At 41.4% G+C, this 72,089-nt stretch overlaps 2 protein-coding genes across 6 annotated transcripts in view; both read right to left on the bottom strand.

The window, feature by feature from the left end:
* The window catches only part of RBP1 (retinol binding protein 1), a 39,497-nt gene extending 13,329 nt beyond the window's left edge, over positions 1-26,168 (bottom strand). The window contains exons 1-2 of the mRNA XM_081910632.1: positions 25,322-26,168; positions 24,393-24,571 (exon numbers count right to left, since the gene is read on the bottom strand). Coding sequence (XP_081766758.1) covers positions 24,393-24,571; positions 25,322-25,394 — 252 coding nt within the window. The 5' untranslated portion in view covers positions 25,395-26,168. The remainder of the gene's footprint in view (positions 1-24,392; positions 24,572-25,321) is intronic.
* Positions 26,169-29,329: 3,161 nt separating this feature from the next.
* Positions 29,330-65,550, bottom strand: NMNAT3 (nicotinamide nucleotide adenylyltransferase 3). Of its 5 annotated transcripts, XM_081910584.1 has the most exons (6): positions 64,964-65,266; positions 55,369-55,487; positions 54,529-54,668; positions 43,113-43,296; positions 37,760-37,869; positions 29,330-30,592 (listed from the first exon to the last, which is right to left on the bottom strand). In XM_081910584.1, the coding sequence occupies exons 3-6, from the start codon at positions 54,635-54,637 to the stop codon at positions 30,183-30,185; spliced, it is 813 nt and encodes a 270-aa protein (XP_081766710.1). In that variant the 5' UTR covers positions 54,638-54,668; positions 55,369-55,487; positions 64,964-65,266; the 3' UTR covers positions 29,330-30,182. The 5 variants fall into 5 exon arrangements, with proteins under 5 accessions (XP_081766710.1, XP_081766713.1, XP_081766712.1 ...); XM_081910587.1 differs by lacking the exons at positions 55,369-55,487; positions 64,964-65,266 and adding an exon at positions 65,438-65,550; XM_081910586.1 differs by lacking the exon at positions 55,369-55,487 and having other exon boundaries at positions 65,146-65,268.
* Between the last annotated feature and the right edge of the window lie 6,539 nt (positions 65,551-72,089).

Here is a 72,089-nt window from a genome sequence, read left to right as displayed (position 1 = left end):
CCATCCTTCCTGACCAAGACAGTTTTAGCCTATTCCAAATGTCCAGATCTCTCTTAATTTCTTGCCAGACCTTGGTGTAATTATCTTCTAATAAGTTTATATTCTTTGGCGATATCCATATTCCCAGGTACTTAACTTTTTTTACTACTTTAATGCCGATCATTTGCTCCAACTGGATCTTTGCCACTTCATCTAAATTCTTCACTAGAATTTTAGTTTTCCCCTTGTTTAATTTGAACCCCGCCAATTTGCCAAATTCTTCTAAGATCTTTACAGTATTACTAACGCTGTTCATTGGTTCCTCTAAAGTTAGCACCACGTCATCGGCATATGCCTTTAGCTTGTACTCTTTCTCTCCGACTTTTATCCCCTTTATTCTTGATGACTCCCTTATTTTATTTGCCAATATCTCTAGAACCATAATAAAGAGAAGGGGGGATAACGGGCAGCCTTGTCTTGTGCCTTTCGCTATTGTAAAAGGGCTGGAGAGGCTATCATTTATAATCAGCCTTGCCCTTTGCCCTGAGTATATTGCCTTTATCCCTTCTAAAAAGGGGCCCTCTATTCCTACTGTTTTTATACACCGTAACAAAAAGTTCCAAGAAACATTATCGAATGCTTTCTCAGCATCAATAAAAATTAATGCTGCCGGGATATCTATCTTCATATCCAGATATTCGATAATATTCACTAAGTGTCTGACGTTATCTTTTAACTGCCTATTCGGTAAAAAACCCACTTGGTCTTTATGGATGGCTCTCATTAAGTACTTCTTAAGCCTGCTCGCCATAATATCTGCAAAGATCTTATAATCATTATTGAGCAGGGAAATTGGTCTATAGTTTCTTATATCCGTTTTCTCTGTTTCTGTTTTTGGTATTAACGTAATATGTGCCTCCCTCCATGAATCTGGAATCCTTCCTCCCTGGAGGATGTTGTTAATAACCTCGCTGAGCACTGGGGCTATATGATCTCCTAATATTTTATAATATTTGGCAGTTAATCCATCGGGGCCGGGTGCCTTCCCGTTTTTCATTCTCTTGATGGCTTCCCTCACCTCTTCTACTGTAATACTTTTATTTAGGTGTTTTTTTTCCTCATCCGTTACATGGATCCCTCCACACTCTGCCAGGTATTTTTCTATTTCTACCTCTTCCTCTTCTCCCTTCTCATACAACTTTCCGTAAAATTGGGTAAACCTTCTTTCTATTTCGGTTGTTTCTTCCACTATCTTATCCTCTACTATAAGTTTATTTATCACGTTTTGCTTTTTCCTCCTCCTTAGCTGCCATGCCAGCAACTTCCCAGATTTGTTCGCCGATTCGAAATATTTCTGCTTCATGAATTTAATTTTCCACTCTACCTCTTGATTTAGTAGTGCGGAATATTGTGCCTGCAGCATACTGGAGGTTTGTTTAAGTCTATCATCTCCTGGTCTTATTGCTAATTTTTTTTCACAATCTTTTAGTTGGGTAAGGATCTCTTCTTTCTTTTGGTTTCTCAGTTTTCTCCTGTGGCTATTTTGTTGTATCAGGAGGCCTCTTAGGACTGCTTTACCGGCGTCCCAGACTACGTCAGGGGGCGTACCCTTATTCCAGTTTAAATCAAAATAATTCTTGAGGGTGGCTTTGGCTTTATCTATCACCTCCTCGATTTCTAAGAGGTACTCATTCATCCTCCACCTGTACGGACCTGATGTTTCCTTTTTTATTTCCAAAGCTATTGGGCAGTGATCTGATAAGGTTCTGGGTTGTATTTCACATTCCCTTACTTTTGTCAAAATTGTTCTTGAGATCCAAATCTGGTCTATTCTGCCCCAGCTCTGGTGGGGTTCTGAGAAATGAGTAAATTGCCTTGTTACAGGGTTTTTGTGCCTCCATATATCAATTAAATCAAAATTCTCCACCAAATTACTAAAGGATTTTGGCAGCTTCCCTTGATTCACTTTACCCTTCTTTACATTTCTATCCCATTCCGGTGCTGGGACCCCGTTGAGATCCCCAAGTAAGATTAATTTATGGTCTTCCAATTCTAGTAGTATTTGTTCCAACTTCTCAAAAAATTCAGCTTTATTTGTGTTGGGGGCATAAACCGTTACCACGTTGAGTTTCTCTCCCTGACAGTTAAGTTGAATTCCTACTATTCTCCCCTCATCGTCTTTACAGATTAGTACCGGGTCCCACTTTTCTTTAACATATATCACTACTCCCCTTTTCTTATTTATACCCGAGTTGACAAATTCTACCCCTAACTTCTTATTTACTAGGATATGTCTATGTTTTTTTGCTATGTGCGTCTCTTGGAAACAGATTACATCATAGTTCTTATTTTTTAAAGCTTTCTCAATTTTATTCCTTTTCAATTTTTCATTCAACCCATTCACATTCCAGGATAAGAGCTTCAGTGTAACGGCTATTGTTTAACTCTTAAGTGTATTAAGCACTCAGTTCAGTTTTACAAGTTTAAAATCTAGAGTCCTTGTTCCCTAGGACCTCCTCCTCTCCTGCCGCCTCTTCTCCCACCGCGGCATCACTCTCCTCATTTTCTTCATCAGCGTCTCTTCCTTCCTTTCCCGGCCCCCTCCCCCTCCATCTCTCCTGTTTCTCATCCAGCTCCACCTCCATTGGCCTGTTCTCTATCCTGCCCAATTCCTTCTCATATCTTCTCAAAAATTTCTCAGCTTCTTGAGGATCCAGTAACCTAAACTTTTTATCTTTGTAGAAAAAGGTGATTCCTTCAGGGAATTCCCATCTGTACTGTATGTCATTTCTTTTTAAGACCCCTACCACTTGCCTAAACCCCTCTCTTTTACGTAGCAGTCTTGTCGGTATTTCTTTATAGATAATGATGGGCCTCCCACCGATTTTCAGTTTATTTCGATAGCTTGTTTTTAGGATCAAGTTTTTCATTTCCATTGAATTGAAGATCACTAGACAGTCACCCAGGAATTTATTTGGCTTCAAGTGTTGAGGTCTCGTTTTAATTCTAAATGCATTTTCAATAGTTTGGGTCACCTCATCTTCTCTTAATCCCAGCCACTTTGATAATTCCTTAGCCATCTTTCCTTTTATGTCCTCATTCCTTTCTTCTTCCACTCCCCTAAATTTTAGGTGTAGTTGTTTTTGTCTCAGTTCTGTCATGGCTAAGTTATCCCAAATCCTTTCTTGTGTTTTATTTAATTCTCTCAGATCTTCCTTCATCCTTACTGATTCTTTTTTCTGTTCCCTCATCTCTTTCTGCATTCTTTTGTTAGATTCCTCAATTATTTTGGATTTGGTGGATAACTCTTGGATCTTAATTGAGAGTTCTCCTACTGCACCTTCTATTTTTTTGTCAATCATCCCCTGCATTTCTTCCAATTTACTTTCCATATGTAATTCATTTTGCTTAAATTCCTCCTTAATTCTTGCCCAAAGGCTCTCCAAGTCTCTTATTTCTTCTTGTTTTGATAGTCTCCTATCCCCTTGAGTCCCCCCTCCTCTTTTCCCGTCCCTCCCCCACATTACTAGGTCTCTCCCTGTGGGGCTTACACTCTTGTTCTTACAATTCTGCGTGATTTGTTTCCGTGGTAGTCAAATACAATAAAGGGGTAGGGGAGATAAGAAGAGTTAGAAAGAGAAAAAAAAAAAAGGGGTAGCAGGGGCGGGGACTGGTTTGCGACCCGGGGAGAGCCGTGGGCAAAGGACCCAGAGGCAGTAGGAAAAACCCAGAAGAGGCACCAGAAGGGGGGCGTTCCCACCCACTAGGGGGGGTTGGGGGGCTCGTGTGAAGGGGCGATATAATAGCCCCACGACGACGCCTTAGTATGTGTTGGTTCAAAGGGGGACGGAGTTCCCACCCACGCTTTGCTAATACAGAGTCTCGGAGATTCAGTTCACCAAGGTCCTCAATTAGGTCTCTTGGGTACGTCGAAATCCTCCACCACCAGCAGGGGGCGTGTCAGTCTAAAGCGGAGCCTCAGGAGACGATTATTTCTGATAAAGTAAGCTGCAGACGCCCTGGATTGCGTTAAAATGTCCGAAAGTCCGAGGGCCAACTCCAAATATAGTGTCCAAAAGTCCGAGGGTCAACTCCAAATATAAATTATGCAGCAGTCTTAGGGGTGCGGCTTATAAACTCCATTCACAAATTTAAGAGACACTGAGACGGGCCATAGGTAAAAGAGCGGATCTGCGTACCTCCCGGACCGATCGCCACCATACACCGTCACCTCCGTAGGGCCAGCTCTGCAATTTCAGTCTCCTCTAGATAACATATATTATCGTGGCAGAGTTGAGTAAGTCTGATGGTTAAGTCTGGCTAAGTACTAGCGAGTGTATCCAAATGGAGGAGTCTAAATTAAGGATTAACAAATGTGTCCCAACGGTAACCTCCTTTCCTTTTTAAAACTCAAATGTAGAGTCCTCCCACAGTACCTCTTTAAAATTTAGAGTTTAAAGTCAGCGGTCTCTCCTATCGCCGTGGGGTCTTTGTTTTACTCACTCAGTCAGACTGGCGTCAGCCTCCTCCTCATTCCTGCAACTTTGTTTCAGCGCCATCTTAGTCCGTCCACCGGGTGGATACCGAGCAAACAAAATCCAATAACATCCAGGATTCTCCTAGCTTTTAACCGACATTCTATCTCTGTAAGACGTCTATGCACACTAGGATATCCATTCTGCCCGTTGCGGTAATCCGTCGCTGTCTCCAGTGGAAGCTAGAGGCTTCTCAACGCGGAGTCGGTCTTTCCCCTGCTTGCGCTCGCGGCCCCGTCGTCCCCGTGGCCCCTCTTAACGAAGGACCCCGGGAAACCGGCGGTTCCGCTTTCCACGCTGCCAGGCGACCTATCCCCCAGAGGTTCCCCCCCTGGGGTTTTTGGGGTGCGCAGAGCCCTTGCGCCGTCCCCAAGCCTCCGCGATGATCAGAAAAGCCCAAGCTGGGCTTTCCGCGCTTCCTTACTGTCCGCGGCCGGAACCGGAAGTCAAATAGTATGCCCTTTCCAAGCACTTAATCAGCTTAACTTAACTAATGTGACTATACTAAGAATTTGATGGTGTAGGACCGTTTGTGCTTGATTGACTTCAGTTAAAGCTAACATTGGTTTTGACAGAGAGTCGTGCATGCTGTTACATATCTCGCCTTCCATTTTAAAACAGTATGCAGAAAAGTAACTGGAAAAAGGACACAGACAGTTCTTTTTTAAGATCAGACTGGTCAGAAATAAGCATTTTTGTGTTTTTATATTGAAAACCACCCTGTGATCCTTGGATGAAGGATATTTCAGGAAGTTTTTAATGTTTGATGCTGTATTTTGTTGGAAGCAGCCCAGAGTGGCTGGGACAATCCAGGCAGATGGGTGGGGTAAAATGAATGAATGTGATCATTCTAAAGTTTGACATGTGCTTATGCATGCACACAAAAGTATCCATTTTGTGCCAAGTTTCCTTACAACCATTTCCTCAAAATACACGCATGGAGAGGCAATGCTGGAAATGCTAAGGTGAGGCTGTGTATGCTGTGTGATCTGTTAGCACATTTCATTGCTTTCCCCACTCCTTGAATTTCAACTAAATGCCAAATCATTGCAAGTTATGAGCAGGATAGGAATGGATTGTACTGGATTGTCTGCAGCCGATATTGCTTTGGCACTCACTACAGGGAAGAAAAAGAAAGTCCACTTGTATCTCACTATTGTGGCGGAACAAATCAATTTTATGGCATTCCTGTTTGTCTCAACGGCTTGTGGGCTGCGTGTGACAAGGTCTATAATTCTATCATGAGGATGCTAAAAGATGCACCTGGGCTAGAAAGACCACATTAGCTAGTCCAGGCGTGATCAAGGACCTAGATACAGACCGTGTACACGAAAATAGGCTCACAATAATAATTTTCTGCCTCCCTTTTTTTTTGGCATATCAGCATTCTGAGACGTTCCTCCCTTTTATATTGTTTGGGTTCATCGGTGAACTGTAGAATGGTGACTCTTTTAAAAGCCTTTGACAGTCTGAATGAAGAATAGGTTTGAAAAAACATGTAATTGGATAAAAAGAGCAGAATGCTTCAAAACACTTTTTCAGACACATTTTGCAGCCTGCTGCAGATATGGGGGAGGGGGTTCTTTATAGTATACATGCCATACATGATTTGATCTTTAAAACCTTAAACAGTGTATAATCTGGGGATCCTTGGTGGCACCTAAAATCACAGACTTCCCAGACATGTTCACTTGGTGCCTTCTTTGCCTTTTTTAAAAAAATACCAGATGAAATCTACTCTGTTCTTTTAAGCTGATTTCTTTTTTAGGCTGTAATTCAGGGGTGGGAGTCTGATTTGGCCCATGCATTGGATCCTTCCCTTCCCTACCCCTCCTGGGCCAAATTTGACAGGTGAGTTGGGCTACCTACTTGTGAATCATCTGATGTCCGGTGATAATAGACAGGGCTTCAAAGCCCTACACAGTGCTTGCAAAGAGGGAATTTGGTTCTGCAGCCAATCCAGCCGACCTGATGTTAGATGTATGCTGTCAGATATATGGTAGGGGGCATGGTTTGGGGGCAAATGGCCTCACAAGTTCAATTTGACAGTGGAGATTCCACATCCTTGCTGTATTTCCATGCACCCTTACTTGAGTCATTAAATGCAACAGGGCTGACTTCACATTTATTTGTTGTTTTTTAAATCTGGGAATTTGCTCGCTGATCATACTGTTTTATCTGCCTATTCATTTACTGAGTTGCATTTTTATATACTGGAAATGACTGGAGGCCATCTTCTTGATGAAAGGAGGGGTGTACCATGCTATCAATCAATAAACAACCAAGACAAGGCTTATGAGAAGATACAAATTTGATGAACTACTGCATAAAGCATGCAGTTCCAATTTGCTGAGCAGATTGCTAGGCTAGTGCTGTGCTGTCTCCCTTGGGGTATTTCAAAAAGATCTTTGCTCCCTGTGAAAGAGATCTTTTTTCTGCATCTTTTATGGGGAGTAATAGAACTTTGCCCGCCCACAAAAAACCTACCACCCAAAACATGAGTGTTTGTGTGTGTTGCATTTATCTTGTAAACTTAACAAGGTGGCCAAAGGGGTCTTTAACTTTTCCAAGTTACCACTATTACCTATAGGGCAGAGATGTAAAAACATGTAAAAATCTGTTTGCAATTTATATACAATATGACTGAAGTACAATGTATATATGTAACTCAGCTACTTGCTCAGTGTGGTATCAATGAGAATTGTGACATATAATACTAATGATGAACTTCCCTCCAAACACAGAGTATAACTCATTCCCCCCCTTTTTATTTTAATGGTAGCAATTTGTTTTACTTGCTTTTCTGTCAATCTAATAGGAATATAATTAGTGGAATCTGTGACTCCTTTATAGAACTCCTTTGTAGGCGTAGATGCTTTTACTGCCCACTGCATGGCTGTCTCCTCCAGGCTCCTGACAGTAAGTAAATTGTCACCAGATTATGTATGCTTGAAAGCACCAGCTCCATGCAAATTAGAATCCGCAATAAATGCAAATTACAGCAGTTATGATATTGCTTTCAATGCAGGTTAACTTTTAATTTCAGCAATTAGTAAAAACAAAACAAAGCTGCTGTCTAGATCATGTGTATTCCCCTTAGTGCAATTTGAGTAGGCCAGTAAGCTAAAGCCATATTGACTTAAGGTCGGGAATATGGATGTCTGCAGCTTACCGAAGTATTCATCAAAATAATTGCTTTATCAGAAAACAATGTATTTTTGCCTTATGATCTACATGCAAGAGCTTTGGAAACATTTATTTATAGAGCATCAATGCCGTACTCGCAGGTTAAGTACCACACCTGATCTATTTGACTGCTTAAAATATTGCACTTCTGGCTGAAAGACAACAATATGGAACAAAACAGTATGTCTTCCTGAGCAACAAAAGGCTACTCCCCTTAGCAGGTTTCATTTTGTAGCTTCTATCAAAAACCTGTTATTGGTTTCCCTTCCCATAGGGAAGTGCTGTATTTTTTTGAGCGTTTCTTCTTAGCAACATCCCCTAATAGCATCTTGATTTCATAATGAACCTCCACACTGTCAATGTTTGTGTTCCATTTCTGGACTGTTTGATGCAAAATCCTGCACCTCGCTAAAACTACTTTCCTAGGTTTGCCCTCCTATTACAATATGTAATGGGTCCAAGAGACATCAAAAGGTTTATCATGTTTCTATGATTGTGATGGTTCACTACAATGACATTATTCACAACCATCATCTCTACCCAAGCTGAATATGCATAAGTGGGAACCTAAGAATGATTACAATTTACTTGTTGGGCTGCATCTCTCCATATGAACCAACCCAGACCCTGCAATCATGATCTGAGGCCCTTCTTCACAATTTCTCAGAAGACACCATTTCTCCACAAGAGTTCTGGATCTTTCTTTCTTTCTTTCTTTCTTTCTTTCTTTCTTTCTTTCTTTCTTTCTTTCTTCTTTCATTCTTTCAATGTGTGTTGCTTTTAATTAAAAACAGTATTGGAAATACAAGGTTTGTGGAGAAGTTTGGTTTTCTGAGAAGTAGCTGCATTAATCCTGAAGCATTAGCTGGGAGTATGAATGGCTCTCCCCCTTCATGAGGGAGCCCAGTCCTACTGGGCAGCTTGCCCAGCACCACCAGATCTCTGCCCCCTTTTCCATCCCATCCCATGAGGGAACTCTCATAGAAGGTACCAGACCAGAGTTGAACAGAGATGGTGGTGAAACCCAGAAGCAGATGCTTGGGTTTGCCCTACTGATCCTCCAAAGCTCTGCCACTCAGTGAGCAAGTGAGAGAGACACAAGGAGAGCTTTGGCATCTTGTGCATGCTGTATGTGTCTCGTTTGTCCCGTGGAGAAGCCATAGAGCAACACACAAATAGACAGTGTGGCTAGTCTTCTGCTTTGCGGGGAGGAGGGTAACTAACTTGACATTAACGTGAACTTCTTTGCAACACCAGAAGCAACTCCAGCCCCTCTTCAAAGAAGGAAACCCAAACCCAGCCCCGCACCTCCAATCCATAGCTTCTGGAATGGGAACAATTTCATTTCTTGTTTCTGATTATCTCTGGCTGATCCTCATCTGGGTAAACTGGCTCCTCCTGGACTTCCAGATCTCTGGGGGAAGGTCCCTCAGTTTCTCCAGCGGAAAGCAGTGGACAGAGGTGTCTTTAAATATGTCCAAGTATGAGGGTGAGAAGGAAGGGCTTCTTCATCTGTTGCTATTGAAACCTTTGCAATGTAACTGTAGTCCTTTTGGAATATCCTGCTCAGCACCCTGTCTTCAATGCCCTTGAAGCTGTTCCCTATGATGACCATTTTGGAAAGGGCCTCTATGGACCAGTTGCTCCAGAGCAAGTTGTTATAGAGAGCATTCCTGCAGTAGACTATGTAGAAGATTGTGGATGAAGCGTTTTCCCTCGTTGAGCTCCTCAAGCAGCAGCAGGAGGAAGGCCAGCTGGTATCGCGCTTGGACGCAAGAGAAGTTCCCAATGCCATAACACCCGGACTGCAAGCCCTGGGCTCTGCTGCGGCTGGGCTCAAGAACTGACTCAGCTTCACCTTCTCGAAGGCAGAGAGGGCTTTCTCCATAGAAGGCCTGGTTGCCCCCTTCCCTACTGCTGGGTGTTTGGGGAGGGATTTTAAGATGGTTCTGAGGCTTGAATTCTGAGCTCTGCAGTTCTGAACATGCCTCTGCCTTTCTCCCACCTTATCAAGGCTCTCGGCCTCTCTGCCACCCCGCTATTCTCTCTGCCACTGGTACCTCCGCTTCCTGCTCTCACCCCAGAATGGTCCTTTTCTGAAGTGGCTCCCCATTTGTGGAATGTTCTCCCCAGAGAGGCTTGCCTGGAACCTTCATTACATATTTTTAGGAGCAAGGTGAAAAAGTTTCTCTATAACCTGAACATTCTATGGCATTTTAAATATGCTTATGGGAAGGAGTTATTGGTTTATCTTATTATGTATTCTCATTTTGTATTTTTATGTTGTGAGCCACCCTGTTATCTTCAGATGATGTGAAGGAAGATATACAAATTTCAACAAAAACAACAATTACTACTTTCCTCTTGCCTTCCTGTAGTCATTAAACTCTGTCTAAATGTCAATTGCCATGCTACCTTTTCACAGCTAGATAAGAGGATTCCTTTTTTGTTGACATACCTGTAATATCTCTTGGTGAAATTATAGCAAGGGAAGTCTCACAAGCCGGTACAAAATCAGCTTGCTTAAAATCCTTGATCTCAGGGGCAAGTTACCTTATGGAACAGTAATTACTTTTTGTTTAGGTTCGTTTATATGCCATTCACGTATCGCCTACTTTCCTTAAGCACACATCTTGATATCTGAGAGAGAGTTTAGGTTTAGTTAAAGATAAATTTTACAAAAATTTAAGTTTGTGATGGATTTCTTAGTTTTATATGTTGTGAGCTGGCCTCCAAAAATTCTCCTCACAAGTTTACAGTTTTGCACAATTCACAATTGTTAGGAGTTTAAATGCTGTAACATCACCATTTTTATACTGTGTAACTGCTCTGGCTTCTGATGCCTACCCTGGATGTCCTATTTTGGCTCCCATGCTCAAAGATGCACTTTTTTTTTTGGTTCCACACCGGGGTGCGAATTAGTTTACTTACACCAGAGTGTGGGACCAAAAAATGGAAGCAAAGCTTACCTTGCCCTGCATGTTACCACTCTTCCTCCTTCCGCTGTGGCTTTCCACCGACATACCTCCAGAAGTGTTGTTAGCTTCCAGAAGTACATTGGCTTGCTGTGGCGGTGAAAGTGTGAGGGAGGGAGCCAAGTGGGAGAGCATAAATGAGAGGGGATGCAGTCTCCATTGAGGCCCTGTCCCAATTTCCCTCGCTCCAATGTTGGAAGATATCCATTTGAATTAATTCTACTTTTTAACATATCCCCATTTGCTCCTAATAACAGTCAACCACTTCCTAATGCAAAACCATGTTCCGCGTCAACTACAATACTAAGCAGGTGATGGTGGTGAATGACAGAAACCACTAAACAATAAAAACGTTGACAAATGTGGAGAGAAAATTCTACAAGGCAACCTTCTGAGAAAAAAAGTAAAATATCAGATGTCAGAAAAACAAAATATTCTGAGAAATTTCAGCTTATCTGTAGCCTCTTTTAGACCCTTAATCTATGAATTCCATAAAGAGACGTTGCTTTCAGTAATGAATATTTGTCTCGATGGAATGGCATACATGGGCGCATTTTATCTTCCAGCAACAGTGTACTTGCTTTCAAATGTGCATGGAAACTGCAGCGGAAATTCAGTCTCCTATTCACCAAAAATGCAAACATAACCAAACGGTTATGTTCATAATTGCTCAAGTGCGGCTGCCCTCGTGAGTTCTCCAAAATACAGCCATGGGATTGGATGACCTGAACTGTAATACGACTGAGTTGAGTTGGTAAAAAAAGCAATTTCTTCATATGTTCTATTTTCTAACATTATGGTCCATTTTTTCCCTACCTCCCTGAGCCTTATTTAGCATTTGTACCCTGAGGCAAATCTAAAGGCTCTGAAAAAGAGACGGCACAGGTCTTAAAAAGTCAAAAAGTGTTTCCATAGCAAATTGTACAATAATGCCAATGACTCATGCCCCCCAAGCAGTTCTTGAGGTAACATCCTCACTGCTGTTTATGGCAAACAAAATAAATAAAAATCAAGTCAACAGTAAAGCTTGACATCGGAGATTGCATTCTTTCAACACAGCTATTGATTTGCCTTAATTTAATAACATCCTCTATCTTTGAAGGGTCAGAGAAAGTAACAGCGATAAAACAAAATACAAAAATGCAACGTCAGAATTAAAACACCCTCATGGCTGTTAAAAGTCAGGCAAATATGAATGTATTGCAGCACTTTTGGGTAATGTTCAGGCTCAGACTCTGGTGAATCTCCAAGGGAAAGGAGAACTGTGAGCATTGAAAGGAAACAACATTTTTTTATTAAAAATATCCCAATATGACCAATTTTATGGTTTTCTGTTCCTTGTGCACAGGCTATTTTGCACTGGTAGAATTCCTTGTGTTCACACCCTTAGCCATAAAGTAGCCAAGTTTGCAGGTTTAATCCCCATACAGGCCACCTGCATATTCCTGCATTGCAAGGGGTCAGACTAATGACCCTTGGTACACCTACCAACTCTACAATTTTAAGACTCTATGATTCTAAGTTAATTCTTCCTCTATTTTCCCCTAACTTGTCACTATCATCACAGGCATGCTGCTCTCGAACCCACTAATTATACCTGTAATAGAAGTCTGGCGGGTATGTGTTGCTTTATCATGGCTGATGCTGTGCCATAAATTCTAGCACCCAGAAATACTTCTGTACTCCCTACGGATTGCCAAAACTTTCTGCACAACTTTAATAGGTCAATTAAATGCTGCCACTTGGAAAACACAAGTGTGGGGGATATGCCACATGGCACCCTATTTACACAAGTTGCTCAGTATGCACTTCCTGCACGTGTTTGCAAACTGCATATAAGGAGGGGTCCAGATAGGGAAGGCACATAACACTTTATGCGTGCTAATTCTGCCAGCTAGGATTGCCAGCAATATATCTGCTTGCTGTATTTTCCAATAAGCTTGGGAAACAAGGCTAAATTGTTGCCACATCAAGTCACAGACTTGAGCTTGAAAATAACTTGTTCTTTAAATGAGGGAAGAAAGCAGTGGAGAAGCTAAACTTCAGCCATTGATAAAGGATCGATACACAGGGGTGGGTGGGAAGGCAGAAATCCCATTGTATGGTGAAGCAGATAATTAATTATAAGACAAATGCATCATATAAAATTGTACGCTAGGCTGAGCAGTTCATGTGCGTCTCAAATTAGCCATTCTATTGAATGCCGTTTTCCTTTACTCTTTATCCTTTGCATAAATTGCTTTTCCTTATTGTAATGAAAGAGTTGAGGCATTTTTAAAACATGGATTGCTTACTGTGCAGCCTTGAGAGGAATAAAGAGCCAGATTATAGTGCTTAGCTGGTGTGAGCAAGGGCAGGGATCAATTTTAAGCCCATTGTCATTTAATTTATTTGTAATGGTTCATGATTTACCCAGCACATGTATTAGTGCCTATACAAAAATGGCATTATTATTTATACATATTTAAAATCCATCCACTTATCATTAAAGACAGGAAGGAAGCAACAGCTTTGTGTACCAAGTTTTCAAGCAATTTATTCTCTTCTCAGTTTTCAGCGATTCAAGATTAAATTAATCCAGTCACTGTACAAGCCAAAACAGCTTTGGGTCTCATTTTTAGTTGACACACCACCATAGGCATTAAGCCCAGAGGCCTCATCAATTCAGGGAAGAGCTGCTCTTCAACTCAATTTAATATTTCTACACCATCCTTCATTGTATAAACCAGGAGAGTATTTGTGGCTCAAATCAGTCATCTCATGTCCTCATTCTGGAATCTAGCATAGAACATTTCCCAGGATTATGTGTTCAGGTCCCAAAACAGGATTGGGATATGAGAGAATTTAGGCCTTGTGCCTTGTGCCTGTGCCTGTAGACTCAGAAAAGCACAACAGCCTTCCTGAGGTAAATTCTAATGGAGGAAACTGCCCATGCTGATAGACCAAAACAACAGCCCCATCCTTGGAAACAGGTTTTTATTTCCCTGCCTGAAACAGCCCCATCCTGAAGCTTAAAAACAAGAGGCAAAAGTAAGAAGATGCATCAAGACACTAAAGGAGTTTCAATGAGCAGCTCTGAACTAGAACAGTACCAAAGTTTTGTTCATTATCATTTCAGCAGACATCAGGAATTGCTGAGGGCATCAGAACTTTAAACAACGATTGCTTCACCATGAAGGGTAAGGAACAGGTTTCCTGACATCTGTGACATCATGATCACAATCTCATTGCCATACAGAAGGAGGCTGACTGGCTTAGAGGGGCAATGTGACAGGGTAGAGAGGAACAAGGAAAAGGAAAGTCATTCCTCAAATGCCTTCTTGTCTCAGGCTTAGTGGATTTTGCCTTCAGCAATAAGGAGTATGGAACTTGTGCATTAAAAAAGTTCATACCCCATTTCCACTTACTTTTACAAGAAACCAATATTCACAACACTGCTAGAAGAAAATATGAGCTTTACTCCTTTTTGGAAAGAAGTTTGCCCATATCAAGCTGGTAGACAAGTGAAACAAAAAAATCTGGTTTTGTGCAAATGGACATAAAGGGTTTAAAAAACCCCAACCCTCAAAGCCGCAGAATTAAGGTGCAGGAGACCCAGAGGAAAATGTGATTCACTCCCAAGTCTATTGGTAAGGCACCTGCCAGAGACATTTTGGCCTGCCTAATTATTTCTTTAAAAACTTCCAGAGGAGATTCCATCATTTATCTATGCAGCTTATTCCAGTGCTGATTAGATGAACTGCCGTAATAGGATATTGTTCTTAATGGATAGAGGAAAAGCATTTTCAGCACGATAGCCATTTTCAGCTTCAAAAAAGACTTCTGTTTTCCATCAACCAAAGCCATTGCTTTGCCTAGTCTAACTCCAGGCTCTTTCATTCACCAGCTTCTGCTATACCATACTGTGCTAGTAAGATACTGGGTGGGCATTTTCAAACTGTACATTTAAGTCCTATGTTTATTGTTGCAGTCACTTAGAAATAACCTTAACATAGTTGGGATACTAGGGACGCGGGTGGTGCTGAAAGCCACAGAGCCTAGGACTTGCTGATCAGAAGGTCGGCAGTTTAACCTCCTGTTGCTCGGTCCCAGCTCCTGCCAACCTAGTAGTTCGAAAGCAAGTCAAAGTGCAAGCAGATAAATAGGTACCGCTCTGGCGGGAAGGTAAACAGTGTTTCCGTGCGCTGCTCTGGTTCGCCAGAAGCGGCTTAGTCATGCTGGCCACATGACCTGGAAGCTGTACGCCGGCTCCCTTGGCCAATAAAGCAAGATGAGCACCACAACCCCAGAGTCGGCCACGACTAGACCTAATGGTCGGGTCCCTTTACCTTTAGTCAGGATACTAAAACAGGTGGGGGAGGGGGACTCATGAAGACCTGTTGGATAAGGCCAATGGCCCATCTAGTCTAGCATCCTGTTCTCACAGTGGCCAACCAGATGCCTTTGTGACACCCACAAGTAGGATTTGAGCATAAGAGCACTCTTCTCTCCTGCAGTTTCCAGCAACTAGTATTCAGAATCATCACCGCCTTTGACTGTGGAGGCAGAGCATGGCCACCACAATTAGTAGCCTTTACCTCCATGCTGTTATCTAATCCTCTTTCAAATCCATGAGGTTCCAGAGGCTGACAACCATGCTTACATCTCAATAAATTGAACAATAAAGGCTAACTCTAACACAACAGCTTCCGTTCTGAGTTTACTAAAGCCAGCTGATTATATATATTGTTCTAGTCACAGAGGGCCCCCTCACCAGCCCTACAAGTTCCTCGAGGTTGCAGACTCTAGCTTGGAGATCTCCAGGCAAAAGCGGCTTTATATTGGTACATGGTGTCCACTGGGAAGCAGTTTTCGGTGACATCCATATGGGGTCTTTAACCTATGAACTCCTTACTGAGGTGGTCCCCTCAAAAAGAAAACAAAGAAAACAAGAGCAGTACTCTTCTCCAGAATGGGACTTGCTTCTTCCAAGACAGAAAGAGCATTTAGTTATGCTTGCTGATGTAGAACAGATTAGCAATGACTAATTCCTCTTACTCAGTGCTGTAACACCATGCGCAAGGCTGTGGCTACATACTTGTAATAAGCTTCTTGCTTTATGCAACATCACAAAAGGCTGTGGTTTGATCCCAGGCCCATGGAATTCATAAAGAAGTCTACCAAGGATGCAGGTGAGGGCACAGAAAAAGAAAAACAGGTGGGTAGCTGAGCATGGAAGCTGTTGCAGTGATTGCATTGTTTACCTTGCATGATCTGCTGTTACCTCTCACTTTCCGTAAGCAGCTTGTCCAGCTTTCACGAGAAAAAAAAGCATGTCTTTTGACTGGCATTAAGGTTTGTGTAACAGCACTGCTGATCAAATGCCAAGAGACTGAGCCAGGGTTTTAGGTGCCTGTACTGTACCATCGTGTTAACATATTTATATTGATCCTCAGTGACTACTCTCGTATCTTAAGAGCCTGCAGACACCATTTTAATGGGTAAAGTTGATGTCGGGTGAATGGATACACACCAACCATCATCACCACAGTTGTAAACTTTCTTTTTCATTCAACTTAAAAGCATTACTCCGTTAAGAGATGAATTTATTCTTTAAAAGAAATTAGAATTTTAAACCATATTTTAACCCAAAGGCACTCCTCTTGAAGAAGGAGGGAAGCATTCAAGTAAGCAACCACTAGCCCTTAACTCAGATGACACATATGGGGCATTTTACTGAACGATAAAAACATGTTCACATGAAGAGAGTAATTGGGAATTAAAATTGCTTGGTTTAACTGGTTAATCAATCCTTCTTATCAGTTAGAAGCCAGGATCATGCTTCATGCTTCCTCCACACCATTGTTGGCAGTGTCTAACAGTGTGCTGATGGCTGAGATGTTGTTCCTGATGGCTATGGGAAATTTATCCACATTAGCACACAAGCTAACCCTGCATGCATCAGTATCCCCTTAAGCAACTGTATATAGCACAGGTGAGTTTCCTGAAGCCTCCAATCTCATTTTATGCACCCACTGACTACTACTGAAGCTGCCCTGTTCTTCCACCCCATCCAGGTTCCTTCCCTCCTGTTAATTTACACTTTATTTCACACCACTGCTGTTAGAAGTACCTCCCCCCACCCTTTCTATGTGGTTTCAAAATAACTGGAATGGGCGGTATTGTATTTCACAAAATAAATGGCTTTTTGAAAACATTCTTGGCTTGGAAAAAGAAGGCCCTCCCGCATAGTTGCCCGAAGACGAATTAGAAGGCTGCTGTGCGCTCTTGCTCTGTGTATAGTGCATTATGGTCAGAAATAAATTACTTTCACTTGTTTTCCAGAAAAGTAGCTGTATCTGTTGTACTTATTTTTTTAAAAACCACCTCTATATTTAATTGAGAATAATCCCATCAGTCCCAGTGGGGTTGATTTCTGATTAGACCTGCATAAAAGGAGGAATTTAATCTGAAATAGCCATGGTAAAAATGGAGGCAGGGTGGCCTTCCAGATGTGTTAATCCAGATCATGTGTTTCTAACGCCACCCATAACTAGCTACTGGCTCTGCCCATCACCAACAAGCAGCTCTCATCAGATTATTCCTGAGGGAATGTGGCCCAATGAAGGACCACATAACAAATCTTTTCAAGTACAGTAGATCAACAGAATAATAGAATCATAGATTTGTATAGTTGTAAGGGACCCCAAGGGTCATCTAGATCAAACCTCTGCAATACAGGAATCGCAACTAAAGCATCCATGGTTGATGGCTATCCAACCTCTGCATAAAAACATCCATCACCTTTCATGGGAGTCCATTCCACTGTCAAACAGCCTGTTAGCATCAGAAAGTTATATCTGATGTTTAGTCAGAATTTCCTTTCGTCTAACTTGAATCCATTGGTTCAGGTCCTACCCTCTGGAGCACCAAAAAGCAATAAAATCTAAGAGGGCATGAGTATGAACTAAGGGTGTTTTCCAAACGAATCTCATCCCAAAATAGAAACAATCAATCTCAAATTGTGTAATTAAAGATGATTTGGTGCTCTTATGTAACAAACCTGCCCCGCCCCCAGATCGGACTACTTGCAATAAGGAAAGTGATGGGGAAATGCACTGGAAAGTATGGAGTGACAATTTTGCTTGATACAACATCGTATAACCTCCCCAGAAATAAATCAGAATGAATACTCGATAAAGAGCCAAGATTGCACAAAGCTTGCTGGGAGGGTTAGACAAACAAATCAGGATGGATGCTCCATAAACAGGTCATCTGGAAGCAACCAAACTTACTCAGCAAGCGCAGCAACCAAGGATTTCCACTTTGAAAATATATAAATGTAATGGCACAATGGCATGTTCTTCCTATGTGCAAACCCTTCAAGGTTCTGACCACCCTCCAAACAAAATAAAGATGAATTTTTTAATCCCATGATTCAGCTGGACAACCTTCATATCCAAATTCTCTTAAGTGTTAATGAGCCTGCCTTCATGCTGTTTTACTCTAATGGTCTCACAAAGTCGGCCATGATATACTAAGGACTGTAACTGGAGTTTCATTTTCCCTATGCTCCCTCTATTAGTGATCAAGTTGTATTGTGGTATTTCTCTCTTTTTTGTCATGAACATTTTCAAAATGACATTTCATGTTCAAAAAGACCAGACATTTAATTGACTTTTTTTAAAAAAAATGTTGGGCTAGTTACTAACCCATATCTTCCCTTGCAAGCTCTTGCTATACTTGCTTCATGCTGGTTCTGCACAGTAGCTACATTTTCTCTTCTAATTCATCATTCCTAAAACTGATTTCTGATTCTGGAAGCAATTAGGAGTCATGTTATTGCTTTCCTGTCTAAGGAAATGGCTGGATAATATTGTCCTCATTAAGGGCCTAGCCACACTACCATTGGATCTGTGGTGAACATGGTAAGTGACTGAAAAAACTGCATGTGGTGCTTTCAACTCACAGCAAACTGGTTGTATCCACTATGGGCAATATCACAGCAAAAGATTCAACACTCATGATGAATCAAAACCTAGGCACAGCATTATATCCATAGACTAAGATGCATGATGTACTGTACTGGCTTTTTCTATGGTCATCCTGTGCCTTCATGGTCATGTGACTATATCCTAAATCCCAGTAGATTGTAGTCTTGCTAATAATTCCTGTTTTGAGCTAGTGGTATATTTTCACAGAATTACCTGAACCTGGTACAATCACCACTGTTTCTTGTTTGCTACAGTCGTGTTTACTTACTATGGCCCCAATCAACTGCGTATTTCAGAAAGCATGGTGGTAAATGCTACCTGCATAGGACCCAAGCAGCAAAGTGACATGTAGTGATAATTATAATTTTGCCACACTATGATGCTACACTGCAAGAGGGAGAGAGAGAGTTGGGTGTGTATCATTGAGGCCACTACTCAAACTACTTGCTTCTATACTTTTAAATATTAGCAGGTATGAGCTGTAGCATTAGCAGAAAACAGCTCTGAGGATCCCTTGGCTTTCTGATACTGCATAGGATATGACTTTGTGTGTCAGCACTAGACATGTTTGGCAACTGTGTAATTCAAGGAGATACCCTGGGGAATTGGCATCCATCTATGCAGATTGCATTTGGAAATTAACCAAGTCTGGAACTAGGAGGGGTGATGGTATAAGCTCAGTGCCCTTTCAAAATGAAAATGTCTGTATGTGTTGTGGGTCTACATTAAGGAGGACTAAACTGAGCACAAAGGTTATGCACCAAAGTCTAAGCAAGTGCTACTTCTGCTTTTGAGCCAGGCCTCTTGATTTTATATGTGACTCTCAGTACATTTCCTCAAGTGATTCCTTAACTACCTCCCTTGTGGCAGAGCTGCAGGCCTAGGACTTCTGTTCATCAAGTAAAGGATGGAAACAGCTTGGGTTTCAACCGTTCAGAGAGAAAAAGAAAGTAATGAACAAAATTAAGTGACAACCTATTTTAGCAGCTGTATCAAAGGAAAGGCCGGGTTAGTCAGTTCCAATTTGGCAGGAAGCTGTACTTTGGTGATGTGAAGCAACTGTATCCCCAGAAAACATGGGCATTAAATCTCACAGAAGACAACTTGATTTTGTTCCTGTAGCGTACATTACTTCTAATGCTTAACAAAATACCTTTAATCTTTGTTCTAAGGGAATGTGCCGTCCCCATGGAAGCAAGCCTAACCACTGCTTAGCCATCTTTTGCTTGCTGAAAAATAACGTTGCTTTTCCACAAGAGCTGCCACTGATTGGGGGAGGCGCAGAGGCTGCTCCCACTGCTTACCTATGGTTTGAGAGAGTCTTAAAATGCAGACACTGGTTATTGTACTACTAAGGGCTCCACCCCTGCTCACTTTGCTCGCCAACCCCACCTACCCCCAAGCAATTCCCAGCCCCTCACTTCTTCTTCAGCCCCTAACCCCACACAGCACTTTCAATCCCTTTGCAGCTCCTTACACTCCCAAAGAGGTGGGTGGTGGAGCTGTTGCTTTCCTGGGTCCCTGTCACTTATCAAAAAGGGGAGGTGTGAAGTGTGTAGCAGACCTCTGAGTCTGCCCTCTTCCTCCTCAGTATGCAGCAGCACCCCATGGCAATGGGAAGTGACTTCTTCCTTTTGAGTGGGGGTGGGTCAGGAACTGTGCCAGGGCTCCCAATCACTTAATCTGACCCGTTCCTGCCTCTCCTTAGCTGAGTGTTTCCCAAATGAGGGCCATGTGGCCCCCTGGGGCCCCCATGGATATTTCAAGGGGTCCACAGGTGAAAGTCGCATCAATGGGTGGGTGGGGGGCACAGAGCAAGGCTAGGGGGCTGCAGAGGAAAGTGAGAAGGACTTTTTTAAAAGTTCTGATTGGCTGGCTATCTGCTTGGCCAATCACAAATGGGTAAGGGGGCGGCCCACTAGGGCCTAACGCTGCTTTTTGCCACATGCATTTTCTTCAAGCAGTCCTGGTTTACTTCCAGAAGGAGGGGGCAATTAGGATCGGGGCCTTTGGATGTTGCCAATGGGCGTAGGCCCGTCAGCAGCATCGGCCCAGCTCTGCAAGGCATGGGGTGAAATCCACCCCAGTGCCTTTCCGAGTGGGGTCGTCTGGTGCTGCTGACTTGCATCTAGTAAATTATTGTCTACTCAGAAGGAAGCCGTATTGAGTTCAGTGGACCTTACTCCCAGGTAAGGACATGTGGGGCTATAGTGTTTTATCTAGGCAGCCAGGGCTCTTCCAGATGACAAGGTCTCCTGTTCAGTGAGGACCACTTGCTTTTTAAAATTTTCCCATATATACAGAACTCCTTGTGCAGCTTTTGGACTGCTATCTGCAGCTTTCCCCCTCTGTGTCAAATAACTGGAGTCAGTAGCGTAGCGTGGGTTGTCAGCACCCGGGGCAAGGCAAGTAATTTGCGCCCTCTAACCCGTGGATTTTAGCACTCGAGCCAGGTAGGGGCAGAGAGCTGTGAGTGACAGTGCGCCCTCCCCCCAGATGTTGCGCCCGGTGCGGCCGGGCCCCCCTGCACCCCCCACGCTACGCCACTGACTGGAGTCAAAGAAGTGTTGTTTACTTTTTATCATACATGGAAGATGGACCTCTCTTGGGAGATTCTGGATTCTCCTACCTTGGAGGTTTCTAAGCAGAGGTTGGAAGGCCATCTGTCATGGATGCATTTGCCAAGTTTCCTACGTTGCAGGGGGTTGCACTAGAAAGATGGCCCTTGGGGTCCCTTGCAGCTCCATGTTTCTACGTTTTTCTGCTTCAACAATATTTTATTATGTTCCTATCATTTTATGTAATTGTATCTTGTATAAATTATAAAAAATTATAAATAAAACGTGTTCTCTTTACAAACAAAATATTTAAATATCTGCCTTTCTACCAGTAGGCTGGGGGGGGGGCATGGGCATAGCCAGGTTTTTTGTTAAGAGGGCAGGCTTTTTTAGGTTGGGGCAGAGCCTCAGATTTGTATTGATTTTTTCTTATTGGGGGGCAGCTGCCCCCCGGCTACGTCCATCGGGGGGGGGGGCACAGTCAGAAAAAGGTTGGGAAACACAGCATTAGCTTTATCTTCAGTTTATTTGACAATATGTGCCTTATTTTACTGGGAAGCAGAAGATATAATAGGTTGTCTAATCTTTAAAACTCTGCAACTGCTGTCTTTTACAGAAAATAATTCCAATACTATAGAATTTATTCATCTTTCATTGTGAAATGCTTAATGGATGAGACGAAAGTAGCTAGTTTCAGATCCCATTCATGCCAAAAATAACTCAGCTCAACACTAATGGATCTAAGGCACTCTAGATTACCAATCAAAGGGACACAATGCAGCTAATATAAGCAATGGCAAATCATATTCAGCCCTTGCTTCTATTAGCCACATTGTGTGTGGGTTCTGTATCTGGGATTTCAAACTGTTTAATGCAGTGGTTCCCAATTGGGAGTCTGCATAACCCACCTAGGGGGTCCATGGCACCATCCACATAACAAAAACCACCATAGAGATGTCAAAATGTTCATAAGTAGGGGGTCAATGGATTGGATTTTGAAAAACAGGGGGTCCACAGTACTTAGCGAACTGAGAGCCACTGGTTAAAAAAATTATTAAAAGCCATTTGATTTTAATTTCTGCGTGGACTAGCCCTCCTACACAAGCTTTCGTGGTCAGTCATTCTTTGCTTTGTATAAAATGTACAGATAAGCCACTTGAAGCATCTGCACCTTCTGGCATATCAGATGAAGACTGAACATGTACCCAGTGAAGAATTGCACTAATTGGCCGTTGCTTGACTGTTTTGAAGTGAATCCTGTTTCCTCAAATATGCCCATGCCAAGACCTTAAGAAAGAACTAAGCTTTCTCACCTAAATCTATCCTGCATTTAACATCACTGGATTTTGAGCTCCCAGCTTTCAACTTTAACCAGCGGGATAGAGATGTGCAGAACCTATGGCACCTGAAAAGTAGAGCTGAAAGCCCCGATAAAACCAGATTCTCCAACAGACTGAACTGCAGCATCACATTAGCCCTCTTTAGATGATCAGTTACCAACATGTGAATGGGCTTTCAAGAACATTGGCTGGCCTTAAATCCTAGACACTGACACATATCCCCATATCCATGCATGACTGGCATTAATTTGAATGCACCCACTCTCAGATGAAAAAATGTTCCTGTGCCTGTGGAAGGAGAAGCACACACACAACCCCTCTTTAGGTAAAGCTACCCCTGCCCGTACGGTCCAGTCGTGTCTGACTCTAGGGTTATGCGCCCATCTCACTTAAGAGGCCGGGGGCCAGCGCTGTCCGGAGACACTTCCGGGTCACGTGGCCAGCGTGACGAAGCTGCTCTGGCGGTCCAGCACCAGCGCAGCACACGGAAACGCCGTTTACCTTCCCACTATAAAGCGGTACCTATTTATCTACTTGCACTTAAGGGTGCTTTCGAACTGCTAGGTGGGCAGGAGCTGGGACCCAAAGGCGGGAGTTCACCCCGCCGTGGGGATTCGAACCGCTGACCATACGATCGGCAAGTCCTAGGCACTGAGGTTTTACCCACAGCACCACCCGTGTCCCAACCCCTCTTTAGAACAACATAATTTACACATTGACCAGAGTGGAAGCTGGGGAAAGAGGGAAACTGAGAGAAACCAGAATTGATTTACCTGTTCCTATTTCCAAAAGACAAATGAGGGCTATTGCTGAAACAAGCATTCTCTCTGTACTTTGCATTCCAAACCTACCTAGTTGGGCAGGCGACATATGCCCCCTTTCCTTGTATTTCAAAATTCTTCCATTTTTCCATTGTCATGGGACAAAGAGGAAATTTCTGCTGTTCCAAGGCTAGAGCAGGGAGCACCTCACTATGAATGTGAGAGTCTACTGTTTTAATTTCTCTCTTTTAAAAAATGCCTCCCCAGTCAGATAACCTTGTGCATTTTCACTTTGGGAACCTTTACTCTTTTAGCAGTATCTTGCTCTCAGAGTAAAGCAAAGGACAGCAGTCAGGCTCTGACTCAGCTAAGCAGCTTGGTATTAGCGAGACTGTGCTGCTAATTGGTATTCCTCCTTATGAGCCACACAGTATTGTTTCCTTGTCAAAAGCTAAGAGCTCACAGGGGAGAATTCTTGGTGCTGTCTACTTCTGTTAAGGATGATGCTTCTGTTTCTGGTATAAATAGCTGTTTAAAGCATGTGCTGTCTCTCTGGGCTGATTCGGAATTGTTAGCAAAAGGTGGGCAAGAGGCAGCAATTGCCTTGCTTCTGCTACTCAACACAAGACGAGTGGGATCATACTGTGCCAGCAGCACCATTTCAACAAGCAAGTCTAACAGAAACACAATAAAGCATACGTGTTCACAAAACAGGATTGGAAACTACTTGCTTTATAAAATGAAACAGAGACACTCACCCCCCAACCGAGGATCAAATGTATATAATTCAAGTTTTATAGTGCAACCCTATGCATGCAACTATGTTCAATAGGACTTGCTCCCAGGAAAATGTGTGTGGGAGGACTGCAGCCTGAATAGAAGACAGTGACTTAATGTCTAGCAACACATTTATCATACGTAAAGTCTGTACTGATTCTGAGACTCTGCCTAAAAATAGCTGTCAAACACAAACAGTTTCCTGGGGGGGGGGGACCACAGCAAAATGTCTGTGACCATTATGATGCAGGGTTTGGAAGCTTTTGTTTGTTTGTTTGTCATGAAACAGTTGCTGTTCTCATTCTTACCATGCATTTGCGATCATCCACCCCTGTTAAATCCTCCTCAAATTCCTTCCCTATATCAAAATCCATGATGTAGTTTTTAAAAGTGCTTAGTGTCTTAATGATCATGTGATCGCCATCTTGAATGATCTCTTTGTCCGGTTTGAGCATATTAGCTATTTTTCTCACAGCAATATTTACATCTGAAGGGAAGAAAGAGACCAGAAAAGAGTTCTGTAAAGATCAAACCTCTGGAGAAGCTTTGAAGATTTTCTTTTTTTAAAAAAAATAAACTTGTAGTTCAATACAAAGTGAGGAAGATTTAATACTTATCCCCACACAGAATGAAACGATAATCTTGTCAACATATATAGATACTTTTGCCTAAGATTTGGGCCAACCTTAACAAACTACAGTTCCTGGGAGTCTTTGGGATAAGCCATGTTTAGTGTGGATGTGTGAAAGTTGCTATAAAACTCTAAAAATACATTCAACTGAAAACTATTACTTACTGCTACTATAGGTATAATATACCTGTTCAATGAGTTTCCTAATCAAATTTGTAGTTCAGGCTCTGCTACTCTTGTTCTGTCCCTAAGACTGTACACTTCCTGAGGTAAAAGGCTTGCTATAACACCAGCAATGTATGATAACTTCTGGATAATTAATTTTGATAATTCAGAAGTGTTTATTTATGATTATATACTTAACTTCTGGATTTTATTTCTTGCTCTTCCTATTGTTGAGGCACTTTTTATAAAAAAATATATATAGACATGGCAATATTAATAAAGAAACTCAGTAAAACCAAAATATTTTCATACAAAAGCCATATAGAGTGAAGTGGGACAATGTTTATGTTGATTGATGCTACAGAAGAATCAGATTCAGCCCAGAAGGTATGGAGCTACGGTTGTGTAATAAATTAAATAAAATAAATAAAAGAATCTTACCTAATGCTTTCAAATACTCCTCAAAGTTGTCATTGCTGAGCATTTTCCAATAGCCATTGAAATCGGCAGGCATGGTTGGTGCTTGTGTCCTCGTCAATATCAAAGCCTTTCAACTTGTGTGTTAATTCTGCACCATACAGCTCAGAGCCTTTTGCTGAGGCCAAGTCTGAACTCTGGTTTCTTTTATCTGTTCTTCCGGCCATGCAGTTATGCTAGTCCCTTTAAGCCGATTAGCGTCGAAGTGTTACCTTTAAATCCCCCCAAATATCTGAACCTTTTAGCTTGCTAATGACAGCAGGATGGCTTGATTTAAATGGAGGAGGTCATTGCCCTTCTATACCGATGGCTGTATGGCCACCGATTAGCTGAGTTTCGATTTTAACTTCTATCCCTTCCATGCGGCTAAGAAAAGAAGATGGCTTCTCCTGATACACCAACAGCATATCTTAGTGCTGTATGTAGTGGACATACTAGGTGATTCAAGAAGTGGCAAATTAGTGTCTCTGGATCGTCTGAGATCGTTGCCCTCTGTCTTCCAACCCTGTACTCCAAAGAGGTATGAAAGTTCTACCGCAAAAAAGGAATTGCATTCTGAATTGCTAAATTTATGAAGGAATCCCTGGACAATAGCTGTTGGGAAGCAGAACTAGATGGCTATTAGATAGCAGAAAAAGAGCCAGCCATTACTCAATGAGCCTCTTAGTATTGGACTTGCACCCCGATTCCAGTTGTCACCTAGCATCTCCAGCAGGACAGAATGTTTTATTAATCAGCTGAGATAATGCGACGTTTTTGCAGCCTGAGAAATAAGCAGTCCTTCACAGAAACCTATTAACTTCAGTGCAAGTAAGCTGGGGGCGGGGTGCATGCATACACACACACACACACACACACACACACACACACCGTGCAGTACTGCATTATTCAACAATACATTGCTGCTTGAAAAGAATCACTTGAGACCGTAAAGTCTTCTCATCACTTAGGAATACAGCAGGGAAATTTCGAACACGCTGCAGAACAAATAGTTTTCAGTGTAGCACGAGCTCAAGGTTAAATTAATTGAGTTAAGAATTCCAAGGCATTAGCTGCTGTGCCTTTGGATAAAGGCTAGCTCCTTCTCCCATGGGGCGCAAGGTGGCAGGTTGTAATAATCCAGATTCTCATATGTATTTGATGATGTTTAGTTCAGAGTCACACAGTACTTATTTCACATACCTAAAAAAAATCTGAAAATAACGACCCATCTTCAAACTCTCCCCATTAACATCTGATAGGCATCCTGCTGAAAACAACGACCCAATATCTAAGAAATTCTGAAAGCCGAGGGGTGGTGGGAGAGGTCCCCAGAGAAGCCTGCTCTACTTTAAAATCCTGAGTAACAAAGCCTAAGTAATTTGTGGCGCAAGGGGAAAATCTGGCAAGAGAAAATCTGCCAGGGGCAGGTGATTTTTAAATTTAAAACACACAAAGACAGAAAGAACAGAGGAGCTGCGCCATCTCACGATAGGAGGGAAAACAACTTAATATGGGGTTGGATCTCTATGCCAGTGCCTCCCATTTATGGATTTGTGGGCCATATACCATTAGCCGCACGAGTCTGGCTTCTTTGCAATGGTGTTTGTGAATAACATAAACTTGCTTACTTGTGTTACTTTACTAGTGTGGGGCTGGAGCTTTGATGTACCAGAGTTGAGGGTCCTGGAACAGATATGCAGGCCCCTAGAAGGATCACCCAGTGCAAGAGATGAACCCCTGGAGGAATGTGGTACAAAAAAGCAGGACTGCCAGGAGCCAGGCTGTGTCGATTTCATGCCCTCACCTCACGCTACAGGAGCAAGTAGAGTGGTTGCATACCTCAGAACAAAGAAGGTGGCAGTGGAAGATACAGTGTACAGAATGATTCCTGCTGCTCACCAGAGAAGGAAGAGATGTATGGTGGCAGCAGCTGACTCCCTATGGAGGGAGACAGAGGCAGCAGTGTGCAAAGGCATGACTCATGGTTTCAGTTGTCTCTACACAAATGTACAGAGTATGGGAAACAAGCAAAAAGAACTTGAGTTCTTAATACAGGATGGCAAATATCACCTAATAGGCATTACTGAAACTAGGTGGGTTGAGACTCATGAGAGGAATGTAGAAATTGAGGGGTACAATCTGCTCAAGAGATATTGATCAAACAAAAAGGGAAATTAATAGCTCATTCCATGAACTTCACAGCTGAGCAGGAGTTTGAATTCAGGTACCCATTGTCTAAAGTCCAACAATCTATCCATTATTATTATATTGCAAGTTCTACCTGAAAAATGGTCAGAAATTGAATTGATGAAAAGTTTGCCACATGGCACCTCAGTTTTGATTTGTCCTCCTTTCAATTTTCCTTGCTTTATTTTCAGCCCCACCCCCAAGCAGGGTAAGGACAAGGGAGTAATGGATGTTTGACAATCACATTGATTGTCAAGCTCTAAAAGACACAGAAGTAGGTGTGTTGAAACCAGTTTCCAGAAAAATTGACCACTTCATTTGCAAGTTATAAACATTCTTCCAAAAGTCACATGCAAAATAGGTATTTTATGAAGCTGTATGCAAAGCAATGTTTTATATATGGTATTCTGCAACCACCAGATTATTTCAGAACGATAGCAGACCCACAAAAGAAATTCAAAGAGGCAGTGGATGTGTCAATACCTGCCCTCCCAAAGCACCATTCCTTATCATCTCACATTGAGCAGGAAGGTTTGAATGGGAGTTTTCTACATGCTAAATGTACTTAGAAACCTGCTTGTGCAGTGTTATTGGTCACAGGAATACAGTGTAAGCGTACTCAGCCAAACATGTGAAGAAACCCCCTTCAGACAATCCTGCATCTGGGGTAGAACCAATGGAGATAGAGACAATGGGGCTGTCTCTTTATTCTCACACACATTGTCTGAACTGCTGAGTAGGCCAGAGGAAAGAAGCATCTTTCAGAATTCTGACTTGTATTCTTCTCTCTTCGTAATGAGGTTGCTGAAGACATTTTTATAGATGATTCCCTGCGTTTGAGCAGGAAGGCAGGCTAGACTTATGTCACTGGCACAAACCACATACAGACAATGCTCCTTTGAAATATTGCCCTGAAGTAATGGAACGCACAACTTGTGTCTTCTGGGTTGGCTGGTGTTAATATGAAATATGCTGGATCCTCTCTTTTGTTAAATGCTGAGCGGGTGTGCCCCATGGCAGAAAACTGCATTGCTGTAGTACCTGTGTCACTGCAAGTCTGTTGTGCCTGACTGGGAGCAGTTGCCCTTCCATTGTGCTTAGATCCAGCTCCATGACCTGCTTAATTTCTGCCTGGTGAACTTTGTTACCAAGAACTAGTATCTGGGTTTGTCTTTTGCTTCCTCCCTCCCACACCTTTTTTCCTTTTGTGTCATGTATTTGAGATTGTAAATTCACACCTGGTCTTTGTTTATTGGATTGCAAGTTATTTCTGAACTTTGTAAGCCACTCTGGGAACCTTTTTCAGCACAACGGCAGAGTTAAAAGACCTTATATAGCTCCCACCCCCTGAATTTAGTAGAAGAGCTTGTGAAACACCCATACAGAGGTAAAGATGTCAGCTACAGAAAAATATACGCTTTCTCTCTTTGCGTCTTTAGAAACACAAATGCTGCAGTGCTAAAATACAATTTACAAGAAATATTATAAATCCATTTATGAAGTGAGGGTGGAGGAAGCCTTCCTTGCAAATCCAGTGCTGATAAGTGGGACTGCAGGTAACGGCTTGACAACTTTACAGTAAAGACACTGAAAACATTGTGGAATTGCGATGTGGCGAAAGGCTTAGAAAAATAATTCACAACATCCAAAAAGAAAGGAAAGAAAAGAAAAACCTCAAACAAAGTCCAGACATAGAATTAGAGAATTGTAGAGTTAGAAAGGACCACAAGGGTCACTGAGTCCAATGCCCTGCAACGCAGGAATCTTCTGCCCAACATGGGGTTCAAACCCACGACCCTGAGATTAAGAGTTCCATGCTTTATTGGCTGAGCTACCACGAAACAGAAGAAGATTGTAACATCACAATCCCACACAACAGAAAGTTGGAAGTAAATCTTATGGAAATCAATGAGGCTGACTTACAAGTGAATTGTTTAGGATCGCATGATATGGGAGCTTGTTTTGATTCACTGTCCACAGTGATACTTAAATTGATAAACTTCTTTGCATAACAGATGGCAAGGCAGAAACCAAATGCAGCAGGCAGTCCTTGTTTTAGATTTCCAGTGCCTATAAATAGACTCCAGTGCTTGCAAGAAACATCAGGTGGAACAAGGACTCTTTTCTTCATTCATTTCAACAAGAGGAAAGATCTGGATCCACATCCCTATTAAGTGTGCAAAACTGTCCCCAATGCTGAAGGTCAGTGGGGAAGTCCCTTTGTGAACAGAGATAGGCTCATTCACCAGTTCTTCACCACAGCTTTTGACTGGCACAGACGGATTTTTCCATGAAATGGATTACTCCCATATTATCACAACCAAGCTTACTTTCCTTTACAGGCATACTGTTTAGGATTGTCACTCTGAGAAATGGGTAACTTAGGGCTCAACCACACATCTACCTGCCCTGCTGCTTTCCTCCAGGAAAACCCACTGCTTACAGCTGAACTGGAGCAAAAGTCAGTTGGGTTTTCTCTGAATTGGCGTTTGCCCTGATTTAGTGCTAACAGTGACTTTTTTGAGGGAAAGAGGTAGGGCAAAGGTAATACTATTCGGACCCATGCCTAAAAATCATAGGAAAAGTGGAAACCCACTCAGACCCATGATTTCTAGGCACAGGGTAAGTGGAAGTGAGGACAAGCCCCATATTACCATCAGTCATTAAGAGGGCTGACGACAGAACAATATCGCTTAAGTGGCTGCAGCAAATCCCCTTCATTTCTTCGTTCAGTCTCATCCGTGTATATATTGTGTTGCTTAATATAGGAAATAACAGAATCTGGAACGAGGTATTTCACACTTTGCCCTTTGCGCAAGGCGTGCCTTATGTTTGTGGCACTGATTTCATTTTGAATCCACTCCCTAACCAAGTGGATATTGTGCTGGTACCTGCTTAAAAGTGCTGACTGAGAGATAAACTGAGAAGGATCGTTGCCAACGCGGCTAATACAAACCAACCCAAATTTTCCCACTATTTCTAAAATGTGTTCTTCCTTCCAGAGGTTAGGTGTTTGAAACGTCTTCAGAACATCAGCTCCACACAGAAGTTTTAACTCAGGGACAACTGCAAGAACATAATATCATTTGCATTATTTTCTTTTGCTGAAACATCCCCTTTAGATGTACATTTATATTTGTAGTTTATACGAACACACACACTTAAAAATTCAACCAGCATCCTGCTAGAATCTACTGAAGTTAAGGCTGCTTACACAATAAAGCTTTAAAGTACATTCTTTCCTCCAAAGAATTCTGGGCACTGTAGTTTGCCTCCCACAGAGTTATAATTTCCAGCAACTCTTAAGAAACCACAGTGCCCAGGAGTCTCTGAAAGAATGTGCTTTAAAGGTATAGTGTGCATTTGTAAAATCCTCCATAAAGTGTATTATTTCAAATGGCAAATGGACATCATATGCCTTTGCCCACACGGACCGACCTGTTCCTGCAGTCATTCTCAGAACCCCTCCTGCCTGTGCACACATTCATCCAGCAACAACCAAGAACAAAGCCTTCTCTGTTGTGCCACCAACACTTGGGAGCAGCCTCCCCACTGAAATAAGGCATACTCCAACACTGTTTCACTTCTGAGGCATGTTAGAAACACCTTTCTTTTCTAGCTTCTTCACTGCCTTGCCTACCATTATTTTTCTGGTGTGTGCTTTTAACACGTTCTGTCTCCTTTCATCTTCTTCATAAAGTAAACAAATGCAGTCTTTTCAGGATCTTTCTTCAGATAAGCTTCTACAAGAACTTAATAATAATTGCTGCCCTGGCTGACTCTTTCATACTCCAGCAATATCCTTCTTTAAAGGATATGAATGCAGGTTTCCAGAAAATGAGTGAACATTTAAGCCCACTTATTATACATCTTAATTTGCTTTTCAAATAAGAATATGCACACTAAGGAAGATCTCCACAATAACAAAATACAGGTTGCTTATTATTACTATTAATAATTTTGTTTTGAATTTTTGGAGCAATCAATCTGTTCAAGCTTTAAGGACTGATCCACATATTTCAACAGAGGCAGCTACAAATGTGGATAGGTCAAACTTGTAATGCAAGGAGTTACAGATTATTTGGGTTTCCAACAAAAGTTTCCATGTAGCAATGCATGACCATCTCTGAGCTCATGCTGAAAGTGGTCAATAATTTATCAGTTTTGGAAATGAACACACATTAAGACCTGAAGGACACTGGCTCTACCACCTTCCCATGCCCAAAGAAGTACAGGTACCTTTGGGCAGGGCAGAGACATGTGGCTGCTTCAGGAGCTCCAGTAGGAAAAAATGATGCTATGCACACCACTCCCACTGGGTTGCACAATCCTTCCCATTTGTAACCACCCTTGATTAAATTTTTTGAAAGAATGGGAAACTCATAGAGTTTCCAGCAAATATTTAGAGGTACAGTCATGCAAATATGCATTCATTCATTCACTATCTCACTCATTGCAACACATAGTTACACACAAGACTCTGCTTTACAGCTGCAAATAAAACGTTTTAAAAATGATGTAAAGTGCAATATACAAATGTGACACTAGATGGTGACAGTGAGGTATGCCAAATTCAATGTATTTTTCAAAACGTTTTTAAAAAAAGCATTTTCACAGTGTGTTTTTTTATGTGTGTAGAATCTACCAGTTTCCTTCTCTTGTGTTGATGCTTTAGTTGATACTTTAGTTATGACAAACCATTATTTCCTCAGTGATTGTACAGAGAAAAAGAGTGTGGTTCCCATGTACATATGGGGGCAGCCAACTTCCCCACCCACACATATAGTGTGCCTTGTAGCCTTACAAGGGCAATGTACAAAAAAAGAGAGGCTGCCCCTGTTCCATGGGAATTGCAAGTGGGAAGGGAGCTGTTGAAATTAGGTCCTCCTTGTGAGATTCTTACAGGCATCTAGACTAGACTGATTCAGCAGGGGTTACACCCACACCAATTTAGATAGATAGATGATAGATGGATGGATGATAGGATGTGTGTGTTTGGAAAAATCCAAACTATAAAGCATATTCTGAAGCTTGGGGTAGAGATTTATCTAGCAGGTTCCCTCTGAATAAAGATACAAGCAGCCCTCTTTGACAACCAACATCAAATGCCAACATGGTCAAGCAACATACAACACACTATCATCCATCATTCCCAACATTAAAATGTCTATTTTTAAAAAATTGTGAGAACAGCATAAGGGTCTCTCTTCAGAAAGGCATCAAATCTTGAAACCAGAATTGAACAACTAAATGGCTTTTTAAAGAAGGTTGCTGATAGAATCAAGTCTAGAGGGACAAGAAACAGGAATATAACTTCCTTGGACTTTTGAGGGCTACTGTTAAATAATGATCTTGCAGTTTCACAACTGATAATGGTTTTTCTAAACTGCAATTCCAGTAAGAGTGATTCAGTTTCTGTAGCATACTTGAACCTTTATTTTTTATTTTTGGTAAGGTTCTGAATGGAATATCTGAATCAATACTGGTAGCAAAAAAGTTATTCTAATACTCCATAATACCCTGCCAGAAAGGAAAACAGAGTTAGCTAAAAGAGAAACTGCCATCAGCACAAAGCAGCTAGCTTTAACAGCCTGCAAGATCTCATTAAGAGACAAAACTCTCAAACCAAAACAGGTAGGAAACCAACCAGGTTATCTGCCCAAGTTCAATTTGAAATGAAATAAAGATCAAGGGTCTCTTATAAAAAGGAAAAGACTACTCTGTATGTGATGCTAAACTCAGTGACCCTTATCGGAGATGTGAAGACCTACCAAAATAAGTTACACAGAAGCAGAAAGCGTTTTAAACTGATAGCAGCCCCTGTAAATATCTCAGAGGACCTTTCAAAAGGAAATAGCAAATAACTGAGATGTTCTCAAAAATGGCAGGCTGCTGTTATACTAACAAGAAAGTAGAGATTTCAGAGAAGCCAGGCTCATTGAGAACTCATTAAAGTTCATCTCAAAGGAGATGCGAGCTTTACAAGGGTTTGAGTTCTTCTCCAGCACAGATTGAAATCCAAGCTGGAGAAGAATTATAATATTTCCTGGTTGACAAATGTTTTGCAGTCACAAGAGTGTTCTCTCTTAGCTGAGCTGAAGAAAGCTTCTGTACGCCACAGATCATTCAACCCACCCCCCGGAAACTCCTTTAAGGAATCTTGAAGGATGGGCTTTTTTTGGCAGTCAGACATTGCACAACCTGCTGGATGTTGTCCTTTCAAAGTACGCTGCCGGAGTAAAAACTAAGGTGTGGAAGCTTATTTCCCATGAGTGCTCCATCTGCACCCCCACTATTTACCCTGCAGTCTCTTTCCTTCCCTCTGTTTAATGTAATGGCATGACATTGAATAGAGGGTGATTTAAGGAGCCAAAATGGGAATTGTTTTTCTTTGTTGCATACAGTAAGGGAAAAAAGTATTTGATCCCCTGCTAAATTTGCCCGTTTGCTCTCTGACGAAGAAATGACTAGTCCATAATTTTAATGGTACGTTTATTGTAGCTGTGAGAGACAGAATAACAGGAAAACCCCCAGAAACCCAGAAGACAAAAGTCAGAGATTGATGTGCATTATAATGAGTGAAATAAGTATTTGATCCCTTTGCAAAAGATGACTTAGTACTAGGTGGCAAAACCCTTGTTGGCAATTACAGAGGTCAGACATTTCTTGTAGGTGGCCACCAGGTTTGCACACATCTCAGGAGGTATTTTGTCCCACACCTCTTTGCAGATCCTCTTCAAGTCAGTAAAATTTCAAGTATGATGTGTAGCTACTCACACCTTCAGCCCCCTCCACAGATTTTCAATGGGATTAAGGTCTGGAGACTGGCTAGGCCACTCCAGGACCTTAATGTGCTTCTTCTTGAGCCTTGGCTGTGTGTTTTGGGTCATTGTCATGCTGGAATACCCATCCTTGACCCATTTTCAATGCCCTGGCTGAGGGAAGGAGGTGCTCACCCAAGATTTGACGACACATGGTCCCGTCCATCGTCCATTCGATGCGGTGAAGGTGTCCTGTCCCCTTAGCAGAAAAACACCCCCAAAGCATAATATGTCCCCTCCATGTTTGACGGTGGGGGTGGTGTTCTCGGGGTCATAGGCAGTATTCCTCCTCCAAACACGGCGAGTTGAGTTGATGCCAAAGAGCTCAATTTTGGTCTCATCTGACCACAACACTTTCACCCAGTTCTCCTCTGGGTCATTCAGATGTGCATTTGCAAACTGCAGACGGGCCTGTACATGTGCTATCTTGAGCAAGGGGACCTTGCGGCTTCTGCAATATCTCAGTCCTTCACGGCGTAGTGTGTTGCCAACTGTTTTCATGGCCCCAGCTGCCCTGAGATCATTGACAAGTTCCCCCCGTGTAGTTCTGGGCTGCTTCATCACCGTTCTCCTGATCATTGCAACTCCTGCATGGAGCCCCAAACCGAGGGAGGTTGACAGTTATTCTGTGTTTCTTCCATTTGTGTATTATTGCACCAACTGTTGTCACCTTCTCACCAAGCTGCTTGGCAATAGCCTTGTAGCCCAGTCCAGCCTTGTGCAGGTCTACAATCCTGTCCCTGACATCCTTGGACAGCTCTTTGGTCTTGGTCATGGTGGCTAATTTGGAATCTGCTGGATTGATTGCTTCTTGACAGGTGTTTTTTGTACAGGTACTGTAACGAGCTGGGATTACAGGTAAAACCTTTCCCTTATAGCGGGTGCTTCTAATCTCAGCTTGTTACATACAGTGAAGATACTAGGTAGCCTGACATCTGGCTGGTTGATAGGGGATCAAATACTTATTTCACTCATTATAATGCACATCAATCTCTGACTTTTGTCTTCTGGGTTTCTGAGTGTTTTCCTGTTGTTATTCTGTCTCTCACAGCTACAATAAACCTACCATTAAATTATGGATTGGTCATTTCTTCGTCAGAGGGCAAATGGGTAAATTTAGCAAGGGATCAAATACTCCCCCCCTCACTTTAGTTAATATTGTTATTGTTAGTATTGGTCAGAATAGATCTACTGAAATAATTGATGGAGGCTAAGTTAGGTTATTGATTTGGGTCTACTCTGTGTAGGACCTCGCTGAATGCAAGCCTAAGAATAAAAAATTATCTGAGATCTTCCATAATTTGTTTCTTGAGCTAAATCTCTGCATGCTCAGCGGAGCTTGCCTTTCTCTACAAAAAGTTCTTCCTTAAGTTTTGCTGTTGTTTTTTAAAGCAAGTGTAGAAAATATAATTGAGAAATAGGTAAGTAAAAGGGGCGTTACAGATGCTGGGTTGGATCCAGGGCTCTCTCCATTTGTTGAAGGGACTTCCTCATGTTAGAGGAAAGTCAGCATAATTCATGGTTGTGGAATAACCTCCCCTTCAAGGTGAGTCTTGCACCATCATTGTAGGCTTTTTGACATCTGGTTGAATGAATGCCCTTCTATTATCCTGCATTGCTTTTCTATACTCCTGTTAACTTTGCTGTTGGTTAGTTTTGTGTTTTTATTTTACGATTTTTAATAATAATTTGTACTGGGACTATTTGGAGAAGGGCAGGCTGCAAATACAAATCATATATCTATATGTATATGACCCTGGCCTATGATCCACGGGACAACTGGGATAACAGTAGTTGCTAACACATTGAGCAAGGTACATATGGAAATTTTTAGCATCAGGAAAGCCTGTCAACAGCATGGGAGGGATTAAACCTAGCTTGGGAGAGATAAGCTAAAATCATTCACTGCTTGCAGGTGGTTGAAGAACATCTGTTGGGGTCTTGGCTATGCATTACTAAATAGGAATTAAAAACTCATTTAGGAGTACATGCAGGGAAGAGCGAGCACAACCTGGGAGGAAGAGAAAAGGGCTAGAAAGGGAGCTAATAGGGAATTAAAACAAAAAAGCATAGTTGTGGTTTTAAATTGAAATTTCGGCATCACTGGAATCCATAGAATTTTCCAGGTGTTCATGGAGGTAGGTCATGACACAACCTACGCACCTTCATTACTGTACTGCTTCACAGGCTCTCTAACTACAATTTGAGACATTTTCTTTCATTTGTTTGTGAAACATGAATGCACACAGTGATGCAATGGCATTGCTGTGGCAGGCTCTACCTCTGTACACTGACATGTACAACTAAACTAATCTCCCTTACCTTTCCCACCCCGACCTGGCCACAGTGATCCATGCGATGGTCACCTCCAGGCTTGACTACTGTAATTCGCTCTACGCGGGGCTGCCCTTGAAGCTGTCCCAGAAACTCCAGCGGGTGCAGACTGCTGCAGCGAGGCTCCTCACTGGGTCTCTGCCATGGAAGCATATTCACCCAGTGCTTTTCCAGCTGCACTGGCTCCCGGTGGAGTACAGGGTCAGATTTAAGGTCTGCTTTTGACCTTTAAAGCCTTTCACAGCCTAGGACCCTCGTACCTTTGGGACCGCCTCTCCTGGTATGCCCCACGGAGGACCTTAAGGTCCCATATATAGTAACACCCTAGAGGTCCAAGCCCTAAGGAAGTTAGATTAGCCTCAACCAGAGCCAGGGCCTTTTCAACACTGGCTCCAGCCTGGTGGAACGCTCTGTCTCATGAGACAAGGGCCCTGCAGGATATGATTTCTTTCCACAGGGCCTGTAAGACAGAGTTGTTCCACCTGGCCTTTGGCTTAGAATCAGTTTGATTCCCTCCCCCTCTTTCTTTTTCCTTTCTCCTCCTGTGAAGAGGCTGCATCCTAATGTTTTAATATTGTATCTTAATCTTTTAAATTGTATTTTAATCAACTTGTTTTTATTATTGGTTGTTAGCCGCCCTGAGCCCGGTCTTGGCTGGAGAGGGCGGGGTATAAATAAATTATTATTATTATTATTATTATTATTATTATTATTATTATTATTATTATTAAATGCACAGAAATAAATTTCCCTCTGATTGCAAATCCTGCAAAGTTGTCAGCTGCTTGGAGAGAGCTCCCCACATGTAGAGCTGTATGTGCAATGGATGCGAGGGAAATCTTGAGGCATGCTAAAGAACCACAGGTAGTTGGTAGGGCAGAACCATTATTGTGTCCACACCTGGGAAGTGGCATCAGATACATCTCCCACAGCATTAGTTTCCCAACTTTTGACCCCTGGCTCCAGCCACAAGCATAAATAAATGCACTATTTTCCTACTTAGGCATGGGTATTAATCTGATAAAGGTGCAAGGCATTATCATGTACACAAGGAACACTACTGAAAGCAGTAACAAACCTGTGAGTGATGAAGCAAACGATGCTCCGGCAGCCTTTTCTATGGGCCAATTGTTTTCTCTGGGCAGTTCCTTGATATGGTGTGATTTAAGCAGTTCTTTGTAATGGTGCCTGTGTTAAAATAAAAGGCTCTGTGTAAGGTAATCCTCTCAGAGATACACAAAGCGATTATCTTGCACTTTCAGTTTCTAAAACTCAATCGGCTTTTGTGTACTTCAGGGCTTAATTAGATGGCTGGAGAACTTGCCATATTAATTCTGTGCATTGCAAGATTTGTGTCAATGGTGGCTCACATTCTTGTCCTAACTTGAACATCTTCGATTGACCATTATTTCTTTTTAATGTTGCTTTTACTCCTCTAGGAGATATAACGCATGTAAAACGATATCTTTTGTTGGACTTCAGCTTTATAACACACAATAAAATGTAATAAAGATTTCAGGCATTTACAGAATAAGCTGCAAAATGGTTACATTAAAAAAAATCGCTTCAATTTCAAAAAGAGAACAACAACAAAAAAGGTCATTGACTAGGCTCGAAGTTCTTCTTTGAGAATGTCCTATAGAATGTTTTACTTTTTATTCTTTTGAATGGGAGACACCAACAACATAACAGGAACTGCTTAGTTAGCTCCACAGTTGTTTGGATCCAGGCTGGCAAGGAAACCAGGACAAGCTTTCTAAAAGGTGAGAACATAGAAATATGGAAGGGAACAAACGGAATAACTCAGCACAGCAAAGCTTTGTCAGGAGATAGGTAAAGCAGATGCTCAGGAGTGTGAGGCAAAGGTGGCCTGAAGCCAACAGTGACATCAAAGCTTCTTAGTTGTCCAGACCAGTGACAAGCCTGACCCAGATCTTATTTACAATGATCAAAGTGTCTCCCATGTGGCCTATTTTTTTTTTATATATATAAATATTTATTAAGGTTTTTTTAAAAAGAAAATACAATAATAATAAACATTATTGCTTTGTTTTAACAAAGTTTCATAATATTCTTGAGCTTCCTCACGTCTCCCGCTCCCATTTACATCTTTAATAATTTTTGTCAAGCAAATTATCATCTTATTTCCAAATCTATAACCACATGCTTAAATATCAATTCTTAATCTATTTTAATGATGGCCAATTATTTATAACCAAGCATCCTTCTTAACATTCCACTAAATCACAATATTTCTCCCATGTGGCCTATTTGCGTCAAGAGGCTTCCTTGCTGATGTGACTGGTCTTCTTTGGGTAAGGTTGGATTGGGACATGCTGAATCGTCTCCTCACATTTCCCAGCTGATCGCAGTTCAAGACCCACCATGGAGTTGAATACTGAAAAATTCAAACACAAGCCTGCAGCTAGATTCCAGGAGCAGCTTTCTTCTACAATCAGAACCTATACCATTCAGTGTTGGTTTGTTTGTTCTAAATTGAACCCACTACTCTACAGGCATCCAAATGTAAGGAATGTAAAGTGAGCACAATGAATATGGTTGCCAAAACTGGTAAACAGCTGTAGAGCTACACTCTAAGCAAGCAATGTGCCAAACTCATTCCGAGGCCTACAAAGGTTAAGAACAAGCTCAATTCACCTCCATATGAACTTCCTCACACCTGAATAAGCAGCAGTGTTGTAGCTGTTTAAAATGTTGAAGACAGGAAGAAGGATTTCCCTCCTCTTGCATTCCTCTACTGGGAGATGTGCCAAAGCTTGACATCTTAAGGCTGCAATCCTATCTATATCTACACTCTCCTGGGAGTAAGTCCTACTAAGCTTGTGGATGGGGGGAATTATTTCTAAGTAAACATGTATAGGGATGTACTGTAAGTTAGATACATCACAACTAACGCTGATTTGTTTTAACTGATGTTAATGTTATATTTTTTTAAATGTTGATATCCACTCTGGAATCTCATGGTGGAAGCAAATAAGAAATCCCAAGAAAAAATAATAATACAGTGTTAATTAAGAATAAGAAAAAAACACCAGCTTTTGGAGATACAGTTTGCCAGCTGTAATTCTCACAGTTTGATTCAGCTAGATATATGATCAGTGTCAGGAGTGCTGCATAGAAAGAGTCCAGCCAAGCCGAGACACAGTATGAGTTGAGGATTACAGAAAGTACCAAGCTATGTGACGAATATACATTCATTTTGTACAGAGATTTCAGTTTGATTATATTTTGCACTTTCGGCAAGCAGTATGTCAATCTACTCATATTGCCTAGCTTTTAAAGCATAAAGAACATACTTGCAAACTTGAATAGAAGGTTTTTTTCCTTCTCTCCTGACAATTCTCAACACCTCTTCCCAAAGTCTGGTGTTGATGCTTTCCAGATGCAGCATCACTAGACATTTTACTTATTTATAGAAGTCCTCAAAGATTAAGCAAAGCAGCTTGTGACAACTGCCTAGCAGAATCTGTTAAGCATTAATTGAATATTGTAATTTTACAGGACAAGGAAGAAGGCATGCATGAACTCTCAAATCGGGTAATGTAAGAGAAATGGGAAGAGAGCTGGATCAAAAGACAATCAAGCAACATTTCTTTTACCGTATATTTTGTAGAATCAACAGCAATTCCTTATTGTCAAGACTGGGGAAGGAACATAATAACAACAACAAACAAAATATAATTTAGATTCCAGAACTGCAGGGGGCTGGATTAGATGACCCTTGTGGTGCTTTCCAACTCTACAATTCTATGATAAAGCAAGATGCAATGCCATTATTGGAGAACTAGAATGTGATCTGTGACAGACATGAATAATTGTCAAGGCATGGAGACAGGAACAAGAGTATGTCCCTGCATAAAGAAAAAGTAAGTGGGAACAACAGAATAATCCTTGCACAGTAAACTAGCATAAAGATCAGTACAATAGAATGGTAAGCAGGTTTTCAGTGCCTTCAGATGCGAATACAAGTGCCTAAAAGAAGGACTGTGCCTCCTAGCTCCATGGGAGAAAAAGGTAGAGAGACATCTGAGATGAACTCTGGGAAAGAGAATTTTGGCTTCTTTGTTGAATCAGTTCTGCAGGACTATGACAAGAATATCCAAAAACTACAGAATGAGAAAATATCAAAGTGACATTTGTTGCAATGAAGCACAATGTACCCAAGCCTACCAAAATTAAGCCTACAGAAGCCAGACATTAGCAAACAACTAGGTTCACTATTTTAATCTGATGCATATCAAAAGATGTCAGATGACTGAAGCAAGCAAGCCAAAACTCAAGAAAGCACCCAGATTTTTGGGGAGCGAGGACAGGGGGAAGGAAATCCAGGATCCCTAGCAGAGTTAACTTGTAGAAAAAACCTTCCTTGTCTCACAAGTGAAAGACTGACAGACATTTGATCTGCATAGGTGTTTTATTGAAATGTAAGACAAAAACACTGAACTATACAAAGGATGCAGGCCTTCCTGTGATCAAATGAGTTTTGACACAGCCCTCTAGTTTTGTGTCTGCCACGCCACAGCAATGAAAAATGCATTCAGACACCCATTCTAAGCCATCTTTGTTAATGATGACAATGCCAGACAAAGTTTTCCTTATATGAAGCAAAAAATCACACAACCCAAGGTGGGTCTTCTAAGGACTTCAGATTGTTCAACACACAGCCTTAGAAAGCACAAGATACTTGGCATGAGGAGCAGAATATAAATTTAATCACAGGAATGCGAACAGCATCTGTCTGGAAGGAAGAAAAAAAATACTACCAAAAGACATTTGGATGAAGCAGACATCAGGGAGTCATGGCTGTAAATGAACCTCAGACAATGAAACAGATAGCTGGGAGGTACCATTTCATCACCATGTATCTCACAGGTGCAGATCCCTTCATGTGTTAGTGAAGGGGTTCACACAGAGAAAGGGACAATGGTTTTGTGCAGCTGGCCCTGCTTCCAGCATCACAGTTAACCCCAGACCCATCCCCAACATCCTAGACATAGCTAGGCAAGCCTGAGTACATATTTCTTCTCTACACACAAAGGCTTTCCTAGGAACTGAAGTCTGTACCATCAGGACCTCAGGTATGCCCATATATGCTTAAAGGGCAAGGCATCCCCAGTTCAGATGCTTATGAGTGTTACAACCTGTTGTAGAATGGGAGGGGAAAAGTCTCTTTAGAGGAAGTACATTAACAATGTATTCCTATGCACAGGGGGATGTTTACTCCCAGTTTAAGTGTGAGTAAGAGCCACGAAATACAATGGCAATTCTGGAATAAACATAGACAAAAATGAGCTGCAATACTGTAATAAAGTGATTGGTAGAAATATCTATACAGCCTTCCTGTTGGAGAGGAACACTGCATTACGAGGAAGGTAACTGGGCTCACCTTTGAAGTTTATCCATTTGGTTGAAAAGTATTAGTTTTCAAACGCCAAAGGATATTTTCACTTAATGTTTACAGTGGCTTAGATCAGGCATGTCCAAACTCCGTTTTGTGGGCCTAATCCAGCCTGCTGGTCGGTTTAATCCAGCCAGCCCCTGTGGCAGTTTATTTCCTGGGGTAAAATGTAAAATCCTAAAAAAAACCCTCAACAACTTCAACCCTAAAAAAAGGTCAACAACTTTGGTTGGCCCTTTGGTCTGCCCTCATGGCCCTTTACTTCATCAAATCTGGCCCTCTTTGAAAAAAGTTTGGACACCACTGGCTTAGATAAAAGTTACCTAGTAGATGTGATAAGTTGCTGCACACTAACATGTTTGATTCAAAGGGAGAGCTTCTACAAACAATAATAATGTAAGTTTATTTCTACAGGTATGACTCAAAGATTATCAGAAAATCTTGCTCCCCTACCTACTCTGAGGTATAGGACCAATTTGTTGGCTTTGAAGAACATACATGTTTAGCTAGCAATAATCTAAAATAGAAAAATATTTATTTAGCTTTTCCTGTTATGCCATGATTGGAACTGTATACAGTGATTAGAGTATTCTTCACTCAGGAAGGTTATTGTTGTAATGAAATATACATAACAAGATTAACACAGCTTCCAGACTGTCCATTTAACCCTCCGCACTGTGTATGTGTGAAACCATCCAGTGGCCTGGTGGGCCTCAGTACCCCTTTAAAAGGTCTTGGCTCCTTCCCTGGGAGATCAGCTACTTCTTCACTGACAGCTTTACATTTCCCCTAGTTCTTCTCAATACATTTTTGGTACACTGAAAGCCCAGATTTGTAAAAATGTAGCATAAGACCCCACTTACTTGAATTTCATTAGCTCATTCTACCCTTGGCGTATAATTTCGTGGTGCTGGCAAAAGATTCCTAAAATACAGCTTATCTGAGATACCCCATGATTCTTTTGATCATCCAATGCAGAAGCAACACACACACAGAGAGACATCACCATTACCTGAGAACCACTACAGTCTCACTCCATTGCCTTTGCTCACTCTCCCAAGGGTCTACTCTGATCCAGTCGGAGGTCTCCAGTGCAAGTTGAGCCATGGCTACGCGATGCTTTGCTGCCGCCAAACCTTGCTTTCCATAGTCATCATTAACTGGTGAAATTATACCTCCAATCACTTGGTACTTTCCTTGGTACAGGGAGAAAACAGAAAGGGGGGGGGACAGTCCTTGTATATCTGTTTTGTAATGGTGATAAATGAGGAAATGAAAATTATGTAAACAATAAAAAGCATTGTTCCCTCTCCTTGGCGATTAAACTGTTCAAAGTTCTATTACTGAAGCGTCAACTCCATTAGATAGTACTAAAAGGAAAAGTGGATGTGTGTAAAACCTTCTGCAAATAGAAACATTTTTCATTTATAATGCATAGGATTAGACAGACTGAAGATAAGGCTAATGAATTTTTAGTTCTAGCAACTGTACCAGAACAGTTTCAAGATAGCGCAGTTGATGAATGTTTTAATTGACCAGTGTTTATTTCTTAGTATCTGATGCATACTAGCTAACAAGATTATCATGCCTTATCCACATGCTGAAGGAATAATGCCATGTTTCTGTAGATGTTTTCTGCCACTCTGCTTAATAGTGCACAGCAAAGCAAATCAGGACAGTCAAGGGAGAAAATGGTTAATAAGAAAGGTTTTTCAGACCAAGACCAGAATGCTATGAAAGAAAAAAAGAGAAATCTTTAATTGGGCTTATCTGCGACAAAGATCTCCATCCATATGATTGACCACATTAATTAAAATGGAAACAGAAGCCCTTCTTCTTCAACAGTGCAATGAAATCTTTGATGTAATAAGATTTTCAAGGCAGGCCCGAATGTCCTCAATTGAGGTTAGGGAAAGTCAATATGATGTTTTCCTAAAAGTTATCAAATTTATCCAAGTATAAATAGCAAGGGAAGCCTGCAGGAAGACAAGCTTTCATCCATCTGTTTCCCAACACTCTGGGGTGGATGAAAATGTCTAGCTAAATAAATGATCACAAATATTTTCATGGATTAACTTTGGCAACAACGTCAACCTAGAACTAATAAAATATACAGCATTACTTATTGTGAACATGTGAAGCTGTATGACCTATCAAAGTTCAACCACTGGTCCATCTAGTGCAGCGTTGTCTGCTGACTGATAACAGCTCTTCAGATCTTGAGGGGTCCTTCACGAGATGCTGGGGACTCGGTTTGGGACCAAATTAATGCAATATGTGCCAACAATACCTCCCCCATTGCCTTCTTTATGAGCTCCACAGTTCTGCGCTTTATTGGTTTTTCTAGTTTGTGCTTTCTTACAGCTATTGGGTGGTACTCAGCAAAATAACTGCACCAGTGGCAAGGATTAGTGTTAGCACAACGGGATTTGCCCCTCTCCTCCCCATGTGATCCCCAAATCTGCTCTGGGTAGTTGGGAGAACCGCTGAAACAGATTTAGGGGCTGCATGGGGGGAGGAGAGCAGGAGAACATTCTATTGTTCAAGAAGAAATATTTGCACTGTTGGAATCCACCTCAGGGCTACACTGAACACAACCCATTATCATCTGACTTCCTTCCTAGCTGGAGCTGCTCGTTTTAGGCTAGAGCAGCCTATGAATTTTAAAGCTCCTCTTGCTATAATTTAACCAGCTGTAAATTTTGCCAGTATCCAGGAAAAGATCTCCAAAAAATATTATTGCCTAATGTGAGCCCTCACCCTATAATAAAGTAGCAAAATCCTTATCTATCTTCTTGGCATGAGTCAAATGATTGCTCTGACATTTTCCAAAATCTCAGGGTTAGCAGATGCTTGGGAATGTTTTCTAGCATATTTTTGCAAGTAGAGGCTATACACGAACTAGCCATGATAGATGATTTTTCTAATCTTTTTTTTAGTAGGTTCCAGTAATGGGCACTCTAGACTTTGCCAGGGTAATTTATGGCCTCACTTCAGATCTACACTTTAATAGAAAGTGCAAACCTTTCTATTACAGTAAAAAACAACAACCCAAAAACTGAAATGAGGTCATAAAGTGGCATCATGTTTATTGCTGACCAATTACTCCAGGTCATGCTTGCTACAATTAAAGTTAAAAAGTAGTTCCCCTACTTGTTGCCTGAGGTAGAAAAGTAAAAGCATGCCTGACTTGTATGTTGATTCTGCCGCCATTCTAAATGTAAGGTTAGCTGTCTTGAATGTGAAGGAATGTGTAAAAAATTAAAAGCTGCCTCTTCAGGCCAAGGGGTCATTCAAACATTCCTGCTGTAGCATCAACACCAGTTTTCAAAGTCCCTCCACACCTTCTAAGAGGACATCTATAGCAAGGCCAAATCTTGTTGTTGTTTAGACGTTTAGTCGTGTCCGACTCTTCGTGACCCCATGGACCAGAGCATGCCAGGCACTCCTGTCTTCCACTGCCTCCTGCAGTTTGGTCAAACTCATGCTGGTAACTTCGAGAACACTGTCCAACCATCTTGTCCTCTGTCGTCCCCTTCTCCTTGTGCCCTCCATCTTTCCCAACATCAGGGTCTTTTCCAGGGAGTCTTCTCTTCTCATGAGGTGGCCAAAAGTATTGGAGCCTCAGCTTCAGGATCTGTCCTTCCAGTGAGCACTCAGGGCTGATTTCCTTAAGAATGAATAGGTTTGATCTTCTTGCAGTCCATGGGACTCTCAAGAGTCTCCTCCAGCAGCATAATTCAAAAGCGTAAGAGGACATCCATACCCAGGCCAAATCTTAGATCACAGTTTATTCCTACCTACAGCATGAAAAACCCAACTAAAGTCATTGTGGTGGTAGAGATGTGGGGAAAATGCCCAGATTCCAAAGCAGACTCACATGATTCAATCTAGTTACAGACTAGATTGATTCAATCTAGTCCACACCCGCATCAGAATCTGCAGTTATGCAGAACCCTCCACAAGGCAATATGTGAACTGACGCAATGCCTGGTCTCTTTCTTTTACATTTTTTTTAAAGCAATCTAGTTGGCTAGCACGTGGTGCTCCTTGCCACCATGTACTCAGTACTGAAATACTGCAAGTCCGCTTGAGACATTTACATGGGGGTAGGCAAGTCACATCCAACTCTGAGCAAGAGATCATCAAGAAGACTTGCAATACTTCAATACGATGGTGGTGCAGCTCTGCAAAACACTATGTATGTGCATTCTGGTTAGTGACTGAAATAAATTGATTCATTCATACACATGAGCTGCTCTAGTCAACTGGACTCTTTTTTTTAAGGCTGTAAAAGAGCAGGGCTGCAGGACTCAGACAACATAGCAAGAGCTTGTATTTTTCATCACAGATGTTGCCTTTGTGCTTCCCTGTGGATTTTTAAGGATTTCCTCTTAAAAGACCACACAGAAATGCAATGTGCTTAGTCCTGTTGTCATGTAAAACTCAGGTGAACTGGACTTCAACAGGTCTTTCCAATCCTAATTTATACAGTGGTGCCCCGCAAGACAAACGCCTCGCAAGACGAAAAACCCGCTAGACGAAAGGGTTTTCCATTTTGGAGGCGCTTCACAAAACGAATTTCCCTATGGGGTTGCTTCACAAGACGAAAAAATCTTGCGTCCCCCGGCGGGGTTTTTTTTTGCTTTTTTTGCCCTTTTCCTAAGCCGCTAAGCCGCTTATCAGCTGTTCCGCTGATAAGCCGCTTAACAGCTGATCGCTGGAAGCCGCTTGACAGCTCTAGCACTAATCCGCTAAGCTGTCAATGGGCTTGCTTCGCAAGACGAAAAAACTGCTAGACGAAGAGAATCGCGGAACGGATTAATTCCGTCTAGCGAGGCACCACTGTATTTTTAATTCAACTAATCTAACTCACCCATCCCAAACTTATCCACTTATCCAAATTCTGCAACACAGTTCTGCTCAAAAAAGTAGAATTAAAAAAATAAATTCTATGCTGAGAAATGTACATTATAGAGGAAAATGCACTGAAAAGCATACAAAATATATACTAATGGAATGGAAGGCATACAAAATGTGTACAAAGTGTTTAAAATGTAAACACACATTTCTCATGCTTTTTTAAATCCACAAAAAAACAGATGAGATCTATACAAACCTGGCATGAAAATGCAAATAGGTCAAACCATGAATCCCTTGGCTGCATTTAAACAGCAGTTTGTTTATTTTTTACGGATATTTCCCTGTTAATTTCCACATTAAATCTGAGCTTTCACACAACATAAAAGCCACTTCTGAAACTGTAGTGGAATATAGCGCATGTTTAGCACTCATTTCCATATTATTTGCAAATAGGGTCCCCCTCCCCTGGAAGCAAATAACACAATAATGAGCAATAAACTTGTACTACATTCCACTATAGTTTCAGAACTGGCTTTTTCGTTGTATGAAAGTTCAGATATATACTGCAGAACGTAACAGGGGAAAGTCATGAAAATGGAATAAAGCGCCATTTGAATGCAGCCCTGCTGGTTTGTGGGTGGGGGTGGCTAGAGCATAGTTGAGGGCATGCTATGCAGGGAAGGATTTGCAAGCCTTGCCTGGGTGATCTGATAACTGCCTGCATTTCCAGATGAGTCGCTGAGAGCAAGACAACAGCAAATTATATCAGCTGTAAAGGATCCTTTTCGGTTATGCAGCCTCACACTTGCATTTGGCCAGGGCGGCCAGTCTGTACCTATGAACCTGACCCTGCCTCTGTCACTTTACTGCTTTGGGGATACAGCTTAATGATCACATCATCTCCAGGAAAGCATTCAAGGAAGAGATGTCATTCCTGTGGATTGCAGCTGGTGCAGGGCCAGCAATGCAGTTATACTCTTTTTCTTCCTCTCCCTGCATATAAGAGCTGGATCATGTTTTATGCGCATAATGGATAGAAAGATTGCAAACACTGAAGGTTTTAGATATAATTCCTATGGGTGTTTGCAGGAGAGGGGAATATTTCTCACTATTATATGGCTTTGTTTGGTTATCAAAGCTACACCAAGAATAGGAACGTAAAGTAACAATAAATTTATATATTTATTTTATGTCTTTCAGCACCTTCTAAGCTCTGAAGGTTTGAAAAAGGCACTGTTGCCATCTTAAATAGAATTATCACAGATTACACTCTAACCTTTTCTCCAGATTACATGGAAATACCTTATCATGCAGTATTTAATTTCCCCAAGTTTCATTCTGTAATGGAAAATCAAAGTTAAACTCATGCCAGCAACTGCTGTGACATTAATTAAATCTGACACTAACCTGGCACCTGGGATCAAGCATTTTATTCTTTCAGTTGCATAGCTTTTGGTATAAATATGTTGCAAATCCCTGGCAAAAAGGTGGAGGGAAGGAGGTGTGTTACATAAGATGCAGTCCCCTTGCTTTTATCAAGTGTCTGGGATCCTCATATGCATTCAGCACCTGTTAATGATGATTAAAGGGCAATTTCTCATTCTGTTGCTATTCTCATTATAACTTGCTGCTGGAAAGGACCTTACATTTGCTGGCAAGCGGTGGACAGATATCTGTTCCAAGTAGAAGTGACAGTCTTCAGGAAGAATACACAGCTGGACAGCTGGATATGCAATGGGATTTTGCAGTGTACATCACATCACCTTGTGACTACTCCCAAAGAAGACAACACACAAATGAAGAAAGCCATGATGCTTGGGCCACAAGGACCATGCCCAGATGGCTTGTTCTGCACTAGGACAGAGATGGCCCCTTAGGATACATTCACACGGCCAGCCGCTGGTCATTTTCGCCAGATGGCCATGGACCATTCGTGCAGATACCCAGCCCATTGTGATTTACAGAAAATCAGGGCAATGAACCATTCTCTATGCATCTTTTCTGCATCCTGTGATCTTTGGTACTCCTATTGGTACTCCAATTGAGTTCCTACTGACCCCCTGCATGGAGCTTGTACCTCCTTCAAGGGAGACAACCTGCCTGCAGTTGGTCTATACAGAAGTCCTGTGCTACCCTTTCCTGGTTACTAACCTGTCCCATCTCCTTTATCATAGAAGCTTCTTAAAATAAGATTTTAACACTGAAAATGCTGTTGCAACTAACCCAAACACTCAATTTCTTTTAGCAGATATTTAAAGTTGATTATTACCAATCCTAGTATCCCACATAATTTCCTTCCTTTTTTAAACATGACTACTCATATCCTTAAAGGTTCCAGAACCTTATTAGTTAATTAGTGTTCAGCATTCTAATCTATTCTCAGTTGGTATGTGACCAGGAATATGTCAAACCAGAACATCCTTGTATTCAAGAAATGTTAATGATAACACTTAAACCTTCAAATTAGATTAAATGCTCCTTAGAGAAACTCATAACTTGAGATCAGTGAAACTGGCACACGATGTTGCACAGTAATCTTTGGGTGAAATCCACCCAAGTGGGAGGTGGTCTTTTTGCCCCACAGTAAACGAAATGGATGAATACTTTATTTTCTATCTAATATATTGACTGTACATAATTAAGTTTATGTAACACAACTGTTATATGGTCTACTGTTCATTTGAAAAAGAAGAGCATAGTGGAACTTATTTGCTTATGCCATGGTGGTAATTAAGTAATACTGAACACCATCACAACACCTTCAGACTCTCCATAGCTTCCCAGAGTCAATACATTTCCTAGAACACCTATGGAAACTTTGGTCACCCACTTGTCTTCAGGGGCATTTTCTTTCTGATCCCTACAAATCAATGGAGAAATCTGTTTTTTTTCTTTTCTTTTTGTCCCAGCAATAGTATCCACAGTATAGGAAGCATTAGTGTGAAACTGACCATTTGGAGATAAGCAGCAACCCTACAATGGAAACAGCATATGGAATACAATACCATGATCATCATACAGTACTTTGCAATAGACCATGTTTCAAAACAAAGTTGACTGTGTAAGCCTATCCACCTCCCACCAAGAGTGTGAAATAAGAGCAAAACCTGCCCAGACACTGGGAATGGGAGGGACTGATTACAAGTAAAACTAATAGTATTCAAAATTTCTGAGCAGAAAGATCATATGTGCTTCAAAAAAACACACAAAAAAACCCCTGATCAAATTATGTGCCAGTGTGAAACAAGTAGGCTGAAAGAGGAATTATGCCGGTATGTTTGCATAGGTGAGGTATGCATTCCTTCCAAAATAAGGAGATTGTAGGGTTAAGGGACTTCAAAAAAATAGCATGCTGTCAGATCTGAGTGTTACAGCCTGATCTAAGACTTGCTGAGCCAGCTAATAAAGCTTCAGACCCAACCACTGCTCAAGTACAAACTCTCCCTCAAGTCAAACACACGTTCAAGTGGTGTGATTCAGGTACGGCTGATGTGCAGGAAAAAAGATTTAAGAGTGAATATGTTTTGGTAAATAATGTTTGTTCCAGTTGGTAAGAAATTGACTACAACTGCCTTTTTGCCAGCTTATTTTTGAGATTTCCTCTGGTCCGAACAAAGACAGATGAGGAAGAAATGAATTTATGAAGAAAGGCACACTCCAAATGTTTTATGATAGAAGAAAAGAAAACAATGAGAAAATGACAGAGCAAGCTTCATATTATTATACTACAAGCCACCAACATTACAGATTCTTGGTCTGAAAGGGAATTTTAAACCATCAGCACATTGTTCTTAGATTTATTAAAGCATATCTGCCAAACAGGTGGCAAAACCATGGGATGTGTTGATTTGACTGCTACACATGTTCATTTGCAAGTTCATTAGATTTAGTAGAACAGGTAAAATTGGATATCCGTTATTTTCAGTGAAGGAGTAGCAAGCAGCATGGGAGATCTAGCAGCTAATATTAGAGGGAAGAGCTGTGAGCTCAGTGGTAGAGCCCTTGTTTTGATGCAAAAGGTTCCAGGTTCAATCACTGGAATCTTCAGCTCAGGTTGGGAAAGGGAGCCATCTTAAACCATAGAGAACCTCTGCTAGTGATGTGTAGGCAATACTGAGTTAAATGGCACAATGCCTAACATGGTGTTTGCGAGTATCATATCTTCCTAATGTTGGAGACCAAGTCCGCTGCTGGTTTACATTTTTCTCATCTTCCCTTGACTCTTCTCAAATCCTTCTAGTTCAGAACAAAAGATCCATCTAGTCCAGCAGTTTGTTTCTAATAACTGCCTGCCAAATGTTAATATGGTATACATCTCCAATATTCATCTTAGCCAATGGGTAGATAAGGATTATACAAAAGGTTCACCTAAGCCCACAATCTGATGCTTTTTTTATACGCTGGCCTCCTGCTCCACTGGTGGACAAAAATGAACAAATTCAAGAAAGAAGAGAAATAAAACCACACATGTTGTTATTATCTAACCCAGAGCACTAGGTGAGTGGTCTTGTATTTTTCATCTTCCCTCAGGCCGACATCTTACATTCCTTTCATTATGTAGACTGAAGCACTCTATAAAAAAGATTTCATTAAAGGTAAAATACATAGAAAAGATAGATCATTTCTGACCTTCTTTAAACTGTAGGAAGCAATGGAAGATAATAAGAGCACAGAGGAACATGAGCATCTGAGAGCATTAGCACTAACAGATTGCAAAAAAGATATTTGGCACCATCAGCATGGTACTAAAAGGCACTTGTAGAACAAGGAATTGAATCGCATTATGAGACGAAATATCTAGCCATGCATGACAAGGCATGAAAAGTTAAATAAGGTTTCACATGAGTACTAATAAAATACAAAGGGGTGCATTACTCTCATAGCTATTCACTGGTGTATAGTCACATCCATTGTATTTAGGAAGTGACTTCATAAAATTTGCCCACTGGTGTGAACAGAGGAGAGAGAAATTCACTTAACATACACAGCCAAAGTTGCTTGGCAGGGATGAATAGGATGCTGTGCTTGGAATGGCAAAAATGAAAAAGAAAAGAAAGAGTTTGTGCTGAGACACCAACCAGTGTACAAAAAGTTACCAAAGGAAACTCCTAAAGGGATGGGCCCGATCCCCAACACTACAAGTTCATATCTGCACAATTAGGGATTCAATAGGGTTCAACAGACTCACTTGTACTGAGTGGAGGGGAAGGGATACATGGGAGTACCAGAGACATGCCCTCTAATGTCCCATCATTTTGCCTACTTGTATACCTGTGCATGTGCAAGTGAAACAGGTGACACTGAATTGGTGCTGGAATATTGCTCTATTGATCCCTATAAAAACCTGCAATGTACGGGCATTGCGCTCACAGAATCTGTTTATAATACTTATTGTGCCCCTTATATTCATAGCTGTTTACACTCTAAACCATGAAGAAATGGATTTCAAGAATTAGTTGGAATACTGTGAAAACGGGTTCACTGGATTTGATGCAGACTAAGAAAGCCCAATTGAAATAAATGGGAAAAGTAAGGCATGCCTAACTTAAGCCTCAACAATGTTAATGAGACTCAAGTACAACTAATGTGCTCTGGATCCAACGCATGGATTCTGACTTGATGACCAGAGCTCTTTTTGTTACAAGGAAGTGCCTTCATTTAGGGCAATTTAAGAACCTGTCTTGAGCAAAGAACAGTGTCTGTTTTTACTGCCACAACACTGAAGAAAGTGATGTGGGCCTAAGCAGCTCCACACAATGCACATCCCCACAGATGTCAGGGTGCCATTACCAGGACCAGTTCCTGTGTGCTTTCAAATATGAAGGGTCAGAGGGCCACAGCCCAAGCCCACGGGTCAAACTAGATGTAACATTAATTGAATACACGAGCAATTAATGTGCACTTATGCCCATTTGTTCATTATATAAATAGCAGCCTAGGGTTTAAGCCTTGGGCCTCAGTACCAATGGTGTCACTGGAGGCTTCCCTAAAATGCAAATAGCTTCAGAAAGGGGATTTTTTTTTGTCAGGACTGTGAGAGGGAAAGTCTTAAAATGCTCCTCACTGCCACACACAGGCTGGAGGTTGATCAGGCTTCCCTGTGATGCCATTTACCTAAACAAAACACACATACTCATGTCTAGTTTGGTTCTAAATGTCCTTCATAAGGGCAGGGATGGCTTTCTGTTCCTCTTGTTTTGCTCAACAACATTCATTTATTTTACAGCTGTCATTATTTCACCAGTTTTGCAGGCTAATTGTCTCCGTTTCCCTTAAAACAACTTACCAGAAAGCTAAACTCAGACCTATACAAAACCATACACCATTAATAGCCTATACAGTTCAAACATTATGTGTAATTGAAGAGAACATAATTGTTAGAGACTGCAGTTGTTAGAGATCCAATTACTATGGGTTGGATAACAACCTGAAAAAAATATAGAAAAATATAACTGCTTGGTCACATCTATGAAAATGTAACAGCAGGCATCTCTTTAAAGCAGGGGAAAGTTTCAATATTTGTCAGTTCTAAGATTATACCTTAAATTCACAAAAGGAAAAACAGAAGCCAGTTATTGTTAAAATTTGCTAACCTCTGTTTTCTTTCTCTCAGTTGGATGAAGTCTGTCAACCACTTCACTCACTTTAGCAAGCCATTCCTTCCTTGATGCTGAGGAAGTACCTCCCCAATTTTCTACTAAAAAATCTTTGGCTGCTACTAATAGATGCCTTCCCATTTTTCTCTTTTGTAGCATTGCAAGGGGAAATTGGGCCAAATATCAATATTCACAGCTTGCCTTGTCACCGGTCATTGAAACTGTATTTGAGTTCTGGTTCTGTAACTTGCTCACACAAGTGTTATGATGCACTAATATTGCTCTGGTATTTTTGTTTCACCCGAGCATCGGAAATCTGCAATCTGCTAAATGCTCCTGAACTGTTTCTTGATGCTTTCCAAGCATCCATGTCCAACACTCCATCTGTCAATGATTCTGAGCCTTTAAATAAATAGCTACCTACTTATCCCTACCTTGAGGCTTTGCTGGTGCCTGAATGAACATGAGTTAGATGATCCAGAGAGCTATCCTGGTCATTTGAATGAAACACCAAAGCTGCTGAAACATAGCTCTTTTGCAAGTTCTGTTTTGAAGAAGCAGTTCTGCACCTTAGTGAATATGACCCCTTTCCCCATTTTCCCCTAGTGTAAACTGTAAATCTTTAGACTAAATGGTAAGACTATCATGCATATATAAAGTGTTTCTTTGCTCCTCGAGAAAAATGGGGCAGGGAGAGTAAGGCTCCTTTAAACAAGTTTAAATCTGCAACTATTCTACTAAACAGCTGACATAACTTCACCGCTGTGGTGTGAAAATCCCATTTTATATCTCCATATTTTGAGCCTTATTTTAAGAGGTGATAAAGGTGCAAATATTCTGTTCAGCATGCTGTGAAATATCTAAGTCTTGAACTTTAATTAACAGGAATAAAAATGTGTTGCAATGATGTGAAATGTTGCCAATATTCCGAGATTCCAATGGTTCCACATTCCAACTCTGCACACTGACCTGTTTGATGAAGGTGATCTCTTGCTAGTTCAAATAGACGCATATGCATGTTTGTTATGGGGTTAAAAGAGCCACAGGCAAGAAGGGTGAGGGGTGTCAGAAGCTTCATCTAGGCAAGCAATCTTCTGCAGCAACACACCCTAAAGGGGTGAGGGGAGAAACAGCAATTATATTAGCTCATACAGCTAACAGCCTTCTGAAACTTTTTCTCAAAATGAACAATGAATCATCATTCTATTTTTAAAAAAGCAACCCACTGAAACATTATAGTAGACTAACAATGAATGAATATCCTAAATACTAATGCTGAAATCTACATCTTTATTGAAATAAATAAAGAGAGAACTATACTATAGCTACACCAGATTTATTTAGTTTTGAAATCTATGTCTTCTCCCCCCACTATATTGTCCCATAGGATCTTCAGGGTGGATCAAATCGCGAAGAAAATACAATGAAGTCAAAATCTTGTATGCAAATGTTTCAGAAGAATACTGGATACACACATGGCTGTGTTGGGTATCAGCACTTTTCCTATTCATTATCATTGTCCTCTGCACTGATAGGACCTTCATCAATATGGAATGCTCTCACTTTGCCAGTGCTACATGTCTAGTTCATCATGTGATAAACAACAGCATCTATTTCCTTTACAGCATAACTACAATTATGCATTAAGGCTGCTGAGTTACTCCAAGAAAAAAGCTGTCATTTTTGCACAGTGGCTGTTCCCTTGGGAGAACAGGAGCTTCAACAATTTGGGAGAATTTTCATCAGGACCACTGGGCTTGTTATATCCACACAGCCCTTCCAATGTGCAATGGTTTCTCCATCCTATACCCGTTTTGTTTTGAAAACAGAAGCTGACTCATGAAATGTGGTCACCCTTGTCTCACGTTGTCAGCTCGGCCCTAAGGCCTCAAGACAGTGTTTTCAATTCTGTGACTTCTCTGTATAATCTGAAAAGAGATTAAAACCTGTGAGGGCAGACAAGCAGCTCTGGATGTTTTAACGTTCATAACTCAGATTGAGTCTGCTCCTCTCTCAGCTTTTGTCCTGCAAACATTCATCTGAACTCCAAATAGTTTGTCGCTTCGAAACAACAAATATTCGTGACATTATATCAGACCTGTTATTCTGAGGGGACAACCACTGTCTATATGAGAATGAACTCCAAATGCTTCTGCTTCAGACTCTTTGAGCTATTTATGCCTTTCAAACCTAACTCTTCCTGTTGCTCAAGTAGTGACTCCCCACACAATCGTGGCAAATCGCGTTGAGAGTGGGTCTCACATATTAAAAAGGTCACCAAGCGGTAATGCCAGTATATAGATTTTGAGCAGCTTCCATGTAGCAGTCACAACTTAAGATTTTGATGGTTCATCCCTCAGAAATGGGATACCAAGCCAGAGGCCAAAGTGAATTTAGGGGCTGTTGGCTCTCTGACCAGAACCTGTTGATAGGTGCTTGGCTGTCTGTAAATTTTATCACTAGCAGAGTGGGGTCACTACAAAATGTTACAGTGTGGAGTGCTGCTCTTCAGTATTCTGACCACTCGATTCCAATCCGGTTTTCCATTCCACCAATCCCCAGGCAGTTTGCATTTTGTGGCCACTGAGTATGCTAAGTGCTCATTGGACTTTGGGAGGTTTCTCCTCTTAGGGTTTCTTTCTTAAGATTTTTTTTTGTACTTCTGCAAACTTTGGGGTTCATCAAGGCAGCCTTTACCTCTTTCTTCTGCAAAGGTGGTGGGTGTTTTGGCTACATTACATCAGAAAAAAAGAGAGAACCATGATAAATGGAGAAGAAATGCTGACTGCCTAGATGACTGGAGCATGCAAGTTACCATAAGTCACACTGTATAAAAACAAGACATTCACATGCCCTGCACCCAACAGTCCCAATGAATCCAAATACTTTGTTCTCAATGTAGTTGATTTGCTATGACTGCACTCATCCAAAAAACCTACCACCACAACACTCAATAAATAAGTGAATGTACACACTTTATCTCTCACAGAGAAAATTAATGGAAATCTAATTAAGAATACAGGATGCTGGGAAGCAGCAGCTTTTACTTTGTGACTGTAACAGCAAACAGTGTACATTAGGGGGCCATTAACAAAGGTCCAGAAAACAGACCCCTTTGCTTAAAGAAAAGAAAAGCTCTCTCAAGCTGCTTAGATGTCAACATAAGAGCCAATTTGCACCTTTCCAAAGACACTTACAGCACCCTGAAATAAACTCTGCATACAAAGTTTAGTCACTGAAGAGACCTCGCTGAATTTGTTCCTCATTTACTGCCCCTTGTTGACTAGACAAGTCAGTAACTGTATCACGGAAAATGAAGGAGAGGAAAAGCGGGGCAAGAGACACATGTATATTAGGGGGTGGGGTGTGAATAGAGAAAGAGAGAAAGAAAAGTAGAGGGCAGCTGGTCAAGAAACTTGTGTATAAGTGGGAAAGGGAGAAAAAGGAGAGCATATCTCCCCTCAAATACCCTCATGAAGGCTTCACTGGGCATAGGGTTGTGCTTTTGTTCTTAGCATGCCCAATGTCACGCAGCTCCTTTACTCCATTTCCTGACACCCACAGGCTGAGCATGAATGTCTGCATTGAGGAAGCCTATGCAGAGACTTCTGGGAGTAGGCCAGAGAGTCAACAGCTGCTAATGTAGGGGCTTCCATTGCGCTTGATCCAGAAGCTGCAGTTAGTGGGACCCAGTCAGCATAGAACGCCTTTGCTCAGAGATCTCCACTGGCTGCAAATTTGCTACTGGGCCAAGTTCAAGGTGTTCCTATTAGTACATAAAGCCTTTAAAAGTCTGAGACATGTTTACTTATGGGATTGCCTACCCCGTATATTCCCAGTTGACTGTTTCCATCTGTAGAACTGGCCCTGTTGCAGGTGCCACATAATACTTGCTCCACAGTTGTAAGAAATCATTCTTTCAATGTGGAAGAACCTATGTGATGTGAATGGAAGGCCTGGCAAAGGAACCAGTGAGATAACAGTAGGAGACAAAGCAGCCACAGCATCAATATTTCAGATTTATGTGTCCAATATCTGACTTTCAAGTAGGCAGTCCTGATTTAAGTGGAAATCATTGGCATCTTTTTTTTTATCCTTACTCAAATAAAAGATATTGTGAAACCATCTTCCAGGTCTCTGTACCTTCTGGAATCAGAGAACTGTAGAGTTGAAGGGATCCTGGGGGTCATCTAGTCCAGCCCCCTGCCATGCAGGAATCTTAATGAAATCCTATGTACATGACTGGTGCCTTCCAACCTCTGCTGAAAAATTTCCAAGGAAGGAAAATCCACCATCTCTCGTGGGAGTCTGCTGAACAGCTCTTACTGTTAGAAAGTTCTTCCTAATATTTAAAAGGAAGTTGCTTTCTTTAAAAAGAAAAAATGACCCGATGGGTTGCTGCTTCTATTCTAAAGCCTTTTTTTAGAACAATCTGCAGGAGGCTGTACACAGCTACATAGCTACCCCTCCAGCTCAGAAAGGGGCAGTGAAGGCTTCTATACAGGCAACTGGAACTCCCAATTCCCAGCAGGCGCAGGGGCAAACTATTGTGACTACCCTGTTCAACTCTAGCTCAAAGCCAGAGAAGATGGCTCTCTGTTTGCACCCAACAAGCACAGAGCTAAAAAGCAGGCTTCCGTCTAAATTTGTGGCTGGGGAAGTGGCAAGAGTCATTCTTCCCACTCTGGTTTAAGGATTCATCTTCCTCACCAGAGCTTCGCTGACGTCTCACCATGGCCGGAGGGACAAGTAAGAATTTGCAGGCCCAGTCAGGAATCATTCCAAAACTCATGACCTGAACTACTTAATATTCAAATAGCTTTTGTACTTTCAAATGCTGAAAGAAGTTTCTTGCCACACTGCTTACAAACTGTTTTTGGTTTATTTGTAGTGCAGTTATCATACAAAGAGGATACAGAGATCTGCCCGTAAGCATTAACTTGAAACCCAGGGTTTGAACTTCTCTTACAAAGGCTTCTAGTAAAAATGGGGTATTTGGAATTCCAGATACAAACCAACCCCCAGGAAATCTATTTTAAGAACAGAGATTATTTTATTTCAAAATCAAGATGCACAAGTACAGCATCAGAAAGGAGGAAGGCACACAGCTGTAAGGCTTACTGCTTCAAAGCAATGATTTGGAAATACTTAATTCTCTTTGATCGTTGCAGCGCATCAATAATGTGTCTGCAATGACAATGAAAATGAAAGATATGTCTCTAGCTAAAAATAGCCGACTCTGCTCACTAAGTACATAAACTTATGTACCCACATGGCTCCAGAAATTCTATGAAGGAATGCCACAAGCACAGCATGCCTTATACCGGGGGTGTTAGCCTGTGGCCCTCTCGGTGGAGCTGGACTAGAAGTCAACAACCCTTGATCACTACCCCTGTCAGTCTGGGTTGATAAGAGCTGGAGTCAAAGAACATCTAGAGGGCCACATGCCAGCCAGCTGTACCTTACATACATCTCCCAGCTACATCGATTGTACTCCATTTGCAAGTTCTTGCATGCTGAAGTCTTTTATCTGGACCAAAGCCCACACTCCACCCTGAATCTGAAGGCCAAACAAGATGTGACAAGGCAGCCATGTATCTCAGTGTCTGCCCTGTTCATACATAAAGCAGAGCTGGGTAAGGACCTATTCTTCACATGAAAAGGACCGTATGAGGGAGGAAAGCCAAACTCATCACCCTGCTCTCTTAAACTATTGCACTTTTAATCTGCTTCTTCCCAATTGAGATCACTTCTGGTGGAACACGGCAGGTAAGGTGGAGGAGTGAGTTTTGCTCCCCCACAGGCATTTTACAGCAAAGAAGATTCTTCAACTTTATATGCAAACGGAGCAGATGCGTGGATGGCTGCTCTGCCTTATCTAGTTTGACCCTGAGCACAGCTGCATTTTCAAGGACCTTTATTAACACAACAAAGTGAACTGTTAAAACTGGAGACTGTGAAATGTGCAACCATAGATTAAAACATGGTACACTGTATACAAAGTCCAGTTTGATATATAGCACAGGAACAGTTGAAATTAAAAGGGGGAGCTTTATATGATGGTACTATGCCTATGAAGTCTGTCAGATTTAAATATGATTGACTAGATTGTATAAAGTTTAAATATTCCTTACAATTCCAGATTATTTACCATTTAAGCAACGCGTGAATAGACCAGTACACACCCAACACACCACCTTCAAATAAGGTCTGTTTAAGTCAGAATTCCCAATATATCCAAACCAGAGAACATTGGTTTTACTAACTGGGTTCTCAGTCAGTTCTTAAGCTAGTTTCCTCCTAGTTTACATCCTTGTTCATAAAGCAACATGGCCTGTACAGACAGAACAGGAAGCAGCCCTGGAGTGAAGCCAGCACTCAAGGTGACGAGACTAGGTAAAGATATGTGCACACAAGTCTGACACCCATTCTCAGTTTGCTAAACTAGGGACAGGGAGATCATACGGACAACTGAAAAACAAACAAAACTGAGCCAGCCTAACTACACATGCAATCAAGTTCCATAGCTGTGGAGACACCATAGAGAAGGTCCTGTTCCGTGAGCCCACTAACTTGCCTTTCAAGGCGAGAACCTAAAAAGCAGGACTTCTGAAGTGAATCTTAAGGAACAGGTAAGTTGATATGGGTGCAGGGAATGCTAAAATAATCTGGTTTAAAAATATTCAGTGCTTCAAAGGTCATCACAAGCGTTTTAAATTTGGGGCCAGAAACACAGTGGTACAACATACGTTGCTTCAACTGCCTGGCTCCAACAAACCACCTGAAGGCTGAATTATGTACCAGATGAAGTTCCAAAACCATGGACAGCATTGCAGTACTCCAACTTGAACATTACATGGGTAACTGAAGGAAGGTCCATTCTCTTCACACAGGTGAACCAGCTGAATCTGGTTAAGAAGGAGCCCTGGACCACCACCATCAGCTTCAACCTCGCCAACTCACATCATGCCCAACAGCATTCCTGAACTGCGAACTTCCAAGCACAAAATCAGCAGCAGCATAATTACTACCCTAAAAAATAATGGCATTGAACTAGTGTTTGAGTCAAAGTTCAAATTAGGAGTCATTCGGGAATATGAATTGCCACAGCTCACAATGCCTCACTCCACTATGAGGCAAGCCTTCATCCTTCCACATTTGGTGACAGGCTTCTGCTTCTTAGCACTGGGGCTCACCCACGACCAAAATAGCAAGGAAGCAATCCTTAAAAGGTTTGGAAGAAAATGTCTGTTTATTTACAAACACACTCCAGCTTAATGCATGCAGAACACTTCTTCATCAGAGGCAGCAGGAACACATTCAGAAACTACCATTCAAACACTGTAGAATTTTACACTTTAAAAATATATATAATGCATTAAGTGTATGCCATTTAAAAAGTTGTTGTTGTTGTTAAAGAATGCCCATGATATCTTGGTTTACATGTACACATTGAACAATATTCTTCAAGGACTCTTACAATTCAATCCTATACATATTTACTCAGAGGTCCCATTGAGATTAGTGGGGCTTCCACGCAAGTAATTGAGAAAGCATTGCAGCATAACAACACACTATTCTATGAATGTTCACAATTATAGGATGAATGAAACAACTAATGCGCCATAACAGTTAATAACTATTATATAGTTAACTCATTTTTTCTGTTATAAATAAATTGTAGTGTTCACTTCTACTTTTTATGTATTTCAGTTATTTGCCTTTCATGACTTCCCAAAGTGGCTTACATTAAAAAGAAACATTAAAGCATATAATTCAAATTACAATAAAAACAGTCAATTTAAATAACCCTAACAGAATAACATTCAGTGAACATTACCAAAATCCCCAGCTGCAGCCTATACAAAAAAGCATTTCAGTTAAAGAGAAGAAACCTTTTTAATTCCTTGCAAGATTACTATAAGAAAGCAAACAAGTAAAACACACCTAGCCTTAAAGGTCACTTCCTCATCTTGAATGAGGAGTTCCTTAGGATAGCAACCAATATAGCTGCCTACTTGTGGAAATCAAGGAGAGATGTCCATTGTCAACATAAAACTAGGGGTTTAGGCTATCATCAGCCAATATGTTACATATTTTCACATGCTACTATTATGACCTGGATGGTGCTCCTAGTTCATGGTGTTTTCAACACTTCAATGAGTCCAAATTTCACAGGTCAGCGAAGTGTCCCCTGGCCAAACACATGGACAAACATCCCAGAAGCTATTTCCAATTAGTTTGCAAAAAGGTGTGCGTGTGTGGGAATCAAATGTTGTAAGAAAATGTACATACGTTCTTCCTGCATCATTTCTATTCCTACAAGGTATCAATAATAAATGATGTTACCTCAGAAGGTTCTGCTGAAAACAGTCAGTAATTGGAGACATTTATGATTAATTACGAGAATCTACAACATAGTGATGAGCTTGCATTTTAATTTTTGAGCTTCCTGAGTGGGCTGTAAAAATTAGTAAAATGAAGGGCATGAAACACAGAGCTACAGTGGGCTGAAAGGAAACAATGCGATGGGGAGGAGAGGGGCAGGAAGCCTTTATTCTCTACATAATAATAACAATAAACCACTGGGATTCTTATATCAATAGACCATTCGACACTGCAGACTTCTTCACAGATCCTTTGCTAGAGACTATCTTTTACAAGCACATTGTAGCACCTGTTGCGAGCCCTCAGAATTTTCCATTTGCAAGAACTGTCTAGCTTAAAGGGATAACAATATGTAGATGGTGAGGGAAACCTTTTCATACCCAGCAATACTGATTTCATAATATATTATGACTTGGTTGGAGAGCTTTTTTTTATTTAATCAGTTTATTTAATAAAATTTGTCAATTTCCCATAGAATCAGAAAAATCAGGGAGTAACCATTATGCTCAAATACTCAGCAAGTAGAGCTGAACTGCAGACCCCATTACGTGGTATAATTTATCAGGAGTTTCCTGATGTGCCCATTTTGTTCTCTGAAACAAGCTCCTTAACATTTCCAAAAGCAAAGAACATACCACCTGCTATTTTACTTCGTTTGAAGTAGATATGTATCAGATTACATTGAAAATAACAGAAAAAGTAAATGACCACATACAAAAGTTTCCCCAAAATAATTAGGTTTTGAATTTGACACTGAGATTTCCAAAACTTCTCAGGGGGAGGGGGAATACAGAGCCTCAATTTTAGAAGTGTTTGCACACATTTTACATTGGCAACTTTTTGATTAGAATTCTATACCATAGTTGCAAATTGCTTGTTTCCTACTAGCAATTATTTGTAATTTGTTCCTCATGAAGAGCATAAATTAGCTAGGTCTGAACTGTGAACTGCCAATATTAAATAAACACCTGCAGAGGAAGGAAATGACTGTATGTGACGTGTTAATAAATACAGTCTACCGGTACTTTGTATATATGTAGTATATATTACTACCACACAATGTAACGAAAAAAAGACTACTGCAACAGGGGAGACAAAATTTCATTTTTCCTTAATATGTATTTCATAATAATAAGACACTACTCAGGAGTGAACAATACATTATATGCATATGTTTGTGTGTGTATGCTTTAAATGAAAAGGAACCAGGAGTTAATAGTACTTAACCTCTTCCTTACTCATTTTCTCCTCTAAATTGTATCTCCCCACTACTGCCACCATGGCTCTTTTCCACCTGGCAGAATTCTAGGTGTGAACTGAAATCTGATGGAAGCAAAATAAGCTGGGGTTTTTTACATGGGGGGAGCTGTGTAGGAAAGGATTAAACAGCATTCAATTTTTCTTTCTTTCTTTTTCTCTTTCTCTCTCTCACACACTATTTTCTAGCGCAAGAGATGATATACCTCCAGAAAGTATCCCATTTCCAATGCTGCTCTGACCAAAGAAAAATGATGACTGGGAAGGCCTGTCTTGAAAACTGCATATGTTCACAGAACCAGAATGACTTACTTCACTTAAATTAATTGGAATTATAATCCATTTCTATGGGCCATCATTCCCACTAAAATCTGCCCCATGTAACATACCACATTAACTATATTCACGAGCCTGTATAAAAAAGTGCTACAGACTAAAGATCGTTTTCAAGCGTCTTGTGAAAAACACAATATATTTTAAAGACATACGGAAAAATAAAAAAATACAACCAGCCAAGAGTTTCATCCATAGAGTACAGTATTAATCATGCCATACTGAATGAATTCAAACAGTTTACAAACGATATACAGCAGAATAATTTTAATACCTTTGGGGTTAAAAATGATAGTGATTTAACAGCATACACCATACTACCGTTGTAGCACAAGAATAATAATAGTCTCTCCAGATGTAATTTTCATTGCAAAGGCTATAAATACTCAAATTGTTGGTATTTAGACCCAGGATTGTTCTTACCACCAACATTCACCTCAATAGTTTTAAGAGCATTCATCTACTGAACCAACATCACTTTCCCTCCTTAAAATGTACCAGTCCAACTGACTTCAGAATTGAGAATTAAGCTATGAGCCTTCGAAGAACATATGGGCGTATGTTAAATTTCCCATTCAAGCACTAACTTCACAAAATGCATAAAGAATTCTGGTCATTATTTGAGGAAAGGAATCTGCAATGCAACCTCTGGATTAAAAATAACACACCAACAATTAATTACGATCTCCCAGAATCAGATGCTAAAATACTTCGTTTTAATAGCTTAGAAGAAAATAATAAAAATACTTCACACACTGTATCAACCTAGCAGCACAATCCTGTGCTTGTTTACCATTGGGATTACATCGGAGTAAGCATGGCCAAGAGTACACTGTAAAAGGTCTATCAATGACAAGTGTGCACTGACTGGGCCCCTGATTGTATGTTCAGTGATGTGTGGGCTTGTTTGCAATCCAATAAGTGAGCAGAAGCTCTTAAACCAGATGGGTTCAGACACCATAAGCATATATGCAGTGTTATACAGTATTTCGCTTCTCTGTGTATCACTTGACATTGAACTGCACTTCCCATTTTGAGCTGACCACTTGGGTGAGATCCTTTCCCAGCTCCTCACAATCTGTTCTCACTATACTGAACTGTCATCACAGAACTTGACTGCCGCCTCAGGTGATTTATGGAGACTTTAAAAAAGACTGGTCCCAAGAGAGATCCTGGGGGTACCCTGCCTCCCTCTTGCAAGAAATGTGCATTCATCCCAACTGCTTGCTGCTCTTTAACCAGTTACTGACCCACGAGGCACTCTCATTTTATCCCATGCCTGCTGCTATGTTCATTCAGAAGCCTTTGATGTGGGTCTCATATATATATGACTAATAAAGCTGAACCCTGGGGTTCATGCAGAATCGCCTATTTTTGCACCAGCTGAGCAACTTGCCCCCCTACCCACCCAATGACAAAGTTTCACCTTTGCAGTTCTGCATAGGAAACCTTTCTGTTTTCACGGGCCAATAGCAGCAGCAGCAGCAGCAAGCCAGTTACTGTACTTCTTGGCTGTTCCTGGCCAGCTGGCAAAGGGGGAAGGGAATCCTACAATAAAATTAATGGCTGTATTCTGCACATGCTCATGAGCACGTTCCCCGCCCCCACCTTAAGTTTCGTATACGGAGGACAGAATGAGACCTTCTTGCTGCTACAATCGCTGCCGGCAGCCTGGCACGAGACAGAAGCAACCAGAAAGGGCTGCGCGCGCCGCCTCAATAACGAGCCGGGGGGGGGACACACACACACACACACACGAGACCGCGCATGCGCACAGTCCTTTTCGGGAGCTCGCCCCTCCCCCGCGACGAACTGACTCCCTCCTCTCTCTCCTTCCGCTTGTTCGCACTCCCTGGTTGACGCCCCTCCCCCCCGCCACCTTCCCGCCAACTCCCCTTACCAGCGGAAATAGGCCAGCTTGGCTTTCTTTCGGCTTCCTCTGCTTGATTGACAGGCTCGGCCCCTTTCCAGGGGCGGGACTTTCACCCCGGGAGAGCCAACTGCGGCGAAGGGCGGGTGGGCGTTGCGGATTGGTTGAGGCGGGCGGGAGAGCGGGACTTGTTAGATGGCAGCCGGTCGCTTTTGCCTTATGCTTTTCTCTCTGGCCATTTGGGAGGGCGTGTGGAAAGCCCGTCCTTGCACCGCATCCAGTCTTGGGTGTTGCTGTTGTTTAGTGGTGTCCGACTCTTCGTGACCCCATGGACCAGAGCACGCAAGGCACTCCTGTCTTCCACTGCCTCCCGCAGTTTAGTCAGACTCATGTTGGTAGCTTCGAAAACACTGTCCAACCATTTCGTCCTCTGTCGTTACCTTCTCCTTCTCATTCTGTACAGTGGTACCTCAGGTTAAGTACTTAATTCGTTCTGGAGCTCCGTTCTAAACCTGAAACTGCTCTTAATCTGAAGCACCACTTTAGTTGCCGCGCTGGAGCAGCACAATTTCTGTTCTCATCCTGAAGCAAAGTTCTTAACCCGAGGTACTATTCCTGGGTTAGCGGAGTCAGTAACCCGAGGCGTATGTAACCCGAGGTACCACTGTACTTGAAAGTTTAGGACGGGTCAGCAACCTTTTTCAGCCATGGGCCAGTCCACCGTCCCTCAGACCATGTGGTGGGCCAGACTATATTTTGAAGAAAAAACAATGAACAAATTCTTATGCCCCACAGATGCATTTTAAATAAAAACACACATTCTACTCATGTAAAAACACCAGGCAGGCTCCACAAATAACCCAGAGATGCATTTTAAATAAAAGGACACATCCTACTCATGTTTTTACTCATGTAAAAACACGCTGATTCCCAGACCGTCCACAGGCCGGATTGAGAAGACAATTAGGCCGCATCTGGCCCCCAGGCCTTAGGTTGCCCAACTCTGGTTTAGGATAATGGTCGGACTAAGCCTTGGCCTGCTCAGGCTCTCAGTCCCACACCTATCCCCACCCCCAGTTTTGTCTTATATGCTTGTACTGTGCTCCACAGACAGATGAAGGCATATCCTCTCTAACTAGGCCTTTGGCTGACTGACTTCTGATGCCCTTTAAAATGTGTTACTGGTTCGTTTTTGTTATTTTTATTATGCATGTGGCTTTTTTATATTGTAATTTAATGTTGTAAATCAACCTGAGATCTATGGGTGTAGGGCAGAGGTAAGGTAAAGGACCCCTGGATGGTTAAGTCCAGTCAAAGGCAACCATGGGGTTGTGGCGCTCATCTCGCTTTCAGGCTGAGGGAGCCAGTGTTTGTCCACAGACAGCTTTCTGATTCCTGTGGCCAGCATGACTAAACCACTTCCGGCACAACGGAACACCATGACAGAAACCAGAGGACACAAAAACACTGTTTACCTTCCCGCCGCAGCGGTACCTATTTATCTTGCACTGGCGTGCTTTCTAACTGCTAGGTTGGCAGGAGATGGAACAGAGCAATGGGGGAGCTTACTCCGCTGCAGGGATTTGAACCGCCGACCTTCTGATCGGCAAGCCCAAGAGGCTCAGTGGTTTAGACCACAGCGCCACGCGTGTCCCTTTTTGTAGGGCTGAATACTGATTTACCGTAATACATAATAGTAAATAAATAAATAACAATGGACAACACCTGCAAATTAGTACCCGCATACAGCAAGTCCCACAACAAACACTAAGTGTCGCCCCTCAAGCAAATGTGTCAATCCAGAAAACATGATACGGTAGTTTTCTTGGCATGAAATAGAAATGCTGCAACATAAAGTCAAAATTGCAGTCCATTCCTCAGTGCACTGAGAGATGACGATAAGTGGCTAGTGAGGAAGATAGAAGAAGGTTGCTTGGCAGATGCTTTATCTCCCTTACTTTCTCTTCTATCAGTTGCAATTCTTATAACACTGAAATGAAGTTCCGCTTTTGCTTTCTGCTTTTGATGGGTATAGAAGGACAAGTGGGAGGCAATGCTTTTGTAATCCATGACTGTTCAAATCAATTGAAGTTAGTCTGGCTATTTAGTTCAGTGGGGTATGTGCCTTTGTTCATGATCATATGCTTTCTCTCTACTGAACAGTAAGAGACAGAACATCAATTTTATTTTCATTAATCTACAATTATAGAGCTCAAGGGGGTGTTCTAATGTCATCTTGGGGGAAAATAATAGCTTCCCAGTTGGCACCTAAACAAAACTTCCCTATTTGTATATGGTCCATTTCCAGTTAGATGACCTTTCATTGTAGGGCTGCTTTTGATTTTTGCAGTTGAACTAGTTGTTTTTTCAGAATACCTTATTATAGTTCCTACCACATTTCTGTCACAAATTAATCACTGGCAGTAATTCAGAGCTTGGGAGAACATACAAACAGAAAAAAATCAAAAGGGAAATAGAGATTTCTTAAACAATAACCCCACAAATCAGTAACAACACTAACAAACTCTGATCTGGTTTATGTTGTCTCTTTTGTAATGCGTTTTAAAGTTATTGTTTTAAAACTGACAAACTCCAGCACTCAAAGCCCAATGAAAGCAGATATGAAATAGTAAGTTGTATATAGGAACAAGTGCTGCTTATGAAGCTTTTTGGCTGGGAAATGTTTGGCACACAGAACTTATGAGAAAATTGCAATCAGATGAGGTTAGATTAATTTTACTGAGCATCCAAATAAGTTATATTTTGTGTCAGAATATAGACTTTGTTTATCAATATTTACAATGATTAGGTTACATTACTTGGGGAGAGGAGAAAGAACTGTGTCAGTTGGGTGATCTGTCTGTCTGTCTGTCTGTCTGTCTGTCTGTCTTTGTTTTCCTGTAAACATTGGGGGCATTCACATCTGGGATCCTACTTGAGATGCTCACCCAGAGCGAGCCCTGGTAATATTGTTGACACATCTACAATTACTCAGCATTCATAGTTCATATTAAAATATTCCTGTCATGCAAAACATATCCAAAAGCAAGGTTTTCAGGCCCAAAAAGATAAATAAGGGAAACAGGGTTAAAAGAAGAGGGTAGAGTAGCAGATACAGCATCTACAAGCACAAAGATGTAGTCTCTCCATAATTCTCAGGCACAAGCTCTAAGAAAACAAACACATAACCAAAAACAATTGGGAATCTATAGGTGATATTCAGCTACATGCTGTGTCCTAAATGACTTAAGACCACAAATTTCAATAGGTCTACTCTAATGTTAGCTATCACCCCAAAAGTATACCCAAACAATGGGGAAATCTTACTTAGGCCTCTGCAAGATCTGGAATTTTAAGGAATACTTTTCCTTAAGAAACTGAAATACACTGCAATTGGGTACAGAGATTTTTGAGGCGTTTTCACAGAGATTTTTCTAGGCGTTGTTGGAAATTGCATGTAATTCCTCTGGATTCAAAAGAACAAAGAAATCTGTTTTCTAATGTAGGCATACCTGAAACCTAACCAGGTTGCAGGGTCTCTAAATGACACACTATGCTGTTCACCCTTTAAAAGAAAAGAAAAGCAAAAGCTGGCATAAGCTGTCTTCTTTTGAAGAAAAAAAGCTACAGGGCTCTATCTGGAATGTTTCTGATCTGAATTGGGGCCCCACACCAGTTTTCTGCAGGCACCTTTGTCCCGATTTCCTTCTTTGAAGAGAGAGAAAAGTGGTCTCTCTCTTGTGAAATGGAATAGAGAAATGGATAATAGAAGCCGATTAGATAGACATTAAAGAGATTTTCAGCATCATTAAGTCCACAAAGGAAAATACAGTGGGGTTAGAGAATAAAATTATCATTATTATTTACAAGTTTATCACAGATATGTATAAGCTGCTTACATGCAATAAGGCTGAGTATCAAAGTAAACATTTGTGTTTCTGGAGGCACCTCACAATTGGCCTCAGAAATGTAGACTGTAAGATGAAATCCCCCTGATACCTGCAAAGAAAAGTGTTGGGATCTCTGTAACGACAGGATGTTTCTGCAGTGGCAACCTTGCTCTGCTGTACAATACATGGACTTGCTGGTGCAAAGTATCAGACTTGCATGGGTGGGTAAGCATATCAGCACTGCTGGAGACACAAAGGAGAGTGAGTCATGTGAGATGGCATAGAGATTGGGTGGGGAGCAGGAGATACCAGCCCAGTGTTCATGATTCTCTCCCTTGGCCCACATTTTGGACAGAGACACCATAAAGTACAACACTCAGGCTACATTGCAGATACCGTGGCAGAAAGCCACTCACTGTTGTAGGTGCAAGATCTCCAGAGCACCATCAATCCCCTGTAGGGCCCCTGCTTGGTTCAGTTACTGCAAAGGGTACTCAATCATGACATATCTTCTCTAGCCCATGTGGTCTCTGTTGTGTTTCTTTCCGTAGGCTATGGCTCTAAGGACTAGGAGCTGCAGGATGTATGCTACCCTCTGCCATCCTCCGTCCAGCCCTGGCTAGGGTGTTGCAGGCACCAGTGATGGTAAGTTCTTTAGCTTACTACTTTAGGTCTTTTACTCTCTTTCCAATGAGCTTTTTTGTACCCCATCCCAATCTCCAAGTGGTGTAAGATTCCAGGGATTCCAGGCACTTGCTCAGGGTTCGGTTTCCTTAGAACAGCGGAGACTGTGGTATATTTATGATATATGATTTATTTACACATATATACAACCTGAGCCTACATTGGAGGGGGTCACAGCATTAACATCCCAAGAAGGTCTTGCTTCTCCTGTACTCACAGCCTTGGATTCCAACAGAAATCAGGCATGGTTTCTGGCAACTGCCCAGCTTACCTTGCTTCTACCTTCTAGCTCACATGCTCTTAACTCTCAACTCTGGCCTTTGCCTTTCTACTAGTGACTTGAGGGAGCAGGGCCATTTGATGTCTAGCACACAGCTACTTCCTTCACCAGGAAGCTTGCCTGGCTATTCTAGGAATTGAATCCATGCTGGATCCAGGAATGAGAAGGGGGCTCAGGCATACAGCCCAATCCCCTACCCAACTCACAACAAGCTGTTATCTGAGGAAAGTATCTACTCCCACCACTGTTTCCAGGGAGCCCTTTACAATCTTTATGGCACCAGGCAAAGACCTTCCTTTAAAAACTATAGCAGTTTTGTAAATTTTAACATATTCTGTCAGGTTTCCCTGGACTATTATTTAGCTGCTTGATATGATGGGGGTTTTGCACTGGCAGATGAGTTTACGCCTGTGGAGGGGATTTTGTTGATGCTTGCTGTTATATTTTAATTATGGTGTTTTATTGGCTGTGCTACTATATTTGTATACTGTGTCTTTGTTTTAAACTTGATAAGTCACCTGGATGCGTTTTTCAAAAATATAAGTATGAGGCTGATCAGTTGATTAAATATGCACATGAAAAAGACAATCATTTTGAGGGGGGGCGATTTTCTTTTTTGATGATTCACATACATGAAGCAGAAAGCACACCCTTAGTCAAGGCACTTCCATTCGTGAGAGGCAAAAATGGGAAATGCCTCCCATGAAGACATCTGCCTCCCATAGTTTTTGTAAGTTTTCCATTTAATCGGCAGCCTTGGTTTTTTGTTTTTGTTTTTAAGCAAACAAGGGTTTTGCAATAAATTACTCTGACCAGTTCATTGATTGAATGCTGCATTGAGCCTTACAACATTAGACCCTAGAATAAAAATAGGTTGCAAAAATTCACCAATAATCTTAAAGTAGTTTAAGGCCATAGCATAATTAATAATGTAACTTGAACTGTTATTCTTTATAATTCTTTATTTTTATTTACAACATCTGTATCATGTCTCTCCAAAACTCAAGGCAGCTTACAAAATAAATTAAAACAACAAAACCACATTCCAGAAAAATGCAAATCATTGCCACCTCTACACACACTCAGAACATCAGGAACTATATACTTCATACCAACAATAGAAGACCTTGGGTTGTGGACTGCAGTTTGCACAACCAACCTCTTCACCCCTGCAGTCACCTGTACCCTCCCCCCCCCCCACAAAAAAAAAACGCTCTGGAGACTGAGGTGAGAGACTGCTTAATATTGGGTAAAGAAATTTTATGTGCAAGGTTCCTCTGTCCTATTTTGGGCAATCTCCCCGACACCACACCAAAGTTCAGTGTGACACAGCCCACAAACTGTCCAGGAGGAAACCCTTCAACCTTCTGGAGAGGCTTTTCAGGATGGAGGAGGGAAAAGAATGGTTTTCAAAGCCATTGAAATCCATCTCCTTATTACAAGTCAGTGTGCCAAAGCATTTTGGAATTGGTGTATTTTACAACTTCCCCAGACAGTTATGGCCCTCATTGCAGAGTTGATTCCATAGCTGTGGACAGGAGACATTACAATAAAGGCCCTGCCCTTCAGTGCAAATACTGTCGCATTGTATCGCATTGGTATATAGCATGGGACCCAAACTTCAGAACACAGACAGTGGTGAAACACATGGTGAAAAGTGATTTTTAAGGTAACAGATTAACCCACTGACCTATTGATGGATAACAAACATCACATATACACAAAAGACTGTAAGAAGTTGATGCTGTTAAAAAAATTCACAACTGAATTATCTGCATATGATTGTGGTGATTTCCATATGCAATCACAGCATAATTAAAATTAATTA

The sequence above is a fragment of the Podarcis melisellensis genome (genome assembly GCF_964234715.1).
Source record: "Podarcis melisellensis genome assembly, chromosome: 5".
Classification (NCBI taxonomy): domain Eukaryota; kingdom Metazoa; phylum Chordata; class Lepidosauria; order Squamata; family Lacertidae; genus Podarcis; species Podarcis melisellensis.
This window is presented reverse-complemented; position numbering and strand designations above follow the sequence as displayed.

Bases quoted from the DNA above. Each gene is read 5' to 3' on its own strand.
- NMNAT3 (XM_081910587.1), bottom strand. From the start codon at position 54,637: ATGAAGCTTCTGACACCCCTCACCCTTCTTGCCTGTGGCTCTTTTAAC. The intron at 37,870-43,112 runs GTAATGGTGATG...ATTTTAACACAG, and splicing joins GAGACTGTAGTGGTTCTCAG to GCACCATTACAAAGAACTGC. The intron at 30,593-37,759 runs GTTTGTTACTGC...ATGTTCTTGCAG, and splicing joins GTTTGCTTCATCACTCACAG to TTGTCCCTGAGTTAAAACTT.